Source organism: Pempheris klunzingeri, chromosome 10 (assembly GCF_042242105.1).
Source record: "Pempheris klunzingeri isolate RE-2024b chromosome 10, fPemKlu1.hap1, whole genome shotgun sequence".
Taxonomy (NCBI): domain Eukaryota; kingdom Metazoa; phylum Chordata; class Actinopteri; order Acropomatiformes; family Pempheridae; genus Pempheris; species Pempheris klunzingeri.
Window position 1 is genome coordinate 22255109 of NC_092021.1, and position 72089 is coordinate 22327197.

The window sequence follows — 72089 nt, forward strand, 5'->3', positions numbered from 1 at the left end:
TATTTATCAGTTTCCAACAAAGTGTCTGATCAAATAATCGATTAATCAGTTCTAATAAAAAGAAATTAGTTTAAAAAACGCTATTTATTCCAATATTTTAAACTATGTAACCATATTTATTGTAACTATCAAACTGTCAAATTCTCACAAAGCATCACACAACTGAGCCAATGTTTAAATGTAAATCACACAGAGTTAGAATAAGGAAGAGCTTCCCCTTCTCCATGTAAGCCTCCCTTTCCGTCCCCTTTAAACGGGGAGGTGCTCCGGTGCTCACCCCCGGGCCGGGGCTCTCCGCTGCGCTCCGGGAGGGGGGAGAGAGGGAGCTCGGGCTGGCTGAGAGCGGACGCGTCGGAAACCTCCCCGGAGGGGCCCCGTGTAATTCGATGCATGCTGTTAAAGCTTAGAGTATATTGTCTTCTCATTGCTTATGAAGCCTCCACCCACCGGCCCACCCTACATTTAGCGGATCATGTGACTCGGGGTAAGTCATTTGCAAGTACAACAGTTCTCTGTGCGCTCCCATTCATTTCCTGAGAACTGCCTGAGCCCAGCAGCTGAGAGGCAGAAGGGGAGGGAGCTGCTCACTCCATACACTCACACTCACTCTCTCTCTCTCTCTCTCTCTCTCTCACACACACACACACACACACACACACACACACACACACTTCCATACAGGCAGAGTAAGAGGAGAGAAGAGGAGAGGAGAGGGAGAGGAGGAGAGGAGACAGAGAGGACTGTAGAAAGGAAAACAGTCTCCTAGTCTCCACGGCTCTGCAGCTTCTGACAAGGTCTGTGCATTTTTTTCGTCCTGTTCCTCTGCTGGCTGCTGCTGTGTGCTTCATTTGTCACGTTGCCGGGCTTTGTGCTTGTGTTCAGTGCGTCTCGTTCAGCTGTCATTTCTCTGTCAAAGCAGATGACAGCTCAGATCACCTATGGTATTGTGTTTGGTGTCTGTCAGTGGGGGGAAACAAGAGAACCCTGCATGGTGCTGACTGGACATGTAACACTTATCCACAATGTAAATTCATAAGCTGTCATGACAAGAAAGAGAAAAGTGACTATACACTGAATGACTATGGGCATGAACAGCATCCTGACTTTACAGTGCCGGCACCGGTTGTTAAATCTCTTATGCCTTACTTATTTTCCTCTAAAGTAACTTCAGAACGCATCATTTTGAGAGTGTTGTAGACTCATACTGACTGAATGTCTGAGTGTGAAGTGAAATAACACCACAGTCGAACTCTCTCTCAGCACTTCTTGCAGGAAAAAAGTTTGCTGCTTGTCAGAGTTTCGTGCATGCCTTAAGAGACTGTGTGTGTGTGTGTGAGTGAGAGTGTGTGTGGGAGTGCATTTGTGTGAAGCATTGTGGTGTGTGTGTGTGTGTGTGTGTGTGTGATAGAGGTTTGTTTGCCTACTGTTGCCTACTGTAGCAGCTTAGAGACAGAGAAACGAGCCTGTTAGCAACGGGTTAAACATTAGGAGGCTCGGGTAGCGGAGGAAGGACACTGAGGGGGGGAGGTGTGTATGTGTGTGTGTTTGTGTGTGTGTGTGGGAGTGTTGCAGGGGTGGTGTCTTGGATGTCATCGGCAGCGCTCTCACTTCCAGGGTAATAGTCATTGGTATTGATGGGTGGCTGTCAGAGAGGCAGAGAGCCACCAGGTTGGGGAAAGTGGCCGGGGGCTGGCCCTTGGCTGTTATTTTCAATTACAGGGGACTGGGGCAGAGCTGACAGCAAAGGCATTTGTACATCCAGCAAGGGGGAGGCGGAGGGTGTGTGTGTGGTGTGGAGGGGGGGGGGGTTGGCTAGAAGAGGGGAGGGCAGGAGCAGGAGAGAGCAGGAGGGAGGGAGGCAGAAGAGTGGGAGGGGGATGAGACTCTGGCCTCTGCTCCTGGGTTTGATGTGGAAACTGAGCACTGACCTCTGTGACTTTACCCCCGCGTTGTGGAGAGGCCCTGCCTTGCCTGTAACTGTGTAACAGCGGTAGGGTGTGTGTTTGTGTGTGTTTAAGTGTGGGTCTCATCCCCGAAGGAAGGAAAGAAAAAAAAGGAGAGGGAGGGGAGTGCTGGGTCATGTGTGTGTGTGGATGAGACCCCCTGCAGCTCACGGATGTTCAGGGAGTGAGATTAGTGCCCATTTAAACTCTCACTTAAATCCATTTACAAAGGGGCCCTCTCACCGCGCATAAGCAAGCAGGCTGATATCACCACAAATGTAGAGAAGACTCTGTGCACCGTGCGCGAGCAGCGAAGAAGAATCACACTGGAGCTTGGAAACAGGCAACATACAAATATTTCCTGGTGCTGACGACCAGATCAGCAAAGGTTGTTATTAGGAGAGGGTGACATTAGCTGAAAATTATATCACAATTCTGCAGGTTATTAACAATATAACAATATTCATGACAAAATGATGAAATGCCGAAGCGCACTTGAATGTTAACTGCTACAACACTGAGCCACATGACTGTGGTTGAGGTGTCATAGTCGGCTCTAGATGGTGTAGCTGCTGTTAGGGACGGTCAGTACATGTACGAACAAATCTTTAACACTGGATCTTTGAATTAAACTGATTAAATTTGAATTAGTACAATAAATAAGTAGCTTTTAGCAGTGGAGCTCTTATCTTGACTGAAAGCATAGCTGTCAGCTCAGTTGTGATAGACAGAGTGTTACTTCCCCGTTAAAAACAAACTGAAAGACCACAAAAGCCACAGGAAGAAACTATATGTAGTGCTTGTCTAGGCTAGTTTTTTTTTCTTTACAGCCAGCAACAGACTGTACTAAACCACTTTTAGTACAACTTTCCGGCAGTAAGAATAGTGATGCGTTCATTTGCTGATGTGCGTAGATCCAAAATACAGGCATGGATAATAGATTAGCTTCGAAGAAATATACAAAATCTGTGAAATCAGTCGTGACTTCAAGTCAGTGACCGTGAATCTTGAAATGCAGCTATTTGCATCTTCTCACAGCATTTTCCTTCAGTTTATTATTAGTTATTTTAAGTCGTCCTTTTCAAATATACTGACTGGCATCTTCTGCAAAGCAGAACTTACATTGTCTTGCAGTGTAACCTCATATGGAGTATGCCTGGTCAATCATTCTGTCAGACTAACGCTAACCCCCCAATCAGCAAAGTGCCTAAACAACAGCGACTTAGTGGCTCTTTAATAATGTCTCACTGCTTCCCGTTTGCTCAGCCAGTAGAGGGCTTCATCGCTTGAAAGTAAACACGTAATTTTTGGGTATTTGCTGTTTTTCTTGGGTGGACAATCACAATAATTCGGTTATGCAAGGATGCACCAGTGGAGTTTGTCTGGTGTGCTTTTTCCACACATGATTTCTGCCTCTTGTCATATTCAGCCAGGTGCTTCAGCTTGAGATGGTGAAATATGTTGGTGGTGGCGTCTCTTTTGCAGTTCATGTCCGCCTGTTATTGCTTTGTATGCACTTACAGAACAGTGTTATCATGAGCGGTATGAGGATGTACACCCCTAGGTGTTTCCACCCACAGCCGCATCAAGCTGCTACTGCCACTCTGATTCCTTCAGTGGCTCAAGCCCCCCCATCGTAGACACGGTCCAAGGGCTTATGATAGAGATCAGTGCAGGTGGGGGGGACTCAATTAAAAAGCCAATCATCAACAGATAGACTCTATCTGTCCATCAACACCGCTCTGCCCAGCACCTTTAATTGCATTGCAGGATTCCCCCACTAAAGGCATCATCCGTCTGCCACAGATCACAACACGTGAATTGGGCAAATGTTGACTGACTGAATCTTTCAGGAAAAGGTGCTTTGCTCAACATGTCACTGTCTTATTCGGGGAGATGTGAAATTCCCTGTTTTACCCCGAATCAGCTGGGTTAACTGCTGGCATATTGACTGACTGCTGGATGATTGATCTGGATCATGGAGTGTGTCGTCATTGATTGCATATAGACCGCAGTGCACTATGAGGCTGGATTCATTTGGGTCCCCGACCGTAAGCCGAGGCCGAAGAGGAGTGAGGCGGATTATAAAGATTCGAAATGCTTTGAGGGATATCCTGTGGCCCCCTGGTCATAGAGGTGGCGTTGCATCACACACAGATTTTCAGCTACAGGAGACTGTTAGATACAAAAGAGTGTGAAACACATACACAACGGCACACACACCCACAGGCACTTACAATAGACAAGCATGTCAAGGGCATGCATATACAACGTGTGAGACAGACTGCACTCAAATAGATGGGTGACTTTGTACATTGATAGATGTACCTGCACATAAAAGCTAACTAGATTGACAGGACTGAAAGGTCATAGATCGAGTGGGTTAAGCATCCAACACATCTGCGCTTATTTCATGCTGAATTGCAACACATGCATCGGTAGTTAGGTTGAACTTCCTCTGCGTGCTTTGAGACTAATATTAATAGGTGATGTCTGTGAGCTGAGCTCCTCGAGCTGTTGTTTCAACATGTCAGAAGATGACAAAATGTTCTCTCCCTTTGTGATTTCTCTTGTGGATCCAACCTTTGACCCCAGTGTCCAGCCCATGTTTGTTTACCAGAATTGAGTTAAGGGTGTACATGGAGTGCTAGTGCATGTGTGTTTTGTCACTGAGTGAGTGTGTGTATGTGTGTGTGTGAGAGAGAGAGAGAGAGAGAGAGCATGGAAAGTATTGTGCAACAGCCAGTGACTCTGAGGTTGATCTGAGTCTACATAGTGAACACAAACAGAAAGAACTACAATCTAACATGGGCGATTACAGCTTGTCAAACATCAAATTGGGTGTTTTGAATTTTTCCCACATTGCTCTGTTGAATTGTTATAAGAATTATAAGGAGTGTGTTATTGTTTAATGCCTCTATAGAGCAATCCAGTTTATCCATCCTTTATCCATACTGCTTATCCTTGAGGGTTGCGGGAGCCAGGAGCCAATCCCAGCTAACATTGGGTGCGAGGCGAGGTACACACTGGACTGTTTGCTAGTCAATCACAGTGCTGACACATAGAGACAACCCTTCTCGTTCACATTCACACCAGAGCAATGTAGAATTCATGTCTTGGGAGGAAGGACCTGGAGAATTTGCAGGAAAGCACAGGAAGAACATGCCAAGTCCACATAGAAACGTTCCAGGCTCATACCTGGAACCTTCTTGCTGTGAGGCAACAGTGCAAACCACAGCACCATTATGTTGCCCCGCAACCCAGTTTATCTTTTGATAGAGATAAAATCTGCCACTTAAGGGAGGCCAAATTTAAGATGATGTTGCATGGATCCAAGTTTTTGTCCTCATTGTGACACCATCTTTTGAGTAGCTCACTCAGTGTTTACTGGAAGTGACTCATTTAGCAGACCTTGCCCTCACACTATGAATTTAAGGTTGCTCAACATGTTTCCATGGCTAGGATGGAAAGGTATGTCAGAGGAAGGCCTGCCTATCTGTGATGATGTTTCCCCTTTCAACCTAGTGCGTATTTTACTTCAGCCAAATATGGTCAGTGAACAAGAGGAGGGAAAAGGGAAGGAAGCCAAGAAAAGAGGATGGACGAGCATTCAAAGTCAGCATTTTCTGAGTGTTTTGGACCTTTCTTTTTTGGTTTTACAGGAAGAGTTTCCCTTTACATAACCTTTGGGGAGCTGAGTCTCTCTTGCCTCAGTGCAGATGGTTTCAGCAGACCTGCCTAAGGATGCTGCATGGATCACTGTGAACTTTGTTTCTAACTTTACTGTAGGTCAACTGTTAGGAAAGGAAATTATGCAAACAACATGTGGAATCCATTTGGGGTGCCTCTGGCATTCCACAGGCTCTTTGGCTTTAGCACAAGTGAATGTAAGTTCACGCTATGGACCATAACTCCTCTCGATTGGCTACTTCAACCAGGTATCGGCACAGCTCAGCATCAGTTGAAAACGAGAGGAAAAACAATCAAAGTAAAGGCGTGAGTAGATGAGTAATAGAGGTAAACACAGCTGCTGGCTTTTATTGAGTGGCGTTGGAGAGCTGGAATGGGTCAAACCAAGGGGAAAAACTTAGAGCGAAAATAACTGTGCGCACATTTGATGTAACAAGTGTCAGTGTGTTGGAATGTTTTGGTTGGTCCGTTATTGTCTGTTTCCATGTGCCGTGTGTTGTGGTGGATTTGGTCGAGTCAGCATAAAGTAGGTTGGATCATATAGGCACTCTGTGATGCCACTAAAAGTAGACTCTGCATTAAACACAAAATAAAATGCATGTGCGCTCACGTGTTGGCGTATATGCCTGCATACATAGTTTTGTTTGTATCACAAGAGAAAGCAAGTGAGAAAAAAAGGGCAAAGTGAAAAAAAATGTATGTGTGTTTCAGTGTTCGAGCCGATATTGTTTATATGTAACTTGTTTACAGTAGAAACTGTCGATGAGTCAGTCTATTGGTGCCTCTGCATGCTTGCATTGCACAGTTATTGTAAAACATCTAGGTCGATCTTTGAGAGTGCATGTGAGTGCACATTTGCTGCGATGCATTCAGTAGACAAGCTATTGTGAGTAGTATGTACACACACTGCACATGTTGGGGGAAGGGGGGTTGCTCACACACATTCAGATATACATGCTGTAACATAAGTACGCATACACACATACACTATCGGAGCCTAAGGGGATAAAAGGCGGTAGGCTACTCAAAGAACCCCCCCCATTAGGGCAGAAGTGTACTGACATCCCTTGGGGAAGGGAGTAAAAAAAGGATAGTATGTGGGTGGTTGGTGGTTGGAAGGATGCAGGTTATTGTGAGGAAGCTAATCTAATGCATCCTACCTCCCTGTTAGGGCAAGAGAGGAGAGAAGGGCTTCAGTGTGACCCTATGCTCCACTACACAGAAAGCAGCTATAACCTCTGCATGAGAGGAGCCACGACTGGGCGTTGTTATTCACTTGCTTATACCTTCATGATATGTTCTCAAGAGGTTTTAGTCTTATCGCAGACTACCTACAATATTTGATATTTCTCTATTTTTTAGTGGTTTCCACAGACTGTAGGTATCAAAGCATGCATGATAAAATAGTCACACTGTATTGTTGTTTTTTTCGTGGATTCTGCACAGGACTGTGCCCATGATGCACCTCTGTAAGTTTGAGTTGATTATTAAGTACTGCAGTGTGGTCACCTCAACCTAGGACCTGTGCACTGAGAGTAAATAAGAGACGAGAACAGAGTCACTGAGTGCATTTTGTATTGATTCACTGGAGCTAACCTCTGTCTCTCCATCTCCCTTTCTCCCATGCACACACATACAGTACGGCCCTACAGCATGAAAACTTCACCATAAACATGCAAAGCATATTGCAGTATCTTCCAGAGAGGTTGTGCCAATTACTCCACACGTTTTTCCTGGCTTACTCGGCTCCACCTCCCCCTCCAAGTGAGGTTTTTGTGTCAGAGGCTATTTTAGATGCGCAGCCACTGACCCTACTGCATTTACTGAGGTGTGCATGTGCATGTGTAAGTGTGTGTGTGAAGGGTGTTCTAGAGAGGTCACCCTATTATATTAAAGCTTGAAGACCTCGCGTGTCTAGTGTCTTCTTTACGAGCTGTTTTTTTTTTGTCATCTCTTCGCGGTCTCTTTAGTGCGCAACTCAATCCAGCCCTCACACAACATATTTAACTTATTCTTTCTCATGATTACATCAAAATGATCTTCAATTGGACATAAACTGGCTGGAATGGTGTCACAAATTGCTTTGACTTAAAAGTCGAAGCTCGCTTGCGTAATGTCACCTCACTTTAGCGCTGTCACGGTCACAGCTTGTTTAGCTGTTTCTCTGCTGCATTTGAGGCACATGATGCAAGAGGATGTCAGACTCTTCTGTTTACCTCTCTCCGGAGCACTGTGGAGGAGTGTGCATGTGTATTTGTGCGTGTTTTTGGTGTTTGCGTGTTACTGTGTGTGCATACTGTAGGTGTGTGTGGGTGGATCTTTGTGTTGAATGGGCATCTTTATTCTTCTTTCATGAGCAGAGCTGCAATATTGAGAGACAGAGTTGTGTGTGTGTGTGTGTGTGTGTCGTTTTCTTTTTCTGTCTGTCTGTGTCTTAATCTAAGATAAATATGGTTCATTGTGGGTGCAGGCAGAGGTCACAAGGTTTGTGTGTGTGGTAGCCAGATTGTAGAGCAGAGCAGGGGCTCAGGAAGTCAGCTTTATAAGAAGTGCGTCTGACACACAGACGGAGACACAGACAAACCAGACAGTGACTGACTCTTCTTTTCGCTTTGAGTGTTTCCTCTCAGAATAAGTAGCTTCTTCATTTCCCACAGTTTCACAAGGCACGGAGGTGGTGTTAGTGGAGGAGCTTTCACAAAGACAAAAAGTCACTAATAAATGAGAAAATTCACTGAAGATTTCCCCTTTTTGTCCTATTAAAAAGTGATATTTTAGACAGACTAATAAAGAAACGCAAAGTGGAGTTTTTTTTATTCTAACATTTTAGAGAGACGCTCTCTGATTAAAGTGTTATTACTGACACAGCTTGCTTGATTTAAATGAGTGTGTCTGGGCTGACTCATAAAGTGTGTGACAATGACAGTATGTGAGATTTTGTTTATTGTTCAGTATGTTTACATTTCGTTCAATATTGGAGCACCTTTTTTTTTTATTAAAAACTGTACATTTGTTTTCTGGTGTAAACATACTGACACAATAGAGGTGCTGTATGTCATGTCCACTCAGCAAAGTGTTCCTGCAAATTATCCTTATGTGTATGTGTGCGTGTGTGTGTGTGTGTGTGTGTGTGTGTGTGTGTGTGTGTGTGTGTGTGTGGTAGTGAAGGCAGTGGACTTGAGCTGCATCCGGCGACCTCATCCCCCTCATCCCGACAGGATTACTGACACAGGATCCCCCTGCCCCTGGCAGAAATAGCAAGGACCCAAGGGCAATCCACCAGAATATGTGAACTTCCTTGGGCCTCACTAGTGTGCAAATGTGTGTTGTTTGTGCGTTTGTTGTCTGTGTATTTACATGGATATCAACTCTCTATAAATGGAGCTGGTTTCCTCCCAGGTGCTGAGCAAGAACATGAGTTCACTGCTCTCTCTGTCTCTCTCACTCACTCACTCTCGCTCTCGGTTCAATTCACTTCAATTCGCTTTATTTACATGAAAGTAACAAAGACAATATTGCCAAAGCATTAAGTAAAAATGTAATTATTGTGAAAAAAAAATAAAAACAAGGTATAAAATAAAAGAAATTGTAGAAAACAATGAATACTGGCTGTGTGTGAGAGGAAGACTGGAACACACACACACACAAGGAACTATTTTGTATGAGATGTGTTCAAGATCTTACATAATGAGATCATTGTGCAGTGATAAAAAAATGTGGTGCTCCATGCCTGAGCCCATTTCCACTTACAGATACTGTATCAAACCCCCTGAACCCAGCCTCATTTAGCCTTACATAGAACCCATTCTGCAGAACACAAAATGGGCTTTTTTTTTTTAATTAAATAACTTCTTGTCCACTATCAGAATTTAAAACTTCTAGTCTACAATCTACAAAGCGTCGCAAAATTGTGTCTGTTTTTCCGAACTGGGTAACACAGGTTTTCTTAGAGCTGGTTTTCACCACAATGTAGCTTCATTTGTATTCTGATGTACCGATCAATCAGATCAATACGCACCCTTTGCCATCTCCATTCAGCCTTTGCAAATTGTTTCAGTGTCCATCTTTGGGGCTGTCTCAGTCCATTCTCCTCTGTGCCACTGGTTTTTAGAAGTACTTATTCTTTCACGTACATTGCCTTTTTTGACGAGCAGCTTGTCGATAACATCCTCCCTCACGACGAGCTTTAAAAGTAGCGATGCAAGGCATATTCGATGAAGTGATGAGAGAGTCTCATGTTGTTGGTGACAGGCTATTTAAATAAAATCATCCTTTGCTGTGTGCTTATTGTGCTTTCCAGTTTTGCGATGCCAAGAAACGGGACTGCTAGATGGATTTTGAATTTGAGGAATAGGGAGCTCAGTGATTCATGTACGTCACATCAAATCCAACAGCAAGTGAAGCCCGGACAGTATCAGGCAGATAGAGGGTGACATTCAGTTTGAACTGATGAGACCTGATAAGCTCCTCAAGTTTGACTGTATGTCCCAGACGTGAAAACATCCAGCACATGAGAAGCGCATTCTGTCTAATAACAGTTGTGTTCATGAAGAAAGACGTGTTTTCCTTCTGTGGAACTGATTTATTCCCAGAGGAAAAGGGCAGGGTGTTTTGAGGTAAAGTGCATCAGTTGAGTGCATCTCTAAGGGGTTTTTAACCCTAAAGCAAACTTTTCTCTCTTTTTTCAAAGGGTAGTGCATATAAACTGTGGTTTGATGCTATTGTGCTCGTTGGGGGTAAGAGAAGTCCTCGCCTCTGTGAGCAGTGAGGTAGCAGCACTCTGCTCTCTTGAGCCCCGTTCAAAAATGTCCCAGAAGCATCCAAAAGACTTCGCTTGCTGCTCCTGCCAAGGAAAATACGGCTTATGAAATGGAAATTCTGAGACCATTCACGGAGTGCCAGGAATGATTAGAAAAAAAACACTATGTCCATCTCAGTACATCCAGGAATGAAGTCTGAGGGGAAGCACACATCCGCATCTTGCTGACACAGACACACACATAACAAACAGCATCGATGCTGTTTACCTTGAACGTGCCGTTTGGGGTTAGAAAGAAAGGGTTAAAAGGGAAACTCCACCGGTTTTGTTCATAAAGGTCAGTTAACTCGTCATGGGGAATGCTAGTCACCCTGTGAAAACAGTTGTTATGTGTCTTCTGAGGCTCTGGAGGGAGTCTTGTCGTGTCTGAAAGAATAAACCCTGATGATGTCATCAGAGGTTGGAGACAAATTGATAGCAGAAAGTCTGTGTTACAAATTGTAGACATCAATTTTAAAACGTGGACATTTAAGGCAGAAAAACAGGGAGAAAAAAATAGTGTTGGTTGCCTTATGAGAAATGTAGGAAAAGAACAAAAGCTGTGATATTTCTATCTATTAGTCAGCCTTTTCTTGGAGTTTTCAACCTCCTCCTCTAAAAGAGCAACTCCACATTAGACTGTATGTGGAGGAAAAGCACTGCAGCGCTCCACCTCACAAAGTGTTGTGATTACATTCAGCTTTTGCCTTATTTATGTGATATAACAAACTCAATTACAAACAAGTTGGAGCTTCAAAATTGATTTTATAGTTGTAGCTTTTGCTGAAGCTATAGCTGTGACTGCACTCCACCTAGTCAAGGCTACAAGTCTGTTTTCTTACCTCTGATTTACAATTCCTACAAGTATTACATGCTTTAAAAAGTTACACATTCATGTGGCATCATATTTTGTATACAGGCCTCATCGACTGCTGGACTCTTTATTAGATTGTTTGTTCGCTTACACTTGTTTATTTCAGTGAACTTTGTAACGCACTGTGAGACAACTCTGTTGTGATATTGGGCTATACAAAATAAATTAAATTGAATTGAATTGAATTGAATACAGTAAAGCAGATGCCAAAAAGTCAGATTCTGGTTTTAGACTACACATGTAGTTTATGCTTTTTGGCTTTACAGGGCAGGCCTGACCTCTGTGGGTTGAAGGTTTACGTCTGTTGAGCCTTTGACCACACCAAGTGCCGTTATTTGCCTGAGCGCTGTAACTCTTTAAGTAGTATCTCTGCAGGGAACAATTTGAATGGGCTCTCAAGACCAGAATGAGGCCAACAAGATGAGGTCATGAACAGACGCAGCTTAACATGAAGCAGACTGAGGTTGTAATCGAAAATCAGCTGTGATTCATCTGTGCTGCTATTGTGTCTACTCTGCTAGTAAAAAACATACATTTGGTTTACTAAACATGCATCAGACCTTTATTTTCCAGGATCTGCAAAAGCGCCCCTCAGACATTTCTCTTCTCCCATCGAGCGGTTTCTTCTGTTACCTGTCTAATAAACATGTTGTGAGTGCAGTCACCTTTCATTGCTTTTCTAAAAGTTGACGCGCTGAGTGACTAAAAAAGACAGGAAGTGGAGGAGTGTGCTGGTGAGCGAGCAGTTGTAGGCTGGTTATCAGGCCAATGTGTCACACTGGGGTGTCCAGGGGCACAGAAGAGGGAAGTGAGCCACGGCAAAGAGGCCAACGGCACACAATACAGGCAAAACACAGGAAGTGCTCATCTCGCATCACCCACAGCCTTTTTATGCATTCACACATGTAGCACTAGTTAATCATTTGTCTTTGATTTGCAACATTTTCAAATGTTTTTCCTCGCAGCCTTCCCCTCCTGCTTTTCCTTCTTCTTTCTCTCCTCTCTTTGGTAGAGGACCGGGTGGGAGGGGGTCTGTTGGCATTCTTGTACCGTGTGCTTTGCGCTCGACCGGGCCTTGGCACAGGTCCATATCCCCTCTCTACCCTCTCTCGCTTCTCTGACTCCCGCCCCTCCCCCTCCCCACTAAACACCCCCCCACCCCCCCAACCCCTTCTCAACCTCTTCAACTCCCCTTGGTTGCTTCCCCAGCCACTGCTCCTGCCAGCAACTCTCTGCTCTTCAACAAGCCCCCACCCTCACTCACTTCTCTTGCTATCACCTTCTTTAACGCGTCCTCATGTATCTCCCGTAATTTATTTCCCCCCCTTCCCCTTCCCCTTCCCCCTCCCCCTTCCTTTCCCCTCACCCTTTTCCATCTCTGTTCCATCCCAGCCCGTGGCAGCAGGTCCAGCCTCTGTGACACAGATGCACCCAGTTGCTCTGGGCGCTCGACAGGGGGACGAAGCATTGGCGGGGCCGTCTGTTGCAGTGAGTGTGTTTCAGGGTGTGTGGTGCTCATGCGTATGTGTGCAAGTATGCGCGCATGAGAGAGAAAGCAGAGATGGTACACAAAGCCAGATACTAAATCTGGTTTCATGAATTTGTTGAAGCCTAACTTTCACTGTAACAACAATTGTGTTTCCTTGTGGCGTGAGCGAACATCCTGTGATAGTATTAAGTAAGAACATGAACTCACAGCACAGGTAAAGTACAGCTAAAGAGCATGTCATGAATGAGCCAGAGACCTGCTCTCTGATCGATTTGTTAGAATCATTTTTGAAATGTTTTGGGTTTGTGCGCTCTGTGTGTGTAGCTCCACACGTTCAAAGGGGTTAATGATGTCACTAGTGTATGAGGTCAACATTTGGCACTTCCAGAAAAGTTTGTCGCCTCTAATCAATCTAGCTTTTCTGTTCAGGGTTGGTTTTCCTGGGCTTTATCTGTCCACTCCAGCTAGCTGCTATCGCCTCAATCAGCACAGCGCTGTTTGCCATCAGAAAAGCTAGAGAAAGGGGACCTGAGGTTGTAGATGCGGCTATATGGTGGGAGTTTCAGTCCATACTCTGAAATGCATTAACAGACACAAATAAGCACAAACAGAAAAAGCGAAGAGAGCAGCAGACACTGAAATATGTATATTTCAAACCTTTTTGCTGCTAGGACTGGCCTCAATCTTCACCTGCTCCCTCTACCTTTTTTTTTTTTTTTTATTCTAGGGGTTTTGGTGGGGATGGGAGGGCGGGTAGGAGAGAGAAATGAGATGCCTCAACACTTCACTGCCCTCCTCTCTCTATCCAACTCCCCCACACACCTGGGATGGCCATTTCATTTCAGAGTGCAGCAAATGGAAAGGTGATCTTAATCTACCCTGTTTTCCTCTAACCCCCCCTCCCTCTCTCCATCTCCCACACACAGCCTCATACCGCTGATGGACAGCAAACTGCTGGTTGCTTAAGCCTGCCGCTAGCACACCAAATTTAGTGATAGAGAATACTGGATACACATTGGTTTATTACCCTGAATAAATTCAATTCAAACTCAGTCTTTGTTCAAACTGTTATCTTTTTGCTTTGTGATCCCGAAGGACTAACTGGAGGACACGATCACTTCATGGGAGCAAAACCAGTTGACAGTTGACTTAAGTCAAAGTATTTCGACATGACCTCTTCAATACACAGCACCCTTCTGTTAGCTCATTACTCAGTGTTAGGTCTCTCTTACTGCTGTAAGCTCTTGGGCCATTACAGTCTCAAGCAGAGGTATGCAACGGCCATTGATTTCCTATGAATAGCCTGCTGCAAGCCAGTTCATTAGGAGGGTGATCACAAACTGCTGGATTAACTGGATTGTAGGCACATTGGGAAAGGTTGTTGTGTTCAAGAAATGTGCAATTGTGACTGTAGAAAGGTGTTTTGGCTTTTGATTTTTTTATTTTTTTTGGTAACAGTAGCGTGCACACGTAGCATAGAATAATAAGTTTGGATGAGGTCAACTTTTTTTGAGGCTCAAGAAAATTTCCTGAAAACGTGAAATGAGAAAATCAAGAACGTGTTTCCTTCTGAAAAATATTTTTTTTTTCTCTGGGAAGGAGAAAATGCCTGTGCCAGAATGATGGTCATCTTGAGCAAAACAAACCTCACTTTCTGTCTCTCTAAGTGTACTCGTCTCTCTTCTTCTCCTCAACACATGGCTTGAGGCTGGACTGAGGCTGCAGCCCCACCCGCCCAGCCGTTACTATGGCAACGCTATCTGGGCCTACCAAGACCTGAAGCCGAAGGACATCCTGGACAACAATACAATAGCAGCACAGCCAGGGTACCTGAGGGACTTAGACCTGAGAGGCGAGATCTGGGGGGTTGCAGATTGAGAGAGTAAATCCTCCCTCTTTCTCTACCTCCCTCACACACAAACACAGTCAGGATTAGCCTTTTGCTTGAGAATCTAAGAGGCTGTGGAACAATACCTGGCATTAAATGATTTTTCTCTCGCAATTTGTATTGAAATCTGTAGAAAGAAATGTTTTTGATAACTATCTTAGGTGGATTTATTAAACTTGATTCCCACATGGACGCAGTGTTAGATCTGAGATGGTTAGTCTCATCAGATGGTGAGGGAACCAGTCCCAGAGAAAGGGTGTATGTCATTCATGACTGGCTGAGCCTTTTTTTTCTCTGCACAAGAATGGTCATGATGGCTGCAGCGCTGCTGACTGCAAGGATTGGGCCACACATCCCGCTGCCGGTGCCAGCAGTGGAGAGTAATAGAGATGTTTAGAGTCTATTTGCCGTGCTTGCATTCCTCCATGTACTGCTGCTAAAATAATAAGAGGGAGGGTTACCTCAGGTCGGCCCCAGCTGAGGGATACGGAACATGCATTGTTGTCATTGGCTCCATCTGAGTATCCCTCTTAAAGCCACAGCACGGAGCAGAGGAGTCGGGCACTGCTGCCCACTTTTCAGACGCACAGTGCTCCGAGGCAGCAGAGGGAAGGGTGGATGCATAGCTGTATGAAGACGTGTATTTTTGTGCATGTTTGCATGTGTGTAAGTGTCACATTTGTGGCAGCAGTATAACATATATCATCATGAACATACATTATTATCTTAGGAAGTGTCAAACATGTCAAAATTTGACTCAACAAGTATCAATTATTGTTTTATGATGTCGGTGGTTAAAAGAAAAAAATGTTGTCTGGTTATGCTGTTGCCTTCGCTGTTGAGTAACTCCATATCAAAGCAACTGTTTGTACTCCTTTGAAGTCTTAAGAGGATTTTATCCAGCATTATGAAGTGTTATTAGCCCTGCAGCAACCCACCAGGCAATTGAAAATCTTTATTATGGAGAAGAAGAGGGAGTCATGCTGTGCACTGACTGAGTTTACACAGTTGGTGTACATCTTTTGTCTGTCAGCTTCTGATGGTTTCAAAACATGAATTTTGTTTCTATTTAAAATGTGTTTATTTCTCAGTGGGTGCACAACATTATAGATGGCCGTGTGTGAATAACTGAGTGTGGGACCTGCTTAGTCATGCTAAAACACCCGTCTTACAGCTCCTCTGTATCCCTTCACAGGCAGCCTAAGAAACAGGATGTTAATGCTTGACGGAATGCCTGCAGTCCGAGTCAAAGCTGAGCCCCTGGAATCGGAACAAGGGGTAAGAGAGCAGTTGTTTTCCAGACAATTCCCTTTTTTTCCCCTGCTTTCCTTTCCGTCTTTCCTCCTCCCGGCAATGGGCCGATAATCACTCCCAGGCCTGAGCAAGTGAGAGAGAGAGTGAGCGAATGTGGGGGCTAAGAGGAGTGGTCGGAGAGCATGGTAGTGAGCACGAAGAGGAGAAGAACCAAGAAGAGGAGGAGAGCCACAGCTGGGGCAGGAATGCATTGGGGAGTTTCGGGGAGGTGACTGGGGCCAGCAGCGTCTGTGCTGGCTGAGGGTGATTGCGCAGATGCAGTCACTGCTTCGGGGAGGGGGGGGTTCGCATGGGAAAATCTAAATCTTATCTGTCTCTGTCTGTTCCTGCCCCTTTACGTCTCTCAATTTCCCTTCATTCTCCCATACCCTTCTTCCTCACTAACACACACGAATAATCTGTCTCTCATGCACACACACACACACACACACACACACGCAAACACACAGAGAAAAACACAGCACACTGTACAATTCCTCTTCAAGCACTATCACCGCTTCTATCATCTCTTCCTCTACTCCAGCTCATGTACGCCTCTAGTCAGTTGCTCTGCTCTCTGTCGCCTCTGTGTTGCTCTATCACTCAATATAAATTATCACAGAGAAGATGTTAATTGTCACTCCAAGAATTCAGACAGTTGCTAAATTAGCACCGGAGACATTTTGTCTTTGATGACTTTGTTTTTCTCAAAAGTCTACCAGGCGCACGATTCACTCTCATTTTTTTTTTGGAGTATTATGTTCATTTAGTGTGTGTATATTGACCATGTTAGGAGTAATGGAGCTACTTCATGCAGGGTTTTCATGGCCCACGTACAATATCAGTGCTCTCTGGTCCAACATACCTAGAAATAAAGTGGTCTTGTTATGGAGAAGCTGTTGCTAGGCTACAAGTGCTTTGTGTTGCTGCCACAGCTGTGTGTGCAGTGGGTGCAGGCCACTTAATATTTGTAATCATGATGAATTAGCGCTCTGTTATTATTGATTTCCATTCATACCATATCAATAATATCGTGGCCCCTAATATATCACCTAGAGCACTTTGAGGGAGAGGAGAAAATAGTTTCTGTTGAAATGAACCTGAGAGCATTAGCCCGTGATGGATGAGAAAAATAGCAGCTGCTGATAACCCATCATGTTACCTTAAGTCTTGCAGAGAGTTGCTTGCCTGTGAAGGTGCTTTGTATTGATAAAGAAATGAATCCATCTCTCCACATCTAAGGACTTGACAGAGAGGCAGCAGGTGGTTACTTTCTGGGTGTCCTGTTCTCAGCTGTGGCTCAAGGGTGAGCGCCACGCTCCTGTGCTGCTACATATTGCCTGGGTTTTGAAGTCGTTCTCCATACGTGTAGTGATGTCAGTCACAGACAGGATGTGAGCAGTGCAGCCCACACGGCTTTGAAGTGCACTGAGATCCAATCTCGCCCTAACAGACTGTGCTTCCCTTTAGACGGCAGACACAGACAGACAGTTTAGGCTGCTGCAGAAATGTGGTCTTCATTTGGGTGGCGGGGGGCCAAGGCCTTGCTGGAAATGGTCTGCCTCGTTAGACAATTCGCCCGCAAGGGGCTGGAAAATCTGCCCCGCTAACCAGTATCCCCTAATAAAGACAATGGCATGAGCACAGAGGCAGGCAGGCGGATCGAGCATATCTTTATACGTGTGTCAGCGTGTGTAGGTTTGAGCGCATGCATGAATTTGAATCTGTCAAAATGAGAGTGGGGGTGGCTTAAGTTTTCCATTTGTGCTGATTGAGATGTGTCTCAGAGCCTAACCCAAAATGCAAAATTGCAAAATGCAAATAACATTCTGTTTTTCACTTTTGTGTAATGTTAAACACTCTGCTGCTTTGACCTTTACACACAAGTGTTCCCCTTTTTGCTCAGGAGCCACACAGTCACCAGGTTGTCAGAAACTGACTGTATTCCTGTCTGTCGTGATCATGATCACTCCTCCAACCAACAGACAGGCTACAATGAACAGGAGCCTAAACACTTTTCAATAAAGAGATATCACAAAGGAAAAGTGAAATTTATCTGCAAAAACAATCACTCACCTTTAAGTCAGATCTCTCAGGTGCTTTGCCACAAAAAACTGCTACATTATGTATCACAGGGGGTAAAGTTAGCTAATACCAACACTGCTGTTAGGAGCCCTGCTGTGCTTCCTCACTTTAAACAACAAGACACATGATTTGTTGACTTTTTATGTCTTTGTTTTTTTGCTTTCATAAAAGCAATAAGCCATTTGAAGAACTGGTCTGCGTTTTGTCACAGCTAAAGGGGTCAGGTGCCAGCAAGCACAAAAGCTAACACCATCTTTCCTTTGTGGTCGTCAGGCTGAGTGTAATTACATCTCACATGTAACATTTCCCTGTGGCTCATTGCCTTTATGAAAGCAGCCAGCAACAAACGACATCAACATTTAATAAATCATAAATATTCATAACTATGATTTTAACGGTACTTTTTCATGTGTTAGTATTTGACTGCTAACTAAATGCAAACTATAACTGATACTCATATAGATATTTGAGAGTTTAAACAATCACATTTCTCAGTATAACATAACAAGCCTTTTTAATTAGTCTTTTAAGAAAAAAAAGCTTTTTACGATTTAAGAATAAATCTGTCAGTGCTGTGACAGATAACCTAAATATTATTATTCCTAAATAACCCCACTCATATTGGTAGATGTGCAATAAGTGAATATTGTCCTTAGGCTGTAATTCAGCATTCAGTTGCATGAACAAGTGTGTGTCTTTACCAACGGAGCTCCAAGGTTCAAAGCGTAGGACTGCAGCAACATATATGTTTTGTTAATCATGAACTATTTCTGTATTCAGATTATACTTGAGGCTAGTTCACATGTATATTCTTTTCTTTAGCTTCCTGGTAATAGTAGCCAACTAGGCCTTACTGAGAAAGACAAGATTTCCAAAACAGTGAGATCAGCCTCAATGGGTCTAATGACTTCAAAGCCTTCAGGCAGTATAGCTCCAGGCAGTCCTTGACACTCACACCCTATACAGAACATGCAAACACAGAGAGATCACGTGCAAAAGCAGCTGGTTGGTAGCCTGAGGGTCTGTCAAGAAAGGCTACATGGAGTGGATGCAAGAGAGGCACAGAGGACATTTGGCATCATAAACATTCATGTTATCAATTCAGTGACATTTGACTTTTGATATGTTTCTGACGGTGGAGAGCTGCGACTGCAGACATTTAGCATGTAGAAGAACTATATACTTTTCATAATGACACAATGGCATGTAGTGGTAAGCTGTAAGTGTTTAACTAGTCCTGTGGGCCTACAGAATAATGAATAACAATACAGTAACACACTTCTAATTATATATCATATGTCTTCATAGAGGAAGTTATAATTATTGACAACCATTACATCAGCATTGCACATTAACACAACTACATTGTAAACAACTAAACCTTTGATCAAATATTTGTACACTTCTTATAAATGCTAAACAGGGGGGGGGTGTTTAGAGTCAGGTGTTACCTAAGAAGACTCTTAGGTAAGACTCTGGTTAACCTAAAAATATCTGTTGCAATGCATTTTTGAGCATATTGCTACCGTCAGTGTCCCATGATTGTGTTTAAATGAAGCTTTTGGTTTTATTGACTTTACCATCTAATAACCATGTATGCATCATTTATGTATCATTTTGAGATCTCCCTCAAAGAGCAGAGCCTCTTCTGCCAAACATAACTTTATAACTATTTGCTATAAATGGTCAATTCCGTGAGGGAAGTGCCGCTGACTGAACTAGTCGTACAGACTAGAAAGAAACTAAGGGGTTTCCATGAAGCATGAGAGGATTTCTTCTCCACTGCACACCAAAAAATTCAGTTCAGTTTCAGTGGGGTTAAGCTGTTATCAGTTGTGATGCTTCAGGCTGTTTATATTGTCATGATATCTAAAAGCGCCTTACATCGAAGTAGTTCAAATGTTTTTTCTTTTCCCCAAAGAGCATTTACATATATGAAGTTGCTTAAAACCCCACTAAAATGCTAGGTGGGTGGTAGGATGATGCAGACCGTAATGTGCTGTGAACCTTGACCTGGCACCACTGACCCTGAGCTGAACCTCACCAAGGTCCAGAGGTCATCAGAGGGCATATTTTTACGGGGTAGGGTTTGTTTTCCAACTGAGGAGGAGTTACACTGGGAGAAGCACATTTTTGGGGTCGTAACATTTCCTGTAGGCCGAAAATGAGTGTGAGTCTGGAGTAAAAATAGAAGGCTACTACATAAAAGAACAAACGCACTCACACACACACACACACACCACTCAGAAAAATTCGTAATTCACCACAGATCCACTCTCAGCCAGCATTACATAAGGCAAAAGAAATGTGAGTCTCAAAAACAAAAGTGAGGATGAAAATCCACAGTACTGAACATTTTTCATATCAGCTGCAGCTGCGATTGCAGTGCAAAGTGCTTAGTTAGTTATTTTCCCCTTTACTTTAATGTGCTTTTCCTCTATGATTAGTAAAAAAATCCTGGACGCGTTCGCTCCCTGATGGCCCTAACTGTGACTCAGCCTCTGAAAGGCTCCACTGTGAGGATCAACACCGCTCACCAAACACTCTAGCACCCCTCCCACATTGAGCATAGTGAGTCTAGATCTGCTACATCACATGTAAAGTGGTTCATTTCACATTCTAACAAGAAAGTGTGAAATCAAAGAAGGTCCAGTATGGGAGTCCACAGAAAGAAATAGCTAGTAGCAGGGTGAGTGTCGATTTTCTACTGTCTATGTTCTTCATTATCTTTTCCAAGTAAACAGGTTCCTGAAACTCATGCAGACAGATGGAGCGGTTGTGTTACAGTCTGCTTGGTGTTAAGTGAAAGATGTGTTGAAGGATACGCCGAGCCACCAGCGTTGGCCTTAGGAGGCCCATCGCTGAGAGACAGAGAGAGACGGTCAGGAAATTGAGCCCATATGATGTTTTTCCACCGTCACAAAGGAGATTTAGGAGAGATACGAGGGGAGCCAAGAGAGCTGAGTTTCTGTGGGAGTGATGGAAAACAGGAGGAAGAGAGAGAGAGAGAGAGAGAGAGCAGCCCACGCCATGAGAAAAGAAAGAGAGAAAGTAGAAGGAGAGGGCGAGTGTGAGAGACACTATCTTTATGTTTCATCTGCATATGACATCATGCTAACCAAGGGGACTACACAAGAAGAGTTGAATTCTTGAATGAGGAAATTAACTGCTCCCTTCTCAATAAATGCCACTGCATATACCTTTATGACACATCTCTTTTATGCACTTTGTTGCAGTGCTCTTGCCATAAATTTCTTTCTTACCATAAATATATTATTCGATTGTTTCTTTCTTCCCTGCCGTGTGTGGCAGCTTAGTGCATTTTAAGGCATTAAAGTGACAAAAATGAATCATTGGAAAGATCTAACATCAGTGCTGCTTCTTTTTTACGCCCACAGTCACCCAAAGTGCGCCCTTATTCTGCGATGGACAGCGTCCCCTTCTTCCTCAGCAGAGTTAAACCTGAACCTCCAGAAGACCTGCTCGCTCACGACCTGCACTTCCACACACAGACTGAGCCTGTCGACCTGTCAATCAACAAACCCCGTCCCTCCTCTTCATCCACCACCCCCACCACCACCTCATCATCCTCCCCTCTCCGATCCGCTTTCTCCCCGTCTTCTTTATCGTCGTCATCCTCCTCCTCCTCCTCCTCTCCATCGGTCATCACCTCAGCCTCATCGGTGCTCACGCCAGGCCCTCTGGTTGCCCCCGGAACTGGGATGAGAGGTCAGCCGTATTTGCACATCCTGCACTCTGTGCCGCCGCCTCCATCCAGCCCCCTGAGCCTGCAGGGAGCAGGGAAGCTGTCCAGCCATGTTCACCGCATCCCTGTTGTGGTACAGTCACTGCCCCTGATGTACACCACTGCCGTTCGATCGCCCTCCAGCCTCAACAACGCCATCATGCTACCTCTGCTGGACGAGGCCAAAAGCCAGGGCAAAGGTGAGACCATGCTGTCTGAATTTACTCCATATTTATACGGCTGACTTGGGTAGAATTCATTATATAAGCACTCATAGAAATGTAAAGGAAACGATACAGAAAGTATTCATCTCATCAACAAGGTTGAATATTTACAGTTATCGGTTGTCAACCATCGCAATACACTTTAACAATATTCTCATTAAAGGGTTTTAAATCCCTCTGAAACAATGAAACACCCAAAAACTTTCATTGGAAACCTGTTCAGAAATGGAATAATGAATGGTTAATGTCTGGGCTCTTTCTGGGTCAAAAGCAAGGGATGACAACGACAGGTCCACGCTGGCATCAGGCAAAAATAGCTGCGATTCCTATGTGATGTGGCTTGAAATATCCCAATGACAAGCTGTTTTGTTTTGATGTCTGACTGTCTTCAGTCAAAGCACTTGCAGACACAGCGTTCTTTTAGAGATAATGTGATAATGTTCAGAGTGAAGATGAGGCTTACAGGTTTCTTTAACTGGCAGAGATTTTGCTCGGCCTCTGGTGCAGGTAACCGGGTCCACACCGGTTGTTCCCTTTCTTTTTCGAGAAGCAAACATCTGGGACAGTTGGAGTATTAGAGCTCGCTGGCTTAGCCTAGACTGTGTTATTGGTTTTCTCTCTGGGTGTGGTTGTACTGACAACCGCTGGGAGTGAGCCTACAGTAGGTGTTTCTGTCCAAGTCTGAGCCGCACACAGGGCAACTGTTGGCTGTAAAAGAAGTTGCTTCTTGTCACTCCCTGTAGGTCGAACAGACACACTTAGACTTTTACATACTCCTGTACTGTACGGACAGGCAAACAAACAGAGGTGTGTAATTAGAGCATGTGCTCAGACAGTAACTCAGCCGGCTGGGTGGGGTGGTCCCCTTAGAGATGGGCGTTTTAAACGCTGCATGTCTGCTCCCAAGGACCGGAGAGGAGCGAAGGAAGGTCAGGAAAAACAAGACTTGCATAAGAGGGTGGAGTTGGATATTGAAGATGGGTGGCACTTACACAAACACATGCACACACACATTTACACAGTGCAACATCAGCTGTGCCCTGCTCTGAATGCACCAAACACAAAGGAAACGTGGTGAATAAAGTTGGGTGTGGCGTATACAGTCACTTTTAATAGAACATTTAACAATTTATTGTACTTAATGTGATTTAATAAGAACATTTACATTAAAATTCCCACAGTCAAAGTCAAATGAAAAATAACAAAGTGCTACAAGATATTATATTTTTTTGGTCCCATCTTACCTGGTGTTTTCCCTTTTAGGCGTCACTAATAAAATAAGTTGTTGACATTAGGGGAATCACTAACTAAATCCCCTCCCAGTTGAATATGAGGGTCAAGAGCCCAGATTTACCTCGTTTGACTTGATACAAGCCCAACAACCATGTGCAATGATGCAAGTCTCAGTCATACTGGAGCTTTCAACATTGATACAAAAATACTTCCATGCACACACACACACACACACACACACACACACACACACACACTCATACTTCCACTCACCCACGTGCACACGCGACCACGCGCGCACACACACACACACACACACATGCACACACACACACGCACAGGTTGGCCATCCTCTTTAAAAGAGGGCGGGTACCCTTCCTTTCACTGCTGTCTCCCTGTCTCTGGCAGTAGGTTGCCATGGAAACAGGGCTTGACTGGAAACAACAGGAGAGAAAGAAAGAAAGAAATCCGGTGCTCTGCCCACCTCTCCACCACTCCTCCTTTGTGTCCCTCGCTCAAAATACCCCTTTTCAACACACGATGCATTTCTGACTAATTACAGGTTTTCTATAGGGTAGGCGAGCTAGTGACCACTCTGCATGTCTTAGTCTACATCAACAGTTAGAAACCTTTAAAGCAAAAGCTCCAGCAGACTTACAGTATCATTTATATGCCCCCCCACCGCCACCCCCCACTCCCCCAGTAATAACACCATGTCTGCTCCTCACTCCAGACCCTTATTATGGGCCATTATGGCCACAGCCTCAGCTGAGAGGGCAAGGGGGTGAAGTTCTGATGGCTTGTAAAAGCTTACAGAAACTTAGGATGCACAATGCACAATATTATTTGGTGTTTGCGATGATTACATCTTCAGAAACAAGAACAGTTATTTTAATCTTTTTTTTTTTTTATCTTAGCCATGCAGTCTCCAACTTGAGTGGTCTTAAGCATTTTTTTTAAATTACTACATAATTCAATCAATGTGTAATTCACCGGATTTCCTGCAACTTTCCCTTGACAAGTAGTCTCAGACAGGATTTTATTTATTTTTTTCACATTCATCTCTCGAGTTATCCAGGATGTACGCAGCCTGTGTCCATGGAGACAGAGATGACAGAATGGCTGCAGGCTCTGGCAATATATCCAATGAGTTGTCCAGGGGAGAAGTTGTCACAACTTGTGGAATAGATATAACTATGTCATGGCTAATAGCATGTTGGCCAGTCAAATGTTTGACATGTTTTTTTTTGTGGTTACTGTGCAAAAGAAAAGAATCAAAGAAGGGACAAAGCTAGCTTGCTAATTATAAGGATTTTCTTTGAAAAGAATAGAGTGATGAATGGACTTTTGTGTTGTCTTCAGGTCTTTTATGTGAAAGTTTGTCATTATCATGAATATGGTTCTCCGTCAGTTGCACATGAAGGGGTACAGAGTACACACACACACACACACACTCAATATCAAATGCATTAATGCTCCCGCTGAGTCCCGTGTCTGTGTCCCATCCTCACAGCACACACAGACCACAACGGTCTGTCGCCAAGGCAGATCAAAAGTGACAGCGATGACGACGACCTGCCAAATGTGACTTTGGACAGTGTTAACGAGACTGGCTCCACTGCGCTGTCTATAGCCCGCGCCGTACAAGAGTGAGTATCATGATCTGTACATATGTGTGTGTGTGTGTGTGTGTGTGTGTGAGATGCTGAATCTCCTTGCTGATTTTTTTTCTCCTCTACTGACCCTAACAGCTCTAAAAGCTTTTATCTCTGTTCTGTCACGTCACAGGAAGGTGTTTGGGAATTATAGTCTTGATGCTTACAGTTGGCTGCGGTAAAATGGGTTGATATGAAACTTTCAGTTTGTTCTGCTGTTGTGTAGTCTTTGTGCTGGAAAACGTTTTACCGCACCTTGAAGATAATCACCAAGCAAATGGAAAAGCTTTTATTTTGAAAATAGAGACTACATACATGTAGCGAGAGAACATTTTCCCCCAAATATAACTTCCATGTTTATTTAACGGTTTCACTGAGCAGAGATATTTTTCACTCCCTTCATGTTGTTTTTTTTTCCATTTGTTCTGTGATTATCTTCAAGGTGCGGTAAAACTCTTTCCAGCACAAAGACTACACAACAGCAGAACAAACTGAAAGTCTCACATCAACCCATCTTACAGCAGCCAACTGTAATGTATCAAGTTCAAGCCCAGGCTGCCAATAAACTCATTGTTTATCAAGCCAGTGAAATTTTGGGTCTAAAGATATAAAGAAATGCAACATTGACAGAAGGGGTGAAAGTTTGGTACGAACTGTACAAACTGTACAATGCAGATTAAATTGAAAAATCAAAGACCTGACATGGCATTACAGAGTTCAGAGAACAGAGGTTTGAAATGTTTTCCCGGACATTATTAGTCACCATTTACATAAAAAGCCAGTGTAAAACCTGGGATTGTGCATTTCTGTGTGCTTTTGTAACTGCTCTTCTACATTTGGATGTATCTGTGTGGGCGTGTATCTATATGCCTGGCTGCATATGGCTCAGACATACTTTATGCCCTGTTCAGCCTACAGATATCACAACTCCTGTGGTGCCAGTCCATCTGTGTTGAATGAAAAGACTTCCCTTTCCAGTGGATGACAGCTTACAGTATCCTGATCAGAAACACGAAATCAGGCGCAGGCAGACATTTGGCCTTTTGTTGCCCATAAACCCAGAACAGTCATAACTAGCAGCCTGGCCAGACTCACGTTAATGCCCATAGGACTTATATTTAGACTAACTGTAAGGAAAGCATTTCAGGACTCTGTGGTAATCCTGCTAATGATGTAGCATTATTAAAAAGGCTGAGTTTGACTGTAGCCCAACCCTAACTGGCTGTGTTTTGGTGGTAACAGTCCAGCTTTTGGCGTTGATGTTGTGTGCAAGACATTGAATTGTTTGTTTGTGCACTTCTGGCTGTGTGGACATTTACAGTAATGAAACTAATTGAGAGTTATTGTAGTGGCATTGTGCAACACATGGTGATAAAAACTAGTTCTCTGGCTGTGCTTGTTCAGTAGTACGAGCAGAGGTTGCCATGATTCAGGGAAGACACACACACACACACACGCGCACACACAGACACTCACTGGAGGACTCAGGTTTCGATGCAGGTTATTGAAAGGGACAGGCGTGCCCCTGAGTGCCACACGTGGGCACTGGGTGGTCAGAGGAGAACAGAGGTTGGCAGGACCCAACCTTTCACTGCCCAAGCTTTCACTATGGAGAGAAATCACCAGCCAGGCTTAGCGATGTCCTGCCAGGGCCTGCCCACACACTCACTTCTCTGTGTGCAAAGTGCAGACTGTGCTGTGTGGAAACTGTGCTCCCGTGTGTGCGACTGTGCGTGTGAAAAAGTATGCGTGCACGTCTGTAAGTATTAATCCTCCGGTGTGTGTGTGTGTGTGTGTGAGTCCGTACTGTACGCATGCACATGTTTCTGCACAGTGGACAGAACAGCTGGTTCCAGAAGGAGGTCATCCATTGTCAACAGGAACACAGACTTGCATGTTTGTCTGTGAAAAACAAAGCAGTCTGTAGTCTTCTTGAGTTACACGCCAGTTTGGTCACATAGAGGAAGAGTGTGCATTTTGTATTGACACAACACATGCGCTCTATGGGCATCTGCACCGCAACAGAAGCCAGCAGCACTTCTTTGCAACATATCAGTCCATTATGTTGCTGTATTTCTTTTCTCTTTCATTTAGGCATTTGCAGAAAGAGCTGCTTTAAGAATTTTAGTATCTGTGTTTACACAAGCAGTCACCCAGACAGCATCAGAGTAGAGAATTGTAAGGGCGGAGGATGGGAGTGCCTGCAGCTTCCAATCCAGGTATCCATATATAAATAAATGAGTGAAAGGAGAGAGTGAGATAGCGATAGAGAGAGAGAGAGAGAGAGAGAGAGTGTGTGTGTGTCATGTGCTTCTTGGGCAGCCTCCTCCATATTCATGTGTTTCCCTGGGGACGGGTGGATAGGCTATTGTGGGAGAGCACGAGTGAAAGAGGGGAAGACAGCTAGAGAGAGAGAGAGAGGGAGAAAGGGGAGGGAGAGAAGGTGTGTACGAGCGTGTGTGTGTGTGTGTGTGTGTGTGTTGGGATTCAGGCGCTTGTGGTGGAAGGGTTGTCTCTGCTGAAGTCTGGTCCCCAAGGAGCTGGGGGCCACGGAGCAGAGCAGGTGGAGGGAGGGGAGGCAAGGGGGTAGTATCCTCGGACAGGTACAGGAATGCCCAGTGGGCAGTCTTCCAGTGCACACACACACACACACACACACACACACACACACACACACACACACACACACACACACACACATTCACACACACTCCCTTTCCTGTTTTCCTGATAAATCCTCTATCACTGCAGCTCTGTTTAAGAACTGTATAGCTCTGCTGCTGTGTTGTTATGACTTTGTTTCCTATGAGAAGCTAGAAAAATATGCATTGTGTCTGCATAGTGGGAAACCCCTGTTACAGGTGACGCACATACTGTACACACAACTCCCTCGCTCTTTCTCCTCGTCTCCACTGCTCTGCTGTGGTAGTCATCAAGAGCATCGGACTAGTTCGGGGGGGGAAAAAAGAGGAATACAAAGGAACTAAAACAGAGGTCGGTTCTGTGTGAATTCGTTCTCAGCTGTACTTCCTATTTGTCTCGGCAGCTTTGAGAGACACAAACAGACACATTCACACTGCCGCGGTGACGTAGAGTTCAAGGCAGAGTGAGCTTTCCCCAGGGCTCACATGAGAAACTACTACAAACTGATTCTCACAAAACAGCCACAATACATAGTGTATAGGAAGACATGTGATTTTTACAGACATGCAGTCAGATATCGTAGTTAGTTATAAAGTTATTCAGCTGAGCGCACGATGGAAACACAATCTCTTCAGTAGCTTCCCCATGTCATGATTATGCATTAGAATACCAATCGATCTCTAGTCACTGATTTAAGCGCACCGCATGAACAAGCATGAGTGTAGTTTACCACATCTTTACACACACAGTAAGCCTGCTGATGTACACAGCAACTTAACTATGCTAGTACCATCTTTTAAAGTAGCTTAGAAGAACAGGCCAGTAGTGAAACGCTCTCAACCCACAGAGAAGCATGGAACATAAACTACAGGTGTAGGGCCGCAACTACCCATTATTGTCACTGTTGATTCCCTGTTACCTTTTTGATTAACCTTATAACCTTAGTGCGTCAGAAAACAGTGACAAATGTCCACCGCAGTTTCCCAGAGCCTAAAGAAATGACTGCAAATTTGCAACAGCTGAAAATGAAGATTTTCAGTTTAGTTTATTAATAATGGAAAAGCAGAAAAGTCTAGACTAGATGAGACAATGAATAGATTATTAAATGAATTGGCAATATATATTTTGTTGGTTGAATCAGCAGCTATTCAGAATTAAATGTAATTGATTTTATGTTTATGTTCCTTCATTTTATCTTCTCTTATATTATTCTAATTCTTAAATTTGATTTTTTTTTATTTTCTCACTGAACTCTGTTACTTTTCTGTCGTGGCTGGATTGTTAAAATGTCACCGTGGCAGGTTTTGGAGTTTGTAATTGTTTACCTTTGTTTTGTTGTTGCTTGCTGTTGAACTCACAAGTTCTTAAATTATGTCATAATGAATGAGTCTCTCCATGGATGAAGTCACAATGTAAATATCTGCCTCATTTGTATATGTGACACACACACACACACACACACACACACACACACACACGGTCCCTCAGATTCGAGATGTTCTTCTATGTCTCTTGTGTTAAATTAGTCGAATTTCCTGTTATCTCATCAATCATTTCTAATGAAAACTTGCCATTTTCCTTCAGCTTTATGAATACACCTCTTTGACTCAATGTGCAGTTTTGACACATCACATTGCAGTGCGATATTTAGACTCACACTGTAGAGAGAGAGTCAGTGTGTGTGAGAGAGAGAGAGAGAGAGAGAGAGGGATGGAGAGGGAAATGAGGGGGGAGTTAGAGTCCACTTCATATCTGACCCGTGTGCTCATTTCCTGTACAGCTTCAGATTGGCAGTAAGCCAAGAGCAACAGGTGATCTGTATGTATGTGTGTTTTCTGTATTTCTGTGTATTTGTGTAGCCTGTGTGTGTGTGTGTGTGTATCTCGGTTGCATTTGTATATCTGAGTCTGCATTTGACGAACCGTGCTTCGGTGAAGCACAGAGAGACAGGAAGTGGGTTGTGTGGGGTGGAGACAGTTCACTGGAGGGACTGTCTGGCAGCCCCCTGCTCCTCTTTCAAATCCCTCTAACACGACCGAAGCTGTTGCTGGTGCTTTCCCCCCTTCACCCTCTTACCTGTTTCCTAGTATCCACAACAGAGACTCTGAGACCTGAAAGAAAAGCAGCTTCGTTCCACCACTGCTGACAGTTAAATATATCCCACAGATATTACTCCTCCCTTCTTGTAAACAGAGATGTTCTTGTTTTCTGTCTATGCTGCATCTTTCTCTTTCTTGTCCATTTGTTGTGCAGCAGTCATGTGCTCATCGCTGTGTGAAAGGTGCTGTCTCTGAGTGGACAGTCACTGTTGAGACATGACCTATTGAACATCTACCACAACCCCTACCCTCTTTTTGTTCCCTCCTGGATTTCTGTGTGTGTGTGTGTGTGTGTGTGTGTACGTGTGCAAAATCAGCAGTGTATTCAGACAATTGATGTGTGAGCACATCATTTACCACAGATAGGATACGACACTACGCTGCAAACACTCAAACAAGCACTTTGCTGCAGGGCTTCGCTGTTAGAAGTGACAAATTATATAATCAACAGTGATATTGACTAGTTATTGGAGAGGAAATGTCATGCCAAAATGTATTGATGGCAGAAATTGCTCCGGAGTCATTAACCTCATTGAACAACACTGAGAAATAAAACTCCTTCAGTCCCTCCACCTTTGATTGATGAAAGTATAGGAGCAAGAAGAATACCAGTCTTCTTACCTCATCGGCTTCCTCAGTTGTCGTCCAGCAGTGTTGCACTGCCACCTGCTGGCAGAGCTCCTGTTTCACCACCTTACATGGAAATTGTTTGTATGCTTCATAAAGTATACTTAAATACCTTTATAGTAATCTCTATGATATGTACAGTTAGGGCATACTGTATACAGGACATTAACATACTCTCCTCACACTCTCCTTTTGTAGGGATGCTTTTCTGTGGTTGTAGCAATGAAGAGAGGAGTCCAAGATTCATTCAGGAAGTTTATGTAGGTGTACGAGCTCAGAGTCCAACATCACAGGCATAGATGAGACTAAGGAATACAGAGTAAAGCTACCACATATATAGGATTCTACAAACTATATCTGGTTTCAGATACATGAGAGCATGTCCCAAGATGGACTTGATCTTTCCTTAGAACAACCAGTTGTCCAGACAAAGCGGAGTCGGAAGAGTAGAATGCTGACTTGAGTAGTAACATATATACCATGTAAGACACAAGTTCCTACAGAATCATGTTACATGAGAAAAACCTTCTAACACCTTTGTACCAACATCCAGGTCAGCACAATGTCATAATGTCATATCCAAAATACACATGTGCAACCAAAACAATTAAAACACATCTCAGGATCAGTTCTTGTACCATAACATTGACAACATTTGTCTCCCAACATGAGCGACAATAGTGCTTAACAGCACATTCAAAAAGCAGTGTAAAAATATGCAAATAGGCTATTTTGAGTATACTTTATACTGTCACTTATTCAGTGTCAACACAATATGTACTCACTCTGCACAGATTCAGTGTGCCCCACAGTGATGCGGAGCAAAGTCATCGTCACGGTCCAATAATGCTTTTATGTTGCTTTTTATTCTCCTGTTGCAGTTCCATGTCCCCGTTCAGTATTGACAGCATACGGCGTCCCAGGAGGTCAGAGTCACCCGATTCAAAAAAGAGAAGAATCCACAGATGTGACTTTGAGGGCTGCAATAAGGTGTACACCAAAAGCTCCCATTTAAAAGCACACCGGAGGACGCACACAGGTCAGTAGCTCTGAGAGAGCGTGTTTAAATACCACGATTGTATTTTATTATGTTGGCGGTTCAGGCTGTTCACCATTTACGTTCTCAGAAAGGCACATTCGTACTTGTGTTACCCAGAACCTTGAGCATTCAAAAGTGTAATAGAGGTGAAAACCACAGCAGAGCCTGATTCACTTTGAAGAACTGATAAAGTCACTTTTTTTTTTTTTTATAAAGAGCAGGTCAAAGGTCAAGTCAAGCCGGAGACTTTTAGTAGAGCAATTTTAGTAAAAAGAGAAAAAACACAAAACAAGCAGGAAAACTCTGTGAATCTGTGCATCTGTAGGCACTTTACCACACTGGACCAAACTAGCATCTTTTTCACACCCAACACGGACCCCGCCCACCTCTGAGCTCGGTTAAAGGGGACTTTTTCCTCGCCACTGTTGCCTGCTGGGGATTCTTGAATCGTTAATGTTTAATTCTTGTACTGTTGGGTCTCTGTCTTAATGGAAGAGTTTGGTCTCGACCTGCTCTTTATGAAAAGTGAGAACGTTTATTATAAATCGGCACGATATAAATAAAGACTGATTGATGATTGATGTGGCTCGTGTGGAAGACAAAGACCAATAATGGAAAACCAGCCAGTCCTAAGTCCAAATAAAACCAGAACTAGTCTAACGTGTCCATAACGTGTCCTTAAGCTAATGTAAACACTTTTGTTGTTTAGTTTTTGTCATCAAGTGACATCTGTAAGGAGTTTGAAAAACAAATACACCCAATCACTCCGAGAATCATCACTATTTCTAGTCAGTCACACATACAGGGCACATTTCCTGTAAAGTCTGTATCTGTAATGCATTATATATCCACCCACAACACACAACACTTTAAAACAACATTACGAAGCTTCACAAGAGCTGCTGAATCATTTAATAATGCACTGTGATGTCTTAGAACGGTCGTAAGGCTTTATGTACGATCATAATACTTTCACTTACTCTCCTATGAACATCTTGGGGATTTCTGTAAGCAGAGTGGAGGGAGACTGTGGTTATGGCTGTCACGATGCTTTCCTGGTGGCTCGTTGTCATTTCAATTTTAGTAAAAGGTGAATGCCGATAATGACACAAGCGACGTACCATTATGTCAGTCAGTTGCACATCTACCCGTCTAGCACCTCTCCTCTCCGTGCTGTATGAAGCCAAATAGAAAAGACACATTAATCATCCGGTGTCACATTATGCCAACCTGTGTAAATGTGTCACTCTAAACACTGAGAAACATGAGATTACTTTTTTTTTTAGAGTGAAATATTAACTTTTTACATTTACCAGTGTCGAGGTCGACAGGACGTCATACAGCATTTGGCTTCATTTGAGCACCGTTCAGAACTGCGTATTCTTTTCTATGCACAAAGTTGGAAATTATTTTAATTGGACATTTTATTTTTACACTGAGGAGAAATGATGAAACAACGTTACGACACGAGACTGCACATATGTGTTTATTGTCCAGCATCATCAACAGTGACTGCGGCCTAACCGTCTTTCCCGGATGCTGCTATTGAGCCAAATTGTACAGTTACATAGAGCCTCTAAGAGGTATGAAAGTGGTATTATGAAGCCCATTCACTACAAATCACACAGCTTTTTACAATACAGCTAACCACTTTACAAACCGTGCTGTGGTGTTTTTGAAATTTGAACCAATTCTTCTCTATTCCAGATAATCAAATACGAATAAAATCTGTTCGCAGACTCTTGAAACTTTAGTTGTCTAATACTCTCTTTCCCAAATCGTGCTCCTGAGGGCCCACTGCCCTGCATGCTTTAGATGTTGCCCCTCTCCAACACACCTGATTCAAATGATCAGCTCGTCAACCCATTCATTTGAACCAGGTGTGTTGGAGCAGGGAAACATCCCCCAGGACCAGGAAGTACTACCATTATTGTTATTAGGCAACAAGTGCAGGCTTCTGCAACTTTACTTTAAAGTAAGGGGATTTAGCTCCTAACTTGCGGTGTGTGTGTGTGCAAGTAAGGAGCTAAAACTTACACACACACACACACTGGTGGAGTTTTTAAACTCGTAAAGCTCATAAAGGTGCCGTGGAATGCAATCAGTGTTACGGAGACAGAAACATTACATCGTGATTTCTGTCCAATTGTGATCTTTGATCTTCTAAAATGTTATGATCATACAAACCTTATGATTAGAAAGATATCATAATATGCCACAGAGGCTTCCATGAGTCCTTCTAATGCATTAAAGATGTGAACGACATACAAAGTTAACAACTTTCTGGGCGACATCATCATTTATAAAGCACCAAGGCTAACGCTTGGCCAGTAGCTGAGTAACTGTGTCCATATAAAGTAGCCACTGACAGTGCACTGTGTTTCCTGCCGTCCTCTCCAGGGGAAAAGCCATACAAATGCACCTGGGACGGCTGCACGTGGAAGTTCGCCCGGTCTGATGAGCTGACAAGGCATTACAGAAAACACACGGGGGTGAAGCCCTTCAAGTGTGCAGACTGTGACCGCAGCTTCTCCAGATCTGACCACTTGGCCCTGCACCGACGGAGACACATGCTGGTGTGAACTAGACGGAGAGAGTCGAAAGAGAGCGAGATCAATGGAACAGACACACAACGACACACACACACACACACACATATATATACACACACAGGCGGCCGGGGGAGCGGGATCTCCCTGTGAATGTTTTTTTTTCAGCTGGCCTGGACGCGCACACATGCACATACATAGATGCGCGCGCGCACACACACACACACACACACACACACACACACTCTCATCCGTCACAAGGAGAGGAGATGGAGAGGTGCACAAAGCTTGTGGAGCACAAAACAGGGTCACTTCTGGATCCTCCTTGGGTTGGAAGGAATAGACGGCAGGATCTGTTATTGTCATTGTTTGGAGTATAATAGGGAACTGTCTTTTACAGCACTGTTTGTAAATGTTTCACTTAGATTTTTAAGATGAACTCGCACTCTTTATTTGGACAACAAAAAAAAATATATAATGCAATCGCAGCTGTCTCTTTTTTGGTATCTTTCTTTTCATTCTCGTTCAAACGGCTGCTTTTCCAGCATTCATAATGTGAAAGACCCCATTGTATGGAATGGATTTCCTGTGTGAGCAGAGAGGAGTTAGGCCTGGACTGGATCACAGGAAAAACTTGGGCCTAGTCGGAGTTACAGGCAGTATTGTTGCCCGTGCCTCCCTGTGAGTCTAATTTGTGATCAGCAGAGGGCGCCATTTCGTCACGGATGGTTTCCTTTGCCTGCAGGAGCCCGCTGTTGTACCGAGGCATGCCATATAGAAGTTCACAGAGGGCTGGACTTTCACCTTTCTCATAGCCAGCAAACAATAAATGACATTCGCCCAAATAGCCACAACCGGAATGGATCAACCTCATCAAAGCATCCACTGTTTCAGATTATCCATTGCTTTATTTCAAACGATGAAAACTGGACACGCATATCATCACACCAGCAAAAGAAATTCACCGTTGATGACCCACTCGCAGGGCTGGACAACCCCGAATCTCATCAGTGCTACTCTTTATGTTGAGCCTCTTGAAAGCATTTTCTTAAAAAAAAAAAATCTTTGGTGGATTTTGTGCTGTGATTAGCAATCAGTAAAGTGCAATCTTAAAGGATAAATATACTTTCAGTATGACAACGTTTTGTTTATTGAATCTTGCTTTTTTTTTTTTTTTTTTTTAAATGCCTGCTTGTTGCTTATGTTTGACTCAGAAAAATACAACCCCTCATGTACAGTGAACTTTGAAACAATCAGAGGAGAATTCCAGTATGTGAAAAAAAAAAAAAAAATAGAGGCACCTTACAGACAGCTTTCATTCTGTCCTGATCTTCTATCAGTTTTTTTTATTATTCAGCTCTGTTCTCTCATCTGGGTTTGACAGTAAAAGGAACTCGTTGTGGTGGCGTTGTGGTTTTGCACAGCAGCACTTGACCATAAGCTGAAACTGACGTCGGCTACAGTGTTACAGGGATATTGTGGTACTTGATGTGCAGTGCAGAAGAGCAATACACGCTGAACAAAACGACGAGGAGGAACATCAACCTCCTCTTTGTTCGGTCTGCTGATGTCAATATCAGAGGGGACGTTTCTAACTCGGCCAATTCCTCACTCTGCACCACGACTCCCTCTGTTGATTGGTTCGTAGCTCCAGCACAAGGCTCTAATCTGATGTGTCTCAGTCAGTGAGTTACTCTGAATCATTTCATTTTGTTTTATTTCGTTTGTCTCGAATACAGACAGTCACTTGAAATGTTCTCACTTCAGACCAGATATATGTTAAGATTATTACCTGATCTACCTGAGATTTGGCTCAATAAAATGCTGATTACAATACCTCCTCATACATACATAGTACATATATAAAAAATACACAGTTATCCGTATATGAAGACATTATATGTGCAGTAAGACTACATTTTACAGTTACTGGCAGACACATTTCATCTCTTAGACAAAGCCACTTAACCTGAATCAGGAAATTCAACTAAAAAGTACATTTTTACAGTCATAGTAACAGACAAGTGTTTCCTATCCTCTCCGTGCTCTGTGAGACCTGCAGACATGAACTCAGAGTATGAAGCCAACCCATATTATTTGATAATGCTGCTAAATGCATTTATTGGACCGAAGCCAGTAAAAAGAAACCTTTTTGATAAAAGCACCTTGAGGAAACCACACACACACACACACACACACACGTACACACTTGCACATCCTCGCTTTCAGTTATAAAAAAGCCAAATCCAGGAAACCATTTCCACACATGCACCCAATGTATGTGACACCCCTTCGATGTAATGGAGAATGGTTATCATTATTTATGTATATTTTTTTGCGCACATGTCATTATGCCCAGTTGTATTATCATTTTGGCAAAAGCATATCAGCACCTTGTTTGTTTTTTAGTATGATTTTCAAATTATTTTATTTCAGATGTCAATTTATAAACAAATAATCATCATATTTTATCATCCATATAATGTATGAGGACATTTTATTATTGAGGGGCACTTCATCATTGCATATAAACTCTTTTTCTCTTGTAAAAAGGATCTTTTGAAATGTTGTAATATATGTGATAGTGAAGATAAAACTTATTACAAAGTTCTACAGCCTGTATATACATTGGAAAAATAGGGCTTTTGATTAGTAGATGCAGGAAATACATTTATACATGTAAAGTCTTTTTCAGAGACTGTAATTTATCTAATTTGATATACAGTGAAATGGGGCTAATGGTATTCATCATGTAAATTATCATATGTGATGTTATATAACAGTTTGCTTTCTTTGGTTCGTGGTTAACCAAGTTCATGATCAAATCATTTTTATTCCTAAGGCTGAATCAGTGTTTGCTATAACCAACAAATTATTTATATACTTCGACCGTATTAAGGTACTCGATTCCCTGTGTTGCTATTTTGATTTACCCGGACGAGAAATGATATCGATCAAGCACATATCAACAACTCGTGTCCTCTCGTATTCAGTATATGACGTTGCATGCCTTAATACACCACTTTTTGCTAAATTCAATTAGACTTGAATATGGTGTCTCCCCAGGACAGGGTGTATTATGTTTCCCTTCAGCATGTCTTTCCTCATTTTAAAGCATAATTTTGTAACGGTTACCAGGGTCAAAGTTATGCAATAATAATGAATAGTGCCTCATATTGCAAACTTGTAATATCAGCTGCTCTGTGCAGAGTTTAGATTTCAACACGTGTGCTCAAATTAATAAAATTTCAAATGGGAAACCGTGGATCTTGGAAAAAGCACAGACAACATTATGCAAGTCGGACCTCTAATGTTTAACTTTATTTTCGCACTGAGCCTTATGCCATTGTGTCAAATGCAGCATCCTCCCATAACACTTTCACAGGCTGTTTATAGCTTGCGTTATTACTTTGCTCGCAATAAGTCACTCACTCTAAGGGGAACAAGACAGAGCTACAAAGGCCTCTTGATGTTTCCGCTTCATCACACGACTTCAACATAGTGATTCCATGGAAGATAATGAGGAATCATACCCACAGGAAAAACAAAAATCCTGTGGTTCTGGATTCTGGCTGTAGAGTGACGCCTTTTTTTTTTTTAATGAATACTGATCTCACACTTCTCTATCAGTTCAATATCTATTTTACTTTCTGTGTAACATCTGCTTTTGATTTCCTGGTTTTGAAAAATTTCAGTAGTGAAGCCAATGCCTATGTTTCAAGTTTGCGGATATTACGTACAGTAATCGTTGTTCCTGTATTTATGTAAAGTGAGTGTAGTGTAAATATATTCAGATCTTTTCATTCTTACCGTTGAAAAAAAAACATAAACAAAAACAAAAACAAAAAAATGTGATATTGCTCAGCATCGCTTCAAAAGGGAGATTCTGCTCATGGAATTCCACGTCTGTAAAAGAAATTTTTAACCCAGATATTTTTCAAAACTTCAAGAACAGGTGTCCTTTTTTTTTTTTTCTGTTACGCTTTTCTTTTCTCAAAGAGTTGTTTAAGTATCCAGTCAGTGTTTTGCCTTTTTCTCTGTATTTTTCATATGGATGGAGCTGTGAAATTAAAATAAGTTCAAACATATACATGTATATCAATATGAATGGAGGCATGAAGGTTAATAAAGTTGCATTTTGTATGTAACACACCAGCATGGAGCTAGTTGCTATCTATGACTGAGATGGATGGTATGTGGTTTGGATGTCACGTAGACATCTGAGTACTGTACTCACATTCTCTGGTATTCAGAAACCTAATCTTGGTATTAGGGAAGCCATTTTAAATTATAGGTGATATACGGTACAGTAGCTTGTACACAGAGTACATCTGATTACTACAAGGAGAGGAGAAAGTCTCAGACAACCGTTGATTTGCCTGTTTATTTGAATTTACAGTTTTTTATTAATATATATATATATGTATATTTGGTAGCTGAGAAGCCTCACTCACATATTTAAACACCCCAGTAAAACATTGTGTTCCTCTGTGTATCATATTGCTTTGTTATTATCTACTACCAACAGACAGCGGTATTTTAAGACCTGGTATGTTTTAACGCAGCATGTGGTGAATACAGTTTCTGAGAACACCTTGTACATACTGTACAGCACTCTATTCTAACTGGATCTGGATGAATGTTTCTGTCAGCCAGCAAAGGATTCAGATGATTACTATAACAGGTTTCAATTCCCACTCCACAAAGCATTTCAGTGTGCAGTATATCGCATGCGTGATTTATCACTCGCAAGAGCCTGCACTGCATTGGCTTTACTGTAAAACTAGAGTACAGTGAAAAGAAGCGTAAAGCAAATAAGAGCGATATTAAAGCAGTCCTCAGAGGGAACTGCCTCCGCACTCAGGACAAGCTCAGACAACTTCCCTGCTTTGTACAGCTTCTCTTGGCACCTTTTGACAGCACCTCCGCTATGACTCATGTCAAGGACACTTTCCAGGTAATAAAAAAAAAACAAAATAAATAATCCGGCTTTGTTTTGACAACATAGAATTGTTAATACGAACAAGTTTATCAAGGGTGTGCCCCTTAATGGTTCTCTGTCAGCACTCCTCCTTACCATTTATAACCAGCAGATACTTTTGAGTAACACGTCTTCAACTTGCAACTATAATTTCACTCCGTAAAAAAAAATACATCCATGCTAATTTCAGACAAAACACAAACAATGTAAAGATAATGGATAATGTGAGTAAACATTTCCAAAAGTTATATATTCAACAAGATTTAAAATATCAGACATTATAAAAAGAAATATTCAACACAAAACTTTTATTTGCACTATGAGGGTCACTTGGTTTTGTAGCACATTTGATCAAATTAGGCTACAACTTCATGAAATAATAACGCAAATTATTGTTCGTGTGTGTGTGTGTGTGAATATATATCTTAAAAGTATTGCAGTAATTCTCTGGCACTGAGCTGCTGTCTTGGCTGGAGAAAATGGTGACAGTGTAGAATATTCTGTAATTTGATCCTTCTTAGACTTATCCAAAAAAAAAAAAAAAGAAGAAGAAAAATAAACAATCTTTGCAATTAAAAAAAAAGTTTTAAAATCTTTATACACCCCAAAACAGTCAATGGATCGTATCCTTAAACAGCAGATACAAAATATATACATCTTTACAAATTATAGAGACTTTAAAAATCAATTTTGTTCATGTCTCAAATTATTAAGAAACTTGGTCATAAAAAGAGATTGCTATATTGTGGAAATAAGGAGGGGCAGCCAACATATAGAACTATTTAAGCAGAGTTAAGAACCTGATAAAAGAACATTGTCCCGATGGGGAGTCTTTGCTTTTCATTCATCCAAAAGAAAAAAGAAAAAAAAAAAGCAGTTAAAGGCACTTTCAAAAGGTGTTTGAACACATGGATGGTAGTCAAAGAAACGGTCAGACATCACTTTGAAACCACTTCTAAGGAGAAATCGTCAGTAATATGATGCTGCTGTCTTGTTACAATAATGTTTGGACTCATAATTTGCAATCAAATTAAAGTCCAGGCGAAGGATTCTCAATTAGCCCAAAGAAACGACTTCCAGGAGAGAGAAAACAACCCTGACCTGCTGCTGAAATTTCATGCGCTCAAAGCCGTCATAAATTCTCTTTTGAGCGCTTCTCTTCTCACAATCTGTAGTGTTAAATGAGATACTGCTGTGTGACTTACGTTAACACAGGACATAACAGGCCCGTTAAAACAAGTGTGACTTCTGGAGTCATTAAATAAAATCATGCAGAGTTCGCAGAAGTCCAGAAATAATAAAAAAAAAAATAAAAAAATGCACCGTTTGGATTTATCTCCTGCACCTGCCTGATAGACATTCAACATTTTCTGTAATGACCATATCTATGTTACAATACAGGGGCATAGATATAGAACATTCATAATGCTGTCCAAGTGACAATGATTCCAATCTCACATCCATTATCTTCCTTTTATTTCAGTGCTACAGTATGAGTAAATATAGATTTTGTTCTGAGTTATCCTCAGCGGCAAAGTAAGCCATAAATCTGGCAGTGTTAAAGTCATGCTGTAAGCACCGCACTCGCCCCATGGCTTGAAAACAATGTTCATCCCAATATGTATTTCTCCGACTGTGTCTTTCGGTGAATCTTACTACTGTTTGCTACTATCTATAATACGATCAGTCCTAAAACGACATATTCTTTGACCTTCCAGTTAATAACAATACTGTACAATACAGTATGGCAGTTCAGTTATTTAAACCACACCATGACTCACTCTTGATGTGATCTGTACAATGGGAAAAATTCTAAAATACAAATATTGATATTTGAAGTTGTTTAAGTACTTTGCAGTATGACAAAAATCTATTGAAAATAAAAGATTAGAAAGATTTAACATTATTTCATCATTATTTTTGTCATATGATTTTTGACTGACACCCTTGCAAACGTCCCCCCCATGTTGGGGCATACGTGTGGAAATAAAATAAGGCAACAATAATAATCTTTATACAGTGGAAGAAACAATAACTTGTGGGCCAGCACTGCTAAGAATGTCTCCGCTAGGGAGTGAGTGAAATAATCCACAGTTTTTTAATTGGTTTCTTTGCTGATATAAGTGCCAGTTCTTTGTCCTTGTTTACTGAAAAGTAAAAATTTGATTTGCAGGAGGGTCTTTTCTTTCTTTTTTAGCTCTGGTGTCTCTTCATGTGGAGGGCCAGGTGATCCGAGCGGGAGAAACAGCGGTTACACACTCCACACTGGAAAGGCTTAGCTCCCGTGTGTTTCCTGAAATGGCGAGTCAGCTCGTCAGAACGGGCGAAGCGCCACTCACATCCCTCCCAGGAGCACTGGTACGGCTTCTCTCCTGCAGCAGGCAAAACAAGCAAAAAGACATAAAATGAAGGTAACACATATTTTGATGCATCACCCTCAATGAATGACATTACTTAAAGTATTTTTACATATCTGAAATTACTAATAACTGAGTTGTGATGATGAGGGAGCTGATTTCATACTACGAGCCATAAATCACAACATGTCCTGTCTTTTTCTCTGCCCTCTTTCTGAGAGCTGCGTGTGATTTGACAGCAGGGAGATGTGGGCCAGGTCTGTCAGCAGACGATGTATTTGCATGCCAAGTGCATTTTTCTGCGTGGCAACATCACCACTTTCAACCCAAAATAAGAAGTGCAACTCGAAACATTTTACCTGTGTGGGTCCGTAGATGGGCTTTCAAATGAGAGGACTTGGTGTATACTTTCTTGCACCCTGAAGAAAAAAGGCAGCTCATTAAGATCAAAATACTGTCATCTCACTCAGATGTGGCCTAAAAATAGAGACATTCCAGTTTTAGTGTTGCAAAACTCCAGCATGTTGATATTGTGCAGACTGAACCCACCTGGGACGTCACAGTGGTGAATCCGCCGTCTCTCCAGATCAGGATTGTTCCTTCGATTGTACCTGCCCGGAGCCGACTGGGCCAACACCGGGGAAAGTGGACCAACACCTGGTACCGTCTGAACTGGTGTCAGACTGGAACGCTGGACTGGTCCAGCAGCTGGGCTTTGGACTACTCCAAGATTGGAATTGTGGTCTGGGCTTTGGATTGGAGCTACACTAGAAGTCTGTCCTGGATCAAGATTAGGGCTGTGAAAAGTTAACTTTGAGGCGATGCTGGCTTCGTAGGAGGGAGGCGGGGACAGATTGTGAAGGAGCTCTTTCCCCCGGTCTGGACTTGAGGGCTCAGAGTTCGGCGGAGAAGGTGGCAAATAGGTTGGTCTCTGCTGATGGCCTAAGTGTCGATTGAATGGGAAACATTCATTTTGGGGACCGCTCGTGGGTTTAGCAGGATCCTGCGCTGGGCCGACATGGACGCTCCCAACAGGAAGGCCTAATGGCGCCATGGGGATGGAGTTCAGCTGCGGCCCGTGAACGAGCTGCTCCAAGTCAGAGTTCAAAAGCTGAAACAGGGGCACGTCCTGGAAGTCTGGCACTTCCTGTTTGATGAAAAAGTTAGCGCTGCCGGTGTCGGCTGTGCTAAAAACACCTGGGTATTCTGGGAGTGTGGGTGGCACTCCGTTGCCCTGACAGGTCGGGTGCATCAGAGAGTGCGTTGGCTCCGTTTTGATCGGTCTCATAGTCCTGCAGAGACCGGGGTGCAGGTATGTGACGTCAGGAAGGAGCAGGCTCATGTTGACGCTGTAGGGGGAGGCGAAGTCCTCAGTGAAAGGCGGCTCTAGCATCAGAGCGCCGTCCCTGCACAACATTTTGGGATTTACTATCTCCTCTGGGTGCAGTGACAGGTAGCTGTCCATCTCTGATTTACCCTGAAAAACAAAAGAGACGGAAATGATCAGATTCTGTGAATGCAGATGCGGTGATAGTAGGAAAACTACAGTGGAGTTGATTCAGGTTCCCACATGGGTCATTGGTGTATGAGAATTTTTTTTCTTGAGCGCTTGATATTGGAAGATGCACAGTCAGCACTGAGTTCATCAAGAACCCTGAACGCCTCAGCGGTTTTCTACTCTTCCTTCATAAAAATAATGATTTCAAAGGCCCCGAAAAGACCTGCCTCTGAATAAAAGCTAGTCACCACTCAGCTTTGATGCTGAAGCAGTGCAAGCATCATATCTTACAAAAGTAACTGCTGTGAATACATTTGGGGATGCATAAGAGGCCTGCACTTGTGTACACACTGCCACTTCAAAGACGCCCCCCCCACCCTCCCCTCCCCTTCACGAGCAGCAGACGCCCTTCTGAAACGCTCCAGCCTAAGCTGTTTGGAAATACATGGCTGAAATTAGAACATCCAGTTGCTCTGCAGCGCCATGCATCTCTTCCTCACAAGTTTCGGGAGCGGGTGCAACGTTTCACATCCCAGCCGTGCCCTGCTTGTGAATCAACCGAGCCAGTGAATGTCAGCATCAGCAGCCCGCACGCCGAATGGGACAGTAGCTGTATTATAATATTATAACGAGCAAACAGAGACGTGCATGCAGGCCTGCCTCCAATGTTTGGCTCGCATCCTTAAATGAAAACAGCCCGTTTTGCTTTGATCAGCAACATAACGCCGTTCTACGTCAAAGCAGCAGGCATCAGTAAACAGTGTGATGCTCGGGAGCACATGCAAAAGAAATAAATTCAGTCCCCTACCAAATTATAGTCATGATAGGAGGAAGTTCCCGGGATGACATCCCTCGTGTTACAGAGCACTTGTCCATGATCTTCACCTCTCAGACCGTCGGCTGTCAGTGGCGCGGTGGTTTTGTGGAGAAACTGCGCGTCCTGTCCCGGAGCGACCCAAACATTATTCCTCACGGCAGCGGCCATAAACGCAGAGGTACCGTCTAACTATCCGGAATCTTTCACAAATAAATTAAGCATGTGTATTCTTTTGTTTCGAAACAATCTGTACGCGCAAAGAGCCAGCTGTCAAACGTTCATTCTGCCTATTTTGCGCTGGCTTGTCAAATTACGCAACTGCGTGATATCAGCGCGTCTGCAGGGCGGGGCTGAACATGTACAAAATAAACAGGACAGCCAGGCGATCGGGATACACCTAGTGTAATGAATACTGTGGTTGTGTGATAAGGTGAAAGGGCTGAGGGTAGGAATAAAACTAAATAAGTGTGTGAGGGGGGGGGATGAAGAGGCAGTTGGGGAAGATGAGCGTGTCAAGTGTTTGCGTCCATAAATAAGCAGTTTGTTCACAGACTTCAGAATAAAGTGAACCAGTGAGTCATTGGTGTGAACTGTATTCCTCAAGATCAGACAGCGTGTCTTCTTTCATTTTCATTTGAGGTGAAATTTGAATCAAATGCAGTTTTTTTTTTTGCACATTATATCTCATAGGCTGATTTGACCTCTTAAGACTCCTCTGGTCAACCACAGTGTGATGATCTATCAGTCTCACCTGCTGCCACAGAGAATCAAGGTAGTAGGTTTTTTTTTACTGCAGTTGCAGTTTTATGGGGTTTGAGAGTTTCTTTAGAGTCTCAGCACGCTTGGGTCCTGGTCTGGCATGTTAAAAACGCCACTGCAGTGCAGCTGTCTGTCAGGACTGCATACTTGATGCCAACATTCCTGAGCCAGCAGTGAAGCCTGCACACATATACTGGCAGTGGATGTTTCCATCAAAATAGCTCAGCATTTCACTCAAACACACCGTGTGTCACACTGACATTCAGCAGTGATGATCTGTACTGAACGTGCCCGCAGCTGTCATAACTTTGCCCTATAATAAAACTGCAAATGCTGCATTCATTTATTCATTTTTACACTTTACACGCCTTTTGTCGTGACCTTGTAGGAACTTTGACGTACGTATGTTGTTTGTATCTATCCTTTTTTTGTCTTCTTTATATCCTTGGATGTACTCGGGCCAAACAATAAAAAAAGAACCAGTAATCCAGCCCTCGGCCCTCTTGAGATCACAGTGGCAGCAGCTTTATTCTCCAGCTTAACAAAACAGAATTAACTTGACAGAGTTGTGTTTTTTCCCACACAGGTGTATGAAGTATTACACCATGTCAATGGCAGCAACGCCAGTGCAACATGCTGGAACTGGAAACACAGGTATGCCACAATATTGGCACGGTTGTGGACAAGGCTAAGCAGCATTTCATTTGTAGAAAAAAAAAAACTGGTGTGCGTAAAAGGATTTTTTTTAAATGTGACATTTACTGCCACTCCCATCCATGTTTTTCTTCAGGCAGTTTTTGTCCTCTTATTATTAAAGTGTTGTAACTGCACCTACTGCGGGCGTGACTGAACACGTTTTAAGTGTGACTGTAACTCTGAGGTTAGTTAGGGTCGCATGTAAAACCTGAACATATAAAAAAAAAAAAAAAACTGTTGATACAGTAAGTGTTATATGAAATACATGTTTACCATCTGGAAATGAAAAATCCTGCTCACCCACTGCTCTTTATTTGAAATGTATAAGTGACAGATCTTTGCTGTTTGGGCCCCCCAGCTGTGAAACTAAAAAGCAAAGCCTTTTCCTCCCATAAATCTCTTCTCCTTTTATATTATGTCCTTCCCATAACTCACTGTAATTTGTTGTAACTATGATCTCATTCCTATCATTTTAATTTACACAACACTCTGATCCTCATTTTGCTGTGAATCACTTTGAAATGGTTTTGAAAAATGCACCATAAATAAAACTTATTATCATTATTATTACTTTGTGTTAGATATTAGTTTGTTTCTACTTAATTTTGATGATACGGTGATATCGTTCCAGATGCCACACAGTCAAAATTCTTCAAAGTCCCAATATTAACACAATGAGCGTTTACAGAGAAAATTCTCACACATTCATATTTTTACTTAAAAAACCTGAAACATATTCAAATGACTGCTGATCATCCAATTAGGAGCTGACTGATTGCCTGTCATGTGCTGACCTTTCAAAGTGCAATTTAAATCCATGGATGTCTCAGCTCCAAGAGGAGCAACTGTCATTCTTGGCTGTGGCTCTTCCTGTGCCGCGAATGTGAGCCGAGCCCTCCTCCATATCCCCCGTATTAAAACCTCACAATATGCCCAACAACTGCACAGCGGAGGAGAGAGAATGCACGGTATGTGCTTACAGCATCACAACTCCTCTCTCCTCTCACATGGACTAATATGGCCAAGCCGAGAGGGGATAGGACAATAAACACATGCAGCACATTGCTAATGTAAGCACAGTTTTTTTTTATTTTTTAAAGGCTGAAATAACTTTCGATGAGTAGATCAAATTATTTGGTGTGTATTCTGTTTGTCAGGTTGATATGACTAATAGAGCATATTTAAGTGCAGCTATCTTATCTTTGTTTGTCTGTAAATAATCTTAAATGCTACAGCATGACATTTAGTGTGACACAAGAAAAACAAACTCATTTTATGCTCTATATGAAGTGTAGTTTGTCGTCAGGCAGGTTCTTGGCACTCCCACCAGAGGGCAATGGTCAGCTGCAGTGGAACTTTATTTGTGCCGCTTTGTACTGCTGAACCATCAAAGTAACACTGTTAATGCATTCCTCTTTTACATTGTGTATAATTACCTCCTATAGCCAGTGAATGGAAAACAGCATTGGGCTGCTATATTACACTATCAATTGACACTTTCGTTTTGCGTTATTGAGATTCTCTTTGTCTAAATGTGTTTTGACACGCGGTGCAACTCAATTTTAAAACCCTGATTATGCTCATTATAAATTAAAATCTTGACACGTAAATTGATACGAGGGGCAATCATTTAAAAAAAAAAGCTGGCTTTATACATATTTCGTTTGACTATCTATATTCTCTTCAAAGCCTCGAGCAGGCACTCAGAGTTATAATTTATTTGATGTAAGCTTCACAAAGTCTGCCCTTGAAAAACTACAATCAATAATTTCTTCTTTGGCTTTATTATTTCGTCTCAAGTTTGGCTGAGCTACAAGCTTGGCTTGTTGACTCTGTACAGCATTTATCTGATCTGACACAGTTTCATTAGGCATTAGTAATCATTTCCATAGCACACAACATTAGAGCACCCCTGTTTGTAAAACAGCAGATGAGGCTAATGCCGTCCTCTGGGGAGAAATTCAATATAATTTGTTAATTAAATGGAATAATTTAATTACAGTAACTTAGAAAGCATTCATCAATATAATTGTTTCTGGAGCCACCATTATAATTGAGGTTTAAGTGAAAACAAGTCCGTTTCTAATGTTGGTAATGTGCTGACATAGTTCTCCCACCCTCCATTTGTTCCTCTCTCTGATCTTCCACCATGCCGTTTCTCCACAGTGTTTTCGTTTGATAGCCAGCCATACCACATCAGCAAGACCAAAACATTTATTACAGCCATTTAATTTAACCTCTCTACAGGCACGGACAAGAAGACAGAGATGATAGCACAGCCGCACTGAAAGACTCTCGCTGTTCAGCTTCTAATCTGATCCTCTCTGTTGCCCTTTCATAAAGACACCAGAGTATTACCCTGACTCCAAACATACCTCTGCCATTTAAACTGTCTTGGATTTCACCACAAAGAAGACCAAATAGAGTCCAATTCATTCTTCAGGGCCCAAATAATAAAACATAATTTTAGTCTAATCTGCCTAAAGAATGTCCTCCGTTTGAAGTTGACAGTGCTCTATCTTCTCGGAGGAATAATTGCCTTTTGAGTACAGCAGGAGAGGCCACTGAGGTAAGCCTGTCAAGGGTGTGCACCTTACAGGTGTGCCCTTGGACAGACAACCTCCTCGTTGTTCTAGAGAGACAGAGAGAGACGAGGGAAAGCCAGACCAAAAGAATTCATCTGCCAGTTGAAACTTTACAAGGCACCGGCATAGCAGCACCACTCTGCACTCTCAGATCACTGTGTGGCCAGAGTGAAGTGAACAAAGAGACACTGATCTCCAGTAATTCCTCCTGTCTGATACAGCTGACAAATTCTTCTCATTAAAGTTTTATCATTTTGTTGAACAGGTTTGTGAAATTGACCTGGTTGTAATCTGTCTGATTGGGACAACTGTGACAAAGTTACTGACAGTTACTGTTTAGAAATGTAATGGACACTCCTCATATAGTGCAGGCTTTGTGTGCTTACAGAACAGATTTCTATGCATCCGCCCAGTTTGCCTACACGGCCATTGAAATCCTGCTTCTGCCATTGATTATGAAGTTAAACATTAATTTTCCAATCATTTTAGTTAAAGTGTAGCTATTTTTTTTTCCCCAGCTATATGAGATAGTTATTCTGAAGCTTTCTTTCTAAGACAAACTGAATCTCTGCTTCATTTGTCAAACTTCTCCCTGATTTTTAATGGGGCCCATTAATTGAGCAGAGAAATCTGTCCCTTTCTGAACATGGCATTGAAAGCTGCTGAACAGCTGTCCCAGCTCTGGAGAATCATATGGAAGAATGCATTATCGACCTTGTTTGAATATTCCCTTAGATTTGGAATAATCAGGCAGCTATTCAGCAGTGAGATGGCCACGCACAGATGCCAAAGCACAGCTGAGGGGAGCACAACGGTGTAATGCCGCTCAAACACACAGAACCAACGGCACGAAAAACGTGAATAATGCAGGTGTGCTTTATTTCTGTATAGTGTGCTTATCATACATAATAGCTCAGACACTTTCTTTCAGTCCTTTTATCTCCCCTTTTTTCTTTCTTCTTGCCTTGTTCAAGGTGATCCTAGCTTTGCATATGGCTGATTAATCTTATTGCACAGTAGCTAACATTGATCACAGAAATGATTAGAAATGCATTAGTCAGCAGACTGTTTGGAGTGGTTGGGTTTAAGTGCTAGTGCCAAGCCATTTTCCATAGGTGTCCATGTTTTTAATTTTGTTATATAGAATTTTGCAAATGGATGCATGCATGCCGCCCAAATACAGCATCAAAGCTTTAATGCTTACAGACATAATTTAATCTCCTAGATGGCAGGCCTGATGGACTGTGTAGAGAAGGCATCCCTGCTAAATTCATTATGCTAAAAGTTGCTAGATCTCACAAGCTGATGAGAGAGAGACAGCATGGCCTGTGTTTGTATTTTGTGCTCTATAAGAAACCTCAGCTCGGCATTGGGATGTTGATGAAAGCAGATCTCCTCTATCAGAGTGTTTGCACTTGGTTTTTTTTTTTTTTTTCTTATACCAGAGAGCTTTCACCAGGTTAAGTGAACGGCGCCTACTTTTACATACAGTATCCGTAATACTTAGTTTTACATTCCAATTTCTTTTTGCCTTCTCACACGTGAACTAAACCAGTGTTGATCCAGTGTTGAGTTGCACACAGTAGTGGTTCACATTTTGTGTAACAGAGTGCTACTCAAATAGTAACGTGTTTAAAAAGTGACACTGCCACCTAGTGAACCAACTTCACATGATATATTGTCTCTCACTCGAAAATAACATTCAAAAGTACAAGCAATCTGCTTCGGAAGCAGTGCCATTCCTTAATCCCTACAAAATAAAAGTTAAATGCAGAAAACTCTGCCTTTATCCTATCCTTGAAGTCATTCTTCATTTTCCCCTGACCTCACTGACTGCAGCCCCTCCTCCTCACTCACGGCTCAGATGCCTCCTTTAATCATTAAACAAAGTCTTTCTTTATTCACAACATTTCTTTTCTTCTTCTGATTTCAGAGTTAATGGAGGTTCAAGTTCACTCTAAATGCCTTTTAGCTTTTATATTTACTGTACTTTGGTATACAAGAACATCCATACCAAAGCATGGGTTCATTATAATGATGTACTTTGTAGAGATCTTGATCACAGGGGAATGTAAGTAGAAAATGAGTTATTTATATCATTATTTCACTTTTACAAAGCTAGAAACTGTGGCCAGTAAACACCTCAAAGAACTGAATGACATCCAATGGCACATTAAAAGTGGCAGAAAGTAAATACTCAATTGCACTACTTAAATGAAAAGGTTTGTAGAATTTTCAAAACAATAAAATGCACTTGATTATTTAGCAAAGGGACACCTTCACAATTAAAAAGCATGGCGTCTCTTCAGCGGCGGAGGTGCAACTCATAAGGGTCCCACCAAGACAACTCTTGCCACATGTTCAACACTCCCCATTAAAAACCTGGGGAAATTAATGAGCTTCCATTGGCACCCTCACAACAAAGGGATCTATAAAGCAGCCGTAATGTTCTCAGGGAAACTTTACTCTTCAGTAGTTCCCAATCAACCGGTAGCAGCAGATTTTGTTTTATTTCCCTTGTAACCTACAACCAGAGCTAAAACTGCTACTCACTGCAAATGTTATCCCTGATTGAAATTGCTTTAAGCTCACTCTTAATCAAAGATCTGTCAATAATTAACCATGTTGGCTTGTCAAAATCTAATTATGTATAAATATACTGTATATCTTTAGATAAAAGCTGAGCAGTGTGCTTTCAAAATCTATACATGTGTTAAATATCGCCAAACAACATTTATTTGCCATTTACTCACAGTTCTAGAGGTATATAAAAGAGACATGGACAGTAAATGGTGAACAAAACAATCTCATGTTGTTAGCATTGGCTTGTACTTTCTACCTGCTTGTACACAATTAAGAACACTTAGGAATCAAAGAGCGCAGAGGTTTGCAGAAAGGTATTAATTATAACTTTATTTATGCAGATGCTTTGTAAATTTGCATAAAAAGCAATTCCACAGATGGGTTTATGGCAGTAATGACTGTTCCAGTCTGCAATAAAACATCTGCTTAATCACAACATAGACAGTCAATGGCGGCTGTGAAAACAGGCTGTCCAAGTACATCTCAAAGAAAGTACTGAGGTGAAGAGATGGCGTGGACAGGTTAGGGGGAAAAAAAAAAATAGTAAAGAGATTTAAGGAAAAATCCTGTTCAAAAGCAATGTTAGTTAAAAGAGGCACACTTCTCCCAAACATTTGCTGGTGGTACTTTGAGTGCTCTGATGTTGAGAAAAATACCCTTATCGTGTTGGCAGAACAATCCACTTACTGTGTCTAAAAGAAGAGAGAGTTTTGTTCCAAGTCCAGCCAAGTCTTTGTCTATGTGTGCCAACTATTTTGAAAATATTCCACTTTGTGTCTTTTTAATCCATGAGAGCCACACACAGATAAGAGCGGGTGCACAAACACACACACACACACACACTCTCTCTCTCTCACACACATACATACACACAGCAGTGTGGCTGCAAGGTCACTCCAAGTATTGATAAATCACCCAGCTGTGATTCCCTCCTGACAGCTCAAACTAACATCAAGCTGGATGGGGGAGAACAAAAGACCATCAAGCGGCCCTTTTCCTGACACTTTTATTCAATCACGGCCAGATTGCTTACGACAGCACCAGCAGCTGTTTCGTCTTCATCTTTCCCCATTTGATAAAGCGTGTCAAGTCATATTTCTGTAAGTACTTCACCTCACCCCATACTGTGCAGATCTGCAGCGATTCGGCATATGCACATTCCACATGAGGGGATCGTCAAATGGGTCAGGGAGTAATGACACCCCTCTGAAGGTCGCAGCACACTGGCGTGGGGGTGGGAGCAGGTAGGTGGGTGTGTGGGGGGGGGGGGGCGACGACAAAGCAACAAGCTGAAGGTCAAAGATAAGAACAGCCGCAGAGATATCTAAGATAGCCGGCAGAAATTAAACAATGAGGGAAAGGCAGTAGGGCTTTGATTGTGTTGTTTAAGAGAGAAGGGGGGGCTGCTGGTGCTCGGGATTGTTATTTTGGGATCACCATCCCATTCAGAGCTCTTCTGTTGACCTTGCTCCTCACGGGATGGAGGTCTGTGATAGGACAGAGAAATATTGCAGATGTCTATTGTTTGTTTGTGATCAGACATCAGCCCACACAGAAATGGGATTTCCATTTCGCAACTGCCTTTTACTGTTTACATTTAGATTGCCTTTACAGGGCCTGCTTTCCTGTGCAAGTGTCTGATAACAATTACAGGTGTTTGGGTTTATTGTCGAGGATGAATGCCATATTTGAAAATACTCATTGCATCCAAGGATGAAGCGCTCACCGCTGCCTGATTATTCTTATTAATAGTCATTCATTTCTGTAAGTGTTACAGCCACAGTTTGTGCTAAACTTTTTCTCTTCCACAAACATTCTGAAAGATGAATAAAAATATTCATATTAATCAAAATACAACTGCAGATGTTTCTATCCCCTGCTTTCACATATGCCACACAGAAATAACTTTGCCTGAGTGGACAATCTCAAAGCTGTACTGTAGCTCTTGAAAACTGTGTCACTGGGAAGATACAGTAACACACCTGTTCAAGTCACATGCCTTATAGCACTTTATCTGAAATATGTCTCAGGATCACCTCTTCAGCATCTTTGCTCTGCAAAAAAAATGAGATATTCTAAGTCAGGAGCTATTTTGGCTGGAGTGAATGGCCACTAGTTCTGTGGAGAAAGAGACATGTAAATCAGGTGGAATGCAGGAGATGCTCGTATCAAAAAATGGGACAGCTCACTCCACTCAGACTTGGCCTGGCTCCCAGGAATGCAGTTAGCTAGCACACAATCACTGCCTATTCACGGTGGCACAGCTGCTGTGGACATATGTTCCCCACCAAAGGAGGAGGACATCAACCAGGCACACCTTGAACAGGTTAGCAGATGAATGGCGTTCAGTCCTTTGACAGTCTGCCCTCGTCTCGTTGTATTTTCCCTTGCTCAACAAATAAGTTCCTCTCCAGTGTGGCCTAAACTTTTTCCATTTATTCAACCATGACAAACTGACGACATAAAACATGACAGAAATTATATTATTTTGTGATTCTAGGCTGGATAACTCAAATCAGTGATGACTTTATTTCTGCAAATAAATATCTGAAATCAGCGACATTGCTCAATCATTTAGGGTCTTTCAAAAGGACAATGAACCTCAAGGAACAGTAATAAGGATTATTAATAGTGAAAGCGCATACAAAGACTTTTTCCTAGCCCTCAGCAAATGACCAAATGTGAGAGAAAAGATTACATTTATTCATAGCTGTCTTTCATCAAGAAGCTTAAAACCCAAACTTCGAATGTAACCCCAAATTATATGCATATTGAGCTGACCTCTTTCACCCTTTTTCTTAAAGCCATGGAGGAGGTGTGATATGCAAAAACCCACAGATCCTTCAGCTCATCATTTAGACGATTTCAGCACTTTTGGTTTTCCAGCCGTCCAAGGGTGATCACGTTAGTCACTAATAGATAAAGAGGAGGCTCCTCCATTAGCATGGAGGTCACACGTGTAATGCAAAAAAAATCCCAAACCTTGCTGTCGTTGCAGTTAGAGAAAAAAAAACATTGTGATTTACACTTGAAATTCACTTGATGCAATGTATAACACTTTGAATTGTGAGACAGAGAAAGCACCAGATAACTGCCATCCATTCTCACATTATCCATTGTTAACACTCATGCTTTTGTCACCCATCTCTACAGCTATGACCTATTAGCTTTAGTGAAGTGCTCTGAGGCCACGGAGCCATGTGAAGGTTGTTCACCCATCCAACAGAGCCATTTACAGGAGAGAGACCCCAGAGCCGAGCTGCAGCAGCTCTCTAATGACTCTATCAGCTACACTGATGGGAGCAAATGGCACCCTGAGATTTCAACACATTCCCTGAGCACGCATTAGATTTGCTCTCCTTATTTTCGTGTTGTAATGGTGATGCATAAGTATGCATGTAAGGACATTGTAAAACATTTCAAATTACATCACAGCAATATAAGATTCTTTTTCTTTAAGGAAATAAAACGCACACACACACACACATCGGGTTTTCTTTAAAGTTAATATAGTACGATACCACTGCCATCTAACACATCTTCAAATGATCCTTTAGCGCTTCAACCTAAACACAACCTCAGTATAATGACTGTGATTTCTAAAAAGGAATCCGAGTTGATCTTGCACCTCAAATCCAACAATTACAGTAAACTATGTGTAAGATAAAAACAGAATATGTGCTTCCCTTTGTCAGAGATGGTGCGAAGTCACAGGAGTATTCATTAAGGCCTTTGTGTCCTGTTTGAAATAGTGCTGTTAAAGGCTTTAGCTGTGGGCATCTCTCTGGAAGAGATATAATGATCCTCCAATTAGAGACAGAATCATGAGACCTGTTTATTAGTCCTAATTCATCTCCTCATTGTGCTGAGCATATCAAATACCACAGAGGAAAAAAAAAACAACAATTTGCCCACCATAATTACAGATCTATTAATAGTTTCACAACAATGACAAGCAAAGCTATTCACATCATTTTCTATAGTCAAGAACAATACAGCAGCACTGTCAACGTATCCATTAAAGCCTGCATTTATACCAGCTCAGTGACATCTTGTATTTCAAAGACGATTCTGAGCCTCTTCAGATAAATTACACTTTTTCATAAACCAGAATGGTTTTGGTATTATTAATTCTAAATGGATTTTCAGACACCTCTCTACATTTGTAGCTTATCATACAATGGCAGGCTTTTGTGGCTGTGAAGGTATTTTCCATTAAGAACAAGGATATGAAAAAAAAAGAAGCTGCAATGCATTGTTTAGGTTTCTGTTTCAGGGTTTTACAAGAAAAAAATATGGAAAATACACAAGTTAATGTTCCACAAAGCTCGAGATATATAAACACTTTCACCGTTGTCCTAGCTCCTCGATTAACTCTAATCCTCAAGATTATTATAATTTTATTAATTCTAAAGGATAATGAATTAACCTAAAATGAACATAAACATCTTGACTGGTGATTGAACCCTTTAGGTACAATCAGGTGACCTGTAGTACAAATTACTAGAGTTTGTACAATGAATTATTTAGTATTACATCAAAAGTAACAAAGGCGCATACTATATCCCCTAAAAAGATTTACAATATAAAGCCAAAGGTTCATTAAGTTACAACAGGTTTTGTATGATTTCTGCTGGGATAATCCTTCCTTACAGTAACAATAATGATAATACTATCAGTAATGAGATAATAAAAAGTAAAAAATAAAAGTATAATATCATTGTTAGTGTAACTGTGTGTAATTATGGTTCGAGTATTGGCCATAGAATACTATAAACAGTACAAACAGTACCTACCTACTCACTATTATAGCTGAGTCAAGTTTTTCTATGAGCTTCAGTGGAGTCCTTTAATTCCTGATAATAGACACCTCGTCAGACATTATCATGTTCGTGCCATGCTACCTTGCTAAAGAAAATAAAATGAAGCGCATTCATTTATATTTGTGCATTTTGCTAGTAGAAACGTTTTTCACAAGCCATAACTCAGTTTCCCTTGTTATGCCTGAGGGTTTGACTAATACCTGGAGCAACCACAACCATCTCACATAAGGCTCCTATGCAATGGAAATGTTCTTCACCATTCCAGTAAATAGGACGAACCTTAGATAAATCTAGAGGCCTTTGGTTCAGCTCTGAGCCACAAAGCTAACGTTATGCTAGCAAGATTAAAAGTCAGAAACATTGTGTTTGGTTGACAAACAGCGACTAGAGACTAGAGACTAGAGACTAGCCAGCTCTCCTGCCAGGTCACTGTCCCCAAATCAGTATCAAGATTTTCACAAACAAATGACTTATTGGATAAAGTATCAATGAGTTCAGAGGGTCGGTGTACTTCCTGAAGCCTGTGTGTGACAGGCGCCATCCTGAGGTGTAAATAAGTTAGCTTGGTAAGCTAATACATTGTAAACAGTAGCTATATGGTTGCTCATTTTAAAGTAGCCAGAGCATTAATTTAGACATGTGAACAGACGGTTTCACCGAGCAGATGAATCGAATCGAGTATGATATTCGATTATGGATACCTGATAAAAAAAAAGTTGTAGTTTATCACTCTAAATTAATGCACTAGCTACACAGTATCAGCCTGCATCTAAAATGGACAACAACTAAAGCCTCTGTTTGCCTATTAGGAGAATATGAGACTTGATAACAGGGATGCAGCTGAAAAGAGAGGGAGAAAAGGGAGAAATGGCAAATACAGGACAAAATCCTTTACATAGCCATGGTGCCACAGTGAGCGACATACCAAAGGGGCCACAGGTGGCTGTACCAGGTAACACTTAACTGCATTATTGTACTGTTACTGTTACTGACCTTTGTTTTGAACTCTGACCGTCAGTGTTTGGCTCCCTGCTCCACCCATACGACTCCACCAAGGTGTTTGACATTCCCCTGACCATCACCGACTGTAGTTAATACGTGATTAGACTGAATACAATAAAATATAATATACATAATAATGATAATAATAATATATGATAAAGATTAGACTGTATACTGACTGTAAATAATGTGTAATTCTTTTATATAATCGGTGATTGCCACCGATGGAAGTATTAAAAGAGCGCGTTACTAAGGAAACGTACTTCCCGGAAGTGCGCAGGAGGCTGCGCGTTTGGGAGATAATAGTTGTTAGCAACACAGGTGATGTGGTGTGTTAAATGTTAGCAACAAAACGTTAGCTTAAAAACGATTCACCTAGAAATTAGCATAAAAGCGTGGCCACTAAAGTTACCACCAAAATACGGAGGGCCTTCTTTAAGTAAAATTAGCCAACATGGTGTTAGCTTAAAATGCGTAAATGATAAGATAATGCAGTTATAAAGGCTAAAGTTAGCCACCAGCTAACAGATGAAAGGCACCATGATGCTGGTTGGATGAAGCTAATTTAATTTGCTGTGAAAGGCCCAATACAGTATGTAATACTTTATTAGGCAGGGGTACAGTCTTCTCATTAAGTTGTCAAAGTTGAGTAATGCAAGGCGTTGAATATTGTAAACCTAAAATTGTATTTTTTTTTTTTTCTCCAGGTAATGGCTTAACGTTGGAGATATGTCCTGTTTGACTTCCACACAGACTGACTCTCCCAATCATGGTTTGGTAACAGAAAACAGACTCTGATGCCTGCAGCACCCACAGCAGAAGCCAAGAGGGACACTGCACAGCATTCATGGAAGACCTGCCATGCCACAATTTTAACACACTGGTATGTTAACACTAGATGATGCAGAGTATATGAGTTTGTGTTTCATTTTGTTTTCTTGTTAACTCCGGATCAATAATGGCAGCAAGTAAACAAGACGGCTTATTCCTGTTATATAATGACATCTGCTGGTGTTGCTTGATGTTTGGTCAGGATGATACGATGCCAAGATGATGTGAAAATAATTCAGATACATACATTTGTTTACACCCAGTACAAAAGCCTGGCCATAAGTCCTAACTTGGGTCAAGAGAAAGTTTTTCAGCATGAAAGCTATTGAGAGTGACAAGAATCACTATATTTCAGAGACACCTGCCTGGCAACCTGTTAATAGTTGTTTAGTCATTACTGGTGGAGTGCTATGGTGTTGTTAATCTGTGGAAATACTGTGTAATGGCCCACCCATGATAGTACAATAACATTTTACTGGTACTATTTACTGTTGTAGTGTACTATCATAATACCATGCCATTCATTTTCCGCCTCTGCCATCATACTTTTTATATTTTATGTTAGACTATAATTTACAACTCAGTTTTCATGAAGCTTTTATCAAGAATGCATTTAACACTGAATATTATCTTAGGCCTAAATTACACTTTCATCATCTACGTGATCATGATTGTTGGTGTGATGTAGATCTTGAGCTCTCATTGGTCAGAAACGTGATATTAATATGGTCACGTGCAGTCACTGCTATTGTTGATTAGGTTTTAGTGTCATTCAATCATTCATTTAAGGATTGCCGTTTTCATTTTACCTAAAACAATTGTCTGCTAATGATGGACATGGTTTGCAAGTGATATGTGTTCTGTTTACACTCTGTGGACGTCTTATGGTGGATGGCTTATAATGAGGAGTGTATGAAGAGTGGACTTCTGCAATGTGAACATAAAAGACAGCTAATGATAAAAGTATGTGCTTTACAGTTTAGTGTGTGATGTGAATAATATTAACCTAATGGGAAAACATGCTTTTAAATGTTTGCAGAGTTTGGGATTATCTGAGCTACGTGGCTGCAGTACAGTCCATCCACTCCTCCTCCCTCAAGAATGCTGGCAAGCTGCTCCGATCCCTGAAGTGATGTGACAAGCTGACCTCAAGTAAAGGTAACACTTGTTAACAGATAAAATAGATTTATTGTTATTAACTTAAGAAAGCAAAAATACCAGTATGGCTGATTTGATACGGTATTCAGTACAGCTATCAAACCCCAACCCAACTGTCATGCCCGTTTAACTTTTCCTTAAGAAGAGTCTTTGTTGCCTCTATGACAAATGGTATAGCTCACAACAGTAGAAGCAGGGACTGCTGCCAGCTTTTGGAAAAGAGCTGTGTGGACTACACCAGCACATCAGTTTCACATGGTGCTGGCTCCCTCCTGAACTCCATCATATTATCAGCCAGAATGAGGCCACTTTGTTGGCACAGCATAAAAAAGTGTGAGGTCGTCTTACCAGTAAAGTTGAACCTGGCCCGCATCTTGCCACAACACAGTGCAACGTCATTCCACCAATGTAACGTGAACAGGGTAATTCTAAAGTTTACCTTGTGACAGAGTTGTAACATCAAGTCTCATAGTGTTATAGACCACTGAGCAGTGTTTTGGCATCTGATAAGAATCAAACCCATCGATCTATTATGTGAATCTGGCTTCCTGGATCGTGTTTCCTTTCCACTTGCATTTTTTTTTAAGCAGTGCTGAAACCAGGCTACATTTCACAAACTGGTAGGGACAATTACACATCGTGTTAGGGAATGGTTTCCCATTTTGTATTAGTTTGTACAAAACTATTTTACGCACAGATAAACCTGGAGCTTGGCCCAGCAGAAATGCTGAGTCTTTTTTCATTCGCGTGTGTTTGGTTGTGCTCATTGTCAGATTTGATCTGAAATTTGTTTTTATTGTAATCTTATACAAGAAAAAGGGTCTAGAGAGACAGACTGACCCATAACGAGCGTGATGATAGCTCTTTAACTTTTCCATGGATATTGTCCATCACGTCACCTGTAAAAATATTATACATATGGTTTCGACAATAAAGCATTCAAGGAAACAGTCTTTTCATTTGTTCCGTTCTTGTTAGTTTTTCCTGGCATTTTCTCCTCTGGTGCATAAATTCATCTACTTTAACACATGAGATGTGTAAAATATCCAGCAATGTTCCCACTGAAAGGCTTTTGATGGCAAAACTTTACCTTACAAAGCACCTTGACTTCAATTTAGTATTGTAGTGGCATTCTTCACACATTCATAGCATAGTCTGGTAATAAAAGTTAATTATTAATTGGTAAGGTTAATTATTCTCAATTACTCTCACACTACACTACCCACTATAAATGAGTTAGAGTAAATAAGAATAAACCCGTGCTGATAAAGAGAAACCATGTGTTCACCAGGCATCTAAGTGAGACAGACTGAGGCCCTGCTGTCTGTTGGGACACAGCAGCTCTACTTTGGACAAATTAATCTCCAGTAAAGATGACTTAGATCAACTTTGAAAAACACTAAGATGAAAACCCATAAAATGATTACGAACGGCGGCCAGAATGACAAGTATTATCAACAAAAATTAATCAGGTGCATCTTTTCATGAACTCAATTAATAATGTGCAACAACGGGGTCTTTTTTCCCTGGAATGAAAATTAATTAGCAGGGGAAGGTCACTCGGAGATGCTGACATCACTCATCAGGCCGCTGTGGCAGTTCTAATTATTTGTCTTCCAGGCTTGGCTGATCAAAAATTATTGCCATACCTGAGCAACATTTAGAAAAAAAGCTTTGTTTAAAGCGCTTTTAATTAGACCTGCTATTTGATTAATGCCGTGTAAGCGCTCAGGATCGGCCCTCTTATCAGCATTTCTGACAAGTTTGCTGGGTATTGTTGTGTGAAAGACGTTTTACTGACACTAACCGACTGTTTAGAATCTAATTCGTTCACTTTAGTTGCAATTAAAAAGCTATTTACTGCAAGAGCACTTGTTGATATTAATATAGATGTTGTAAACTTTGACAAAGCACTCTGTATTTATACTTGAAATAAATATGGCATTAAGTGATAATAAGTCAATAAACTTATAATGTGGATTAGACCTAATAAAGAGTGTAGTCACCAGCAACCTGCAATGTCACAAACACAGTGCTGTTGTGAATTGTGCAATGATCACCCAAGTTACTCCCTGCACATTCTCAGATAGAGCCAGTGCAGCTCTAAGGTCCCACAATTTATTGCGCCTTTGTCAGCTGTAATTAATAACCAAAGACAAAGGTCACACCAAGCCAACATGATTACCTAACCCCTGCCTTATAACATATCTAGCCACTACTGGCCCCCTCGCTCATATACAGTAGAGAGACGACTTGTCACAAAGCAGGGTTATGATCGAGGCTTGGCCGAGCTCTTGCGTTTCTCCACAGAGTTATTGTGTTGACTCGTTGCCTCGCTGAACTATCTTCAACCCTTACTACATCAATTCACATTACCTGCAAATTAGCAAAGTTCTACTTTCAAGCTCACAGTACATTTGATCCAAATAGACTCTAAATGCCATTTCTGTTCCTATTAACCTACGGATCGGTGTGGCAGATATTTTCATGAGGTTGCTGGGGAAAAAACACGAGGCTAATGGCTTGGTTGTGACAGCGCTATTCATGATGATTTATGATTCTGTGTTTAAGTTGATTACTCCACTGCTGACTCGGAATACTATTTCAATTAGTGCACTGAAGGTCACTCCACGAAATCCCTCCATAATCTATTCCTATTAACACTAATGCGCCGAGTATCCATATCTGTTCACCCTTGTTGATTCAAATCATCCCCACTCCTAACGGCCAGCTTGTTTACCAGTTTACTGGTTCGGACGTATCCTAGATGGTAATTTTCTCTCCTCCGTGTATCATTAATGTCTTCAGTCTCGACACATGGCTAGGAGGGACATCTCAATAGAGCTTGGGTGCACTTTTATTGCTTTTATTATTTCTAATTTGTTTTACAGATCAAGTGATATTTATGCTGAATGAAATTGATCCTGAAAGCCCTATAGGCAAACGTTGTAATATTGTGAGGTTAGAAAGCAACAACCTCCTATTACTTGTCATCATGAGAACCAAAATAGCCTCGGCGTGATCAAAATTTTAGAGGTCTAAATTAATTTTACATCACTTTCATTCATACTCCCACTCACCCATGCAGAGGAGGAAATTAGCTACCTGTATTTAATCTAATATGTTCCCACTGTAAGCGCTGGTGGACATGATAGACTTAATCAGTTCACACTGAATCAAAAAGCTCACCAGACAGTGCTTAGCGATGAACAATGAATTAGAGTCCCAAAGACGGGGTCTTTGGGTTTACTACCAAGAATAAAGGCCTACTTTACCCTACAAGATGCATAGACTTAATCGTATGATTTAGTTCTGATTGCAGTGGGTCGCAATAAAATAAAAACCAGAAGATGGCAATACATTTACTGCTGAAAGTTTATTGCATATTTGCTTGTTAAACTTTAAAGTTGCTAGTTGTTTGGATTAGCAGCAACGCATTTTATTACATTTTAAACAAACAGACAAAAATAAGTAATGACAAAGGTCAAAACTTTAACTGCTCTTATCTGCCACAACAGGCCTCGAGGCCAGAGTACAGGAAACATCCTTTTTTTGAGAGAAGGGTAAAAGTGCTGACATTGTCACCAGTTGATGGGACTCTATCCAGGGGATAGGTGAAAACACTTGGGCGCAGTGACATCAATTTTCAAGATGATTTAACTCCATGCTCCTGTGTTGGAGGAAAGAAACTTCAGACCCCTGATTTACCTCCGATGACAGCCACGCGGCCCCCGAAACAATGTTTCCAAGGCTACTAGCGAATGACGAGTGGTCACGTCTGTATAGCTGTCCCCATTGGTTTGATTTATGTGACCGGGATCCAATAAAAATGGCAATCAAATCAACCCAGCCACTTTACAGGTAGAGGGCTGTCTGATTGAGTTGTCGAAGGCATGGCTGAGGCTCAGAATGATTATGCTAGGAAACGGAGAGGGGTCCATCTCTCCGCACCCAACAAGGACACCATACATCTCCCCCTGCAGCTTTCCTACTCCACTGTGAAATGTATCCAAAATAACTGCACACCTACTGCTTGCCTGCCTCCCCTCTCTGAAGGTTATTTGTCGTCTGAAGGACTCTCCCTGTCAGCGTATGATGAATACCATGTACACAGACAAGAGCAGCGTCAGGTCCAGGATTAGCCGGAAAACTCACTGATCTGTGAATAACCTAAAAAAGAGGAGCTGAAGATTAGCAATGATGCTTTTAGGAATGATCCATCAAACTCAACTACCTCAGTCACTCAAATGAATCATCTCACTTGATTCTTTAACCCAGGCGAAGTACGAGTGACTGCCGCGCTACCTGCAGGTCACAGAGATCATTTTGAGGATGTTTATTAAATCAGTGCTATCAATTTTCTTACTGATCATCTTTTATCTGTCCTGTCCTTGGGGATGAGTCAAGCACACAATGATGTTAAAGGTTGCGGTATTCAACTTATGGCATTTCTATTCAACCTTCCAGAGCTCCGCTGGCAATATTGAATTACAGCCATTGCCATAACGTACAGACTGATACCTGAAATGCGGCCCATGTTGAGAGGGCTTGTCACTAAAGTTACTCAGTTCTGCTAACAGAGTTGCTGTACAAAGCAGAACAAAAAATTAGCAAACAATAATCGTGAACTATTTGCCTTGGCTTTGAACTAATGACAACTTAGGCAGGCCTGTTTACTGTGCATGAGGAAGCACACATTCAGGAAGTAAATTGGATCAAAGTACAAGCAGCTGCTTAAGTACTTACTCGCTTCGATAAGCAGAGTGAAATCACCATCATTGTTGCATTAGAGTGACTTGCTTCAGTCACCACCAGGAAAGCAGACAGGAAGAGGAGAGGGGAGCTGATAGTGTACCCGCTCCATGTGTCATGAAGGAGCTGCTGGCTAACAGCCAGCCTGAAAGAGAACAATTGAACATCACTGTAGAGTCTTTTTGTGTTGGAAACACAATCACCTTGTTAGAGAACAGAATGCATTGTACAGCAGGTACAGACACATCCTCTGGAATAATAGTCGAGCATGTGGAATTTAACCAAATCAGTTCACACATTTCAGGACATACATTTTAGAGTATGAGAAAGGTTTTGTTCTGCTTTTAATTCCCATTAACTGTAATAGTTAGCCCAATATTATTTCGTGGAAAAGTACGATACCACAAAAGTCAATAGAATACAAATTTGAAACATCAAATGAGTATGTCAGTTATAATAAGCAAGCAAGCAAACAATAGCATGGATATGAACCCAGGGGCCTTTTTATATCTTCTTTTTAAGGGTCAAGGCGGAGTGAAAACAAAAATTCTCTGATCCAAAGCATCTGACATGACATCATCTTAAGTTTCCACTGAACTCTGAAGACCTTTCCTCTCCAGCGACGAGGACACAAGGAAAGTTCAAGGATTGAGCAAGTCAGTTGGACTAACATGCCATGGAACAGGAAATAGCCATTCATTGATTTTGTGTGTGTCCAGAAAGATCAATTTTATTCTTCCTTTGTTTTCAGACTACAATGCACTAAAGCTCCTGCAGCAGCAGGATGTGTTTCGTACAAACGCGGTCCAAATGAAGCTATAAATCAAGTGTTGGAGCAGAAACACATAATGTCATCCCCCATAGACCATGGACTGTACTGTACCGCACCTCAAACTCTTCCATTCTGCTTTCATTCTGTCGGTGCAAACAGGCTTACATAGTCAGACGGTCTAATTGATACGACAAACGTCAAAATATCAAAACAAGGACTATTGAAAACTGCTTAAAAAAAGATTTTTTTATTTGGGTATGTAAGAGTGCTGTTATTCTAAACTCTTCAAAAAGTCTCCTTTATGACTGTTATCTGGTTCAACATCATTCTGTTGTTATGCGGTTTGCTGATTAAGTGTGTGTGCGCGTGTGCGTGCGCACATACGGGTGCGCGCATAAACTGACACTTCTTTAATTGTTTTGCACTTGTGATATCTGGTGCTGGAGTTAACTCGTAAAAGTGAAGTCTCAAGCAGATTCCCAGCGTCTGCCTATTTAAGATTCATAGAAAAGACCATCCACCCCAATCAATATCTACTTGAGATTTAAGTTGCATTATGTGTCCCCTTCACAGGCATGATTTAAAACATCAGCACAAAGTATTCTTAATTTTATTGCCTGCCGTAAATTAAAATTAATGATGCTGACATCCACAATTAACAATGAAAAATGCAGATTCTTATAATTACTTTAGCAGTAATATTGTTTTCAGCCCAGGCTCAAGGTGCTCCACGTATGCTCCTCAACATTCAGTAAAACACAAAAAGACAGCTTCATTACATTTTATTTGCTATAGGAAACAAAAAAAGGGTCTAACAAAAATCCACAGCTCATTTGGGAATATCTCGCCATGCATAATTAAGCAAATTTGATTGGAATTAAGCATGACTTCTTTTGGTTGGGTTTTAATGAATGCAAATCAGGCATCTACATCCCTAAGATTAATTTCAGCCAATTAAAAAACAAAGCTTGTTGGAAAGTGTAAAAGTGTTCAAAGCAGGGTAGCAAAGCAGTTTCTCTCTCCCTCTCCCATTCCCTCTCTCTCCTCATCTCATCTTCATAACTTGCACTCAGGAGAATCCCCCCCTCAACTTTGATCATTAGCATGGAGTTACAGGCAAACAGTATGAATTCAAATGTGGCAGAAATGCACTGCCAAGATCCTTATGCCTTCTTAATCTCAAAGTTGGACCCCTTAATAGTTTCTTTACACAATTATTGTCCGCGCGCTCCTGTTTTAACACTGTCAGGACAGTTAAGATATGCCTTTGTCAGAAAGTATACATAAACATAAATCAAAATAAGCTCAAATATTGGTGCAGTGTGCTAATTTTGCGCTTGCGATGCAAAGGCAAACTTTAGAGTGTTAAAGATATCATTGCTCTGGGTTTTGACAGGACAAAATATGACAATTATTCTGCATTAGTTTGACCACAATAATGTTGGCACAACCTGAAATCAACCTTTATCAGTGTTCAAGAGCATTCAATCCATCTGACTTAAGCACTCAGGAGATCTCATCGTGGTATTTTCCATGTGAAGGCACCATTGCACACCAGACCAGTGACAAATAACGCAGCTCACACCAATAACAAATGTCACTGTCAGGCAGTGTCTATGGCTTATGTAGGTGTGGGTCTCATTATGACAGCCTTACATTACCCTCCATCTCTAATGTGATGCTGTTTTTGCACCTATCAATGCAGCACTGAGAAAATCCTGATTATTTGGAGAGTCAGACGTAAACGTTAATGATTGTGGGCAAGCAGGCACCTTCAGGCTAATGCTAATCTGCCTGCACATTGCTCGCAGAACGCCGTGTACATTGATTTGATCTCTCACATCAAAAGACAAACAGTGGTGCAAGTCAGCACATCCCCTGTCAATGTCATTCCTTGAAGTGATTCCCCCACACGTGCATCTTAGTGGGCCTGGGGAGGGAGGGAGGGAGGGAGGGAGGGAGGGAATAGAGAATTAGGCAATCAGATCTATTGGCATTTCTTTAAAGGAGATTCATGGTGGGAGGACATAGGAAAAGTGAGGAAAAGTGGTTCCCCATTCACCTACTAGCCACAGCCAGTTCTGAGAAGCTTGCTGTGTTTAGATTGCATTAATCCCTCTGTCTCTACCTGTTATAGAGCTTTCATTAATGTTGTCTTTCAACATCAAGTCTCCTGCAGAGTGGGGAATAAGTGGAGAGTTCTCAGAACTCTGCAGAAAGTTCAAAGCGTCACAAGAAACCCTTTATGTGTTCCCTTAATCATTCAAAAGCCCATCCTAGTATGCCACTTGCGTAGCTCCTCCATATGACGGGAAGAATTAATATTTGGCCTCTGATGCATTCTTTTTGAAAGAATAAAGGAATGTGAAGGAAAAGCATTATCTATTCAAGGAGCGCAGGGAATACTGACTGTGTCTCAGTTCTGTTGTAGCTGCTGCGTCTCATTTTGTCTGTCGCAGATCACAGGGCTGCAGACTGGTACATTTCTGAGGGAGAATGGAGAGTGGGAAATTGTACTGTTTTATTAGAACCCGGTGGGAGAGTTTTGTAGAGGCAAGCATGCCACTGAGCCTATTTGCATCATGCTAGTAGTGAATAGATATGATAATATTGTGATACTTTGGAATCACTCCCACGAAAGTGGTTTATGTGATGATTTTTATGTGAGGAGAGGCATTTATTTTTACATTTATTTTCAAACATTACAGAGTTACACCTCTAGACTATAGCTTGTGATCACCACTTCAACCTGAAAGGCCTGTCAAAATATAAGACAGAATAGTTTTTATTCCTGTACTGTTATCTATTATGAATTCTACTCCCCTTCTTAGTATTTTTGTCTGTTGGTCCTCCACTGTGTTAATGTATTAACTCTGATGCCTTAGGCTTTTCATTTCATTCAGCAAAGCCTCATTGCTATAGAGTTGGCCTTATGCTTACTTTATGCACCACGGACCACATATTCAAGTTCACTAGAGCAGACCTACGCGCCTTTTGAAGCATTTGGACCGCGTTATTATGAAAGTATAGTGTTCGTACATTTGTAACTGCAATTGCAACTCAGCCATCAGTGCAAAATTTGCTATTCTAAGTTTCCTGAATGCAACAAGACAGAGAGAGGGAAAATGTGTGTACCCTTTATTTTCACACATAATAACACCACAGAGATTATTATTCAGGGGGTAAAAGCAGTGAAAGGCTATTCAGTGCATTTGTTTCAGACTGTCTGTACTAAAAAACTGAAAACTGGAGTAATTTGCACAAAGCCTTTAAACATTCTATGCATTCAGGGGTGGCTTTTAAAAGCCTTTTAATTAATGTTCATGAAATTGCACTGAACTATTTAAAAAGAGGGTAGTGTGGAAAAAGTCTGTCTGCTACGTGTTGGGCTAAATTGTGTGGAGTGAAGAGATGTTACTGAGATGGGATGGGAAGCCCAAGGGACAGGCAGGAGGACAATGCTGTCTCTTGGGAGAATTTTATGCTGCTGAAGTGAATTTGAATACATAAAGGAGAACTCGGGTAAAAGGGAAAGGGGGGGTACAACATAGCCTGTGTTCTCCTGGTCCCTTGTGTGGGAAAAGAGGCAGATTACCCTACGGTTTTTTTTCCCCCATTCTGGCCCTGTTCTCAATTACTAATTTTACATGTTAAGGTCTGCAATTATTCCATGAGAACATAAGCTGAAGAGCTTCATATTTTACGCAAGTGTCAAATGTGTTGCTCTTCAATGGGAGTTGATTTATTTCTGATTAAAGTATCCATTACCACTTCACAAATCTGTTATAGATACATAGCATTGTAGATTTAATTGTTTCAGCTAAAGAAGTTACATGTTTCTGCCTCTTTGTCAGCTCAAAACCTCAACAGATTTGCGCAAAATTGGGTGGACAGGTGGGCCATGGGTCAACAAGCAAAGAATTTGATTCAGGTAGAGCACTGCGTCTAAGACTGCCTTATGTCACCTGTAAAACTAGACCTGATCTCAAACCAAACCAATTTACAGTGTTATAACATGATTTAAACTTTCAATGATAGCATCATGAAATGTCTGCACTGTCTGTGTGACTCATTCTACTACTTATGACCTGATTGTGGATGCATTAACTGAAGAAAACACACAGTGCAACGTTACACAACACAAAAAAAAACAACAAAAAAACAAAAAAAGAAAGCGACATATTCGTATCAGCACATTTTCCTGCTCAGGCAGGCAACGCCCCGCACATTCTCCCTTCTTAGTTTTCCTGTTTGGTCTGCCCTCCTTACTTTGTCCCTTATCTAAGCATCATTCATTCCTTCTCCGTGATCCTGCACTTGGCTCTGGTCTGCACGGCTTGGCACCCTCCCATTCCTCCTCTATCCCACTAAAGACACTGCTCTGCACTGTTCTTTGTCTTCAACTACAAGCAGAGGGGTTGGGGTGTCTGAGGGCATTACTTGTTGATATGCAGCAGCCTCACCTGTTGGCGTTACACCTTGCCATAACGTCTTTCTCTATCTTCATCTGCAGCTTCATGCTCCTTATAGTGAAACTAGGACATCAGCAATACAGTATTTAAATGTAAAATCTTATATGTAAATGATATGTCATGCTTTTTCAGTCTTCTTTGGTCTCTTTTTCAAATTCTGTAACTTTCTTGTAATTTTTTGTAACGAAGACTCCATCAGTCACAGTTGGTCCTCATTGAGCCAGATCCAAAGGGATCCCAAGGTAAATGAGGTAAATCTTTCATAATCATATAAAACACCATACAGTCACAGCATCTCTAAGAAAGACTCCCACTTTCTGGTTTAATGATAATATGATTAGAAAATAAAGTGCTATATAACTAGCATGCAGAGGCATGTCTCACTTGTGTATTACAGTATTACAGTAAGCATGAACTAAACTGCAGCTGATGTGTTCTGTGCTCCTGTAGAGGTCACTGTTGGGTGGTGCCTCTGTACCATATTGGGATACCATCAGCAGCCATAATGCCTTCCTTAATGAAGTCTGCAGCAAGTGCTGTGACATTGAAACGGGCTGAGAGATTGTAGAACAGAAAAGAAGTACAAAGTTAACTTTGTTGGCAAAGCCACAATGTCTAGTACAGACAAGATTGTTTTAAAAGGGAGAAGTTTGTTGATGCTTAATCTGTACAATGACGAACAGTAATTTTTTTTTTTGTGCCAGTACTAATCATGCTGTACCAGTAGTTAAGTTAATTTAGACCATATGAAGAATCTTAAGTACATATGTCTGAAGATGTCTTAGAATTGTAGGATTATTTCCTCTCTGGAAGGGGACACATTATGTTAATCACAAAATCCCCATATTTGTGTATCTGGGAGATGATTACAGTGAGGAATTATGAGTGGGCTTTATTACCAAGAACACAAATTAGATACTATGAATGAGTTCATCCCAAGCATTTGTATGTGCCATTTAAATCCTTGTTTATTAAACTCCAATTGCACATATGAATCAACTCTTTGGCATTAATCACGAAGTACAAGGGCCCAGATGGTACAATCTTAGCCAAGCTTGAATTAATACGAAAGGTTGAATCGCTGCTGCATCGAGATCCTCTCAAGGACCTTTGAAGAATGACATGAATAATCATTGTTGTTAGATGCATAGTTTATTAAGTCAGCAGAGCATTGTGACCTGCTGCAAACATGTGGTGCTGCCCTGCCTAGACTTTTAGATGTATTACAGCTTGGATACTGAAATGAAGTATGACCTCTTGTACCAACTCATAATATAACATTTCAGTATCGTATCATGCACCAATACTATCAGTATCATATGGTGATGATGATAACTACACATAAACATGACCAATGTGACTCAATGATAACAGTTACACTTCACTGATTGCTTCCATTTTTACAGCCTGTTGATGCTATTGGATCAGTGAGCAGCTTCCTTTTTAGGTTGGCTCGCATAACAGTGATCCAATATACTGGATTAGCATTAGTGCTGATACTGACCTTAACTAACTGGACATGCACATGTGTGATCCTTATTAAATACATATTTTAAAAAACTTGAATGGTTTAGTTTTATAAGTCTTTTAGAACAATGTAATTGAAACAACCAAACTTTTAGGATAACTTACGTATTTTGAAATCTGAGCTCAGTTGTGGGTTTGAAATGGCTAGTAGGTACAAAATGTTTTGGGGTTGGTCCAGGAGGGCTGGGATGGTATGGTTTCTGTCTCACCTCGGTGACAAAGCAACATGTCCTCATGGTTTGGCGGCCCATGTTTATCTGGTGGGAAAGCGCTGGCAGGGTGCAGGGGAGCACTCGAATGACATGACAACATATCACCACTCTGGCCGCTACAGATTAGCATCTCCCCTTTGCCTATTATTAGTTATTTGTTTTCACCATTAGCACCAACCAGAGGACGCCTGCCTTCATACTTTGTATTCAGATTGGCTTAATAATGGCGATGGCACAGCGCAGTCTGACAGCTGTAGAGCTTGGAGGATGTGGGCGCATGACACGGTTGGTGCTACCATTTCAAGCACAGACAACGTCCAAGGAGACGATCGTCACAGCAGAGCGTCTTCAGTCTGCAGTGAATAGGAGCAACGGTGACAACACCAGCACTTTTCTGGAAAGTGATTTTCAATAAGAAGATCTCAGAAGGGCTTCACAAGAAAAGTTGGACCGCTCTGAAAACTAGATGCTGGATCTCTACAGACATAAACTTGTTAGACCCTTTTTGTTTTACCAGAACCTGCTGTTATGGCACTTGGTTCAAAGCCACCAGACTTTTGACAAAAACAATAGTTTTACCTTGCAGTACACAGGAGTTGCTGGTCTACTGCTGCCTCAATTGGTTAGTTTGTGTTATTGTGTGACTTTGGTGTTTTAAAGAGTTAGTTTGGAGTCTAACACAATATTTGTGCAACACACGATAACAAAGCCAGTTGAGAAAGCGGTAAACCAGCAGCTACCTTGTGCGAGGTAAAATGACTATTTTTGTCAAAGAGGTCTAGTGGCTTTAAAGAGAGAAATAAAACATCTGATTCTAGTTAAACAAAGATGATCTTACTGATCCATCTATGTAGAGATCCTTCTCTGATGTTGTCAGACACTTAAACTAACAATCTGAGCCTGTCAGTGGCAAAAACAAGCACTTTTAGTGGACATACTTTGATGAGCTCAGTTGCCCCAAAGGATTACATTACAGCCACAGCCACAGCAGCTCATTCCTGCTGGTTGAGGTGATCTCCAGGACCAGTTCCAAAATGTTTTATACCAAGTAGTCATTTACAATCCAAAATATATAAAAACAGGGCCAAAATGGAAAAATACCTCAGTTACTCTTTAACCTACGTAAACATCTAAGAAATAAAGTGTTATAGCTTCATGTTGGCTCACATGCAAAAGAATATTCCCAATGAATTTGTTCAACACAGTTAGGAAGAAGTGAGATTTAACACAAAACACTGGCATTGGATCAGGGTGATTCACCTTGAATACCTTGATCAGAGATCAAGGAGAATCAATCGTATAATCGCTTAATCAATTCAGGGTGAATCAATTGCATTTAGCAATCAATGATAACTACGATTCAATTGTAGTCACTGTAATATTTTTTCTTCAGTGTTCCTCTGTTGCCATGAAAATGTCATCAGGGTGAATACTTCATTCAACCTGATCCAATGCCAGTGTTTTGTAATGGGAGATAAAAAGTAGGGTTGATGGTTTTCTTAGTTTATGAAGTAGCGCAGAATGGCTTTCACCAATTCATAGAGCTTAATATGCAGTCATTTTACAATCAATGATAACTAAGATGATACATCAACGTCTGAAAGTACAGTCAACTAAAAGTCAACCCGACGCTATTATTTTCAGTCGTAATCACTGTAATATAATATGTTTTTCAGCGTTAACATGAATAATTTCATGTATCTTATATCAGTATCATTCAGTAATAAGAGGAGGAAAGGAAGGAGGACATAGTGGTCACCAGAAGGGGCAAACACTTCACTGGCAAATGGCAAAACTGGTGTACATACTGCTTAAGTGCAATTAAATTGCATCTGAACTTAACTGTACAGGGTTACAACTTAGTTTATAATATTACAGGAATGTATATCCTTGCATTGTCCTCCCTATAAAAGCAGTCCTCCTCCGCTTTGCTTTGGCCTCACACTTAATGTATTCCAGCATGGCCGATTCCTGATTCCAAAGGACATTGCATCTCATTTCTTGTCACTTGTCTCCTAAATTCCTAAAGGTACAATTAGCATTTTGTTTGACGAAATGTTGAAGGGTTCATAGATTGATATTTGCAAAAATGTAGCAAGGGTGTTTTTTTTTCCAGATGCAAATTCTGACATTTATTAACTTTTATTACAGATACTCTGTTTATGGATTATAAAACTCTGCATAGATTTAATGGGAATAAAGTAAAATTACAATGTTTAAACACAATCAGTGTGGCAAACCAGCAAGTGTGTAATTTAGTGTGGTGTGGCAATGAAATGTTTTACGGGCCTTGATTTATGTCCTGTGCATGGCATTTCTAATGAGAGAGACCAACATTGCAGTGCGCCTGTGTTCCAGGAAACTACATTTACAGCAGATCTTTTTTCTCA

At 41.6% G+C, this 72089-nt stretch overlaps 2 protein-coding genes across 4 annotated transcripts; one reads left to right on the top strand and one right to left on the bottom strand.

Annotated features, from left to right (window-relative positions):
- Positions 1 to 364: 364 nt before the first annotated feature.
- klf12b (Kruppel like factor 12b) lies at positions 365 to 35736 on the top strand. Of its 3 annotated transcripts, XM_070837998.1 has the most exons (7): positions 365 to 484; positions 682 to 794; positions 15878 to 15960; positions 21459 to 22005; positions 24776 to 24911; positions 31168 to 31325; positions 33726 to 35736. In XM_070837998.1, exons 3-7 carry the CDS (start codon positions 15895 to 15897, stop codon positions 33905 to 33907), a joined length of 1089 nt encoding a protein of 362 aa, XP_070694099.1. In that variant the 5' UTR covers positions 365 to 484; positions 682 to 794; positions 15878 to 15894; the 3' UTR covers positions 33908 to 35736. The 3 variants fall into 3 exon arrangements, with proteins under 3 accessions (XP_070694099.1, XP_070694100.1, XP_070694101.1); XM_070837999.1 differs by lacking the exon at positions 365 to 484 and having other exon boundaries at positions 554 to 794; positions 15882 to 15960; XM_070838000.1 differs by lacking the exons at positions 365 to 484; positions 682 to 794; positions 15878 to 15960 and adding an exon at positions 20545 to 20631.
- Positions 35737 to 40783: 5047 nt separating this feature from the next.
- On the bottom strand, positions 40784 to 43771 carry klf5b (Kruppel like factor 5b). The gene is made up of 4 exons (XM_070838205.1): positions 43519 to 43771; positions 41762 to 42689; positions 41572 to 41631; positions 40784 to 41227 (listed from the first exon to the last, which is right to left on the bottom strand). The coding sequence occupies exons 1-4, from the start codon at positions 43693 to 43695 to the stop codon at positions 41049 to 41051; spliced, it is 1344 nt and encodes a 447-aa protein (XP_070694306.1). The 5' UTR covers positions 43696 to 43771; the 3' UTR covers positions 40784 to 41048.
- Between the last annotated feature and the right edge of the window lie 28318 nt (positions 43772 to 72089).

Excerpts from the sequence above, each read along its gene's own strand:
- klf12b (XM_070837998.1), top strand. The coding sequence starts at position 15,895 with ATGTTAATGCTTGACGGAATGCCTGCAGTCCGAGTCAAAGCTGAGCCC. Across the intron at positions 15,961-21,458 it reads CCCTGGAATCGGAACAAGGG|TCACCCAAAGTGCGCCCTTA; the intron begins GTAAGAGAGCAG and ends TTACGCCCACAG. Across the intron at positions 22,006-24,775 it reads GGCCAAAAGCCAGGGCAAAG|CACACACAGACCACAACGGT; the intron begins GTGAGACCATGC and ends CCATCCTCACAG.
- klf5b (XM_070838205.1), bottom strand. The coding sequence starts at position 43,695 with ATGGCCGCTGCCGTGAGGAATAATGTTTGGGTCGCTCCGGGACAGGAC. Across the intron at positions 42,690-43,518 it reads CCTATCATGACTATAATTTG|GGTAAATCAGAGATGGACAG; the intron begins GTAGGGGACTGA and ends TTTGTTTTTCAG. Across the intron at positions 41,632-41,761 it reads TCACCACTGTGACGTCCCAG|GGTGCAAGAAAGTATACACC; the intron begins GTGGGTTCAGTC and ends TTTTTTCTTCAG.